At 43.8% G+C, this 72089-nt stretch overlaps 4 protein-coding genes and 1 pseudogene across 5 annotated transcripts; all 5 read left to right on the forward strand.

Moving 5' to 3' along the window:
* The first annotated feature begins 5445 nt into the window (after positions 1–5445).
* Positions 5446–8597, forward strand: LOC133887513 (disease resistance protein RPM1-like). The gene is made up of 2 exons (XM_062327492.1): positions 5446–6420; positions 6913–8597. Exons 1-2 carry the CDS (start codon positions 5604–5606, stop codon positions 8388–8390), a joined length of 2295 nt encoding a protein of 764 aa, XP_062183476.1. The 5' UTR covers positions 5446–5603; the 3' UTR covers positions 8391–8597.
* A 257-nt stretch (positions 8598–8854) lies between these two features.
* Positions 8855–16209, forward strand: LOC133886295 (uncharacterized). Its single transcript, XM_062326045.1, has 5 exons — positions 8855–8974; positions 11561–12171; positions 15069–15164; positions 15276–15347; positions 16167–16209. The coding sequence occupies exons 1-5, from the start codon at positions 8855–8857 to the stop codon at positions 16192–16194; spliced, it is 927 nt and encodes a 308-aa protein (XP_062182029.1). The 3' UTR covers positions 16195–16209.
* Positions 16210–36731: 20522 nt separating this feature from the next.
* LOC133887279 (disease resistance protein RPM1-like) lies at positions 36732–39590 on the forward strand. Its single transcript, XM_062327220.1, is given in 3 exon segments — positions 36732–37299; positions 37302–39308; positions 39403–39590. Coding segments are annotated over 2 exon segments (2472 nt in total). The 5' UTR covers positions 36732–36816; the 3' UTR covers positions 39291–39308; positions 39403–39590.
* Positions 39591–39706: 116 nt separating this feature from the next.
* On the forward strand, positions 39707–46433 carry LOC133886296 (protein translocase subunit SECA2, chloroplastic-like; annotated as a pseudogene).
* Positions 46434–50318: 3885 nt separating this feature from the next.
* On the forward strand, positions 50319–54333 carry LOC133887200 (lipase-like PAD4). Of its 2 annotated transcripts, none has more exons than XM_062327151.1 (4): positions 50319–50515; positions 50680–51040; positions 52435–53196; positions 53290–54333. In XM_062327151.1, exons 1-4 carry the CDS (start codon positions 50484–50486, stop codon positions 54106–54108), a joined length of 1974 nt encoding a protein of 657 aa, XP_062183135.1. In that variant the 5' UTR covers positions 50319–50483; the 3' UTR covers positions 54109–54333. The 2 variants fall into 2 exon arrangements, with proteins under 2 accessions (XP_062183135.1, XP_062183134.1); XM_062327150.1 differs by having other exon boundaries at positions 50401–50515; positions 53299–54333.
* The last annotated feature ends 17756 nt before the right edge of the window (positions 54334–72089 follow it).

Below are 72089 nucleotides of genomic sequence, written 5' to 3' on the forward strand. Positions count from 1 at the left end.
CCTCTTCGCGAACTTCTTAAAGATCCCAACGGTCTTGCTCTTGTCATCTAGAAAGAAAGTTCAAGTGTATCTTGTATAATCATCAACAATAACAAGGCAATAGAGATTATCACCAAGACTTTTGTAGGTAGTTGGTCCGAAAAGGTCCATGTGTAGTAGCACCAAGGGTCTTGATGTAGATATCATCGACTTGTATGGATGTGAGCTTGTAACTTGCTTCCCCGCTTGGCAAGCGCTACACAACTTGTCCTTTTCGAAAACAACTTCCTTCAAACCTACTACCATTCCATTCTTGAACACCTTCTTGAGTTGGCTCATTCCAATGTGCGCAAGTCGACGATGCCAAAGCCAACCCATAGATGTCTTGGTGAAGAGGCATGTAGTCAAGCTAGTTTCATTAGAGGAGAAATCCACAAGATATATATGTCCATGTCTAAAGCCTTTAAAGATTAGATCATTATGCTTCTTGCTAGTTATGATAACATCAATATCACTAAATAAGCATGTGAAACCTAAATCATATAGTTGAGCTACGGAAAGCAAATTAAAGCTGAGCGACTCTACTAAAAGAACATTGGAAATAGATAGATCATTGGAGATTGCTATCTTACCCAAACCTACCACATTTGCCTTAGAATTATCACCAAAGGTGACTTTGTCATGATTGCCCACATCATTTTCTAGTGAGGTGAACATCTTTACATTGTCGGTCATATGTTGTATACATCCATTTTCAAGCATCCAATGCTTTCCACCAGCTTTGTAGTTCACCTACACACATGAGATCAAGCTTTTTGTTTAGGTGCCCAAGCGAGTTTGGTACCTTTCATGTGAGACACAAGAGCTTTAGGCATCCAAAGTTGCCTAGGAAGCTTGCCCTTAGCTTGAGTTCCAATGAATTTTGCCATAATTTTACCACTCTTAAGCTTATGCAATAAGAATGATGATCATTGAACATAGACTTGTATTTAGAAGGCAAAGTAGGAAGTGGTTTAGTTGGAATTGGACACTCCCTCGTGTGGTGACCGGTGACTTGATAATGTTGGCAATATGAACCAACTTCCTTGATGAAGAAATTCTTGATCTCCGGTGTCTTGATGACCTTTTCCACCGGGTTAGGGAAGCATCCAAGGCCTCTCTTGTTGTAGTACAATGCATTCTTCATGAGAATTTCCTTGTGCTTGTACTCCCCTTTAGTTAACTGGGCCACATATGACTTTAGACTTGAAATTTCATTCTCAAGCTCTTGCTCCCTTGCATGATTAGTCTTATAAGATGACATATTATCACATGAAGATGAGCATGGTATATCAAGAAGATCATAACAAGAAGTAGATGCATTGACCTTAACAACATCAATAGTAGGCAACTCATTCATGCTAGGATCAATGGCATCATAAGCTAACTCAAGTTCTTGATATTTGCATTTCAAGTCAATATGCTCAAGTTTTAGCTTCATGTTACTAGCCTCAAGAGACTTGCTAGATGCAACTACTTCATCATATTTCTTAATCACATCATTTTATTTAGAAAGCAACTCATCATGACAAGAACTAAGCATAGCATTAGCATTTTCAAGAGACTTAATTTTAGCTTTTTGTTTCTTGATGATAGTAGCATAGTCATTCATGAGCTTAGATAGATCATTAGGAGAAAAACCATCATCATCACTACTATCATCTTCCTCACTACTCACCTTGTCGTTACCTTTTGCCATGAGGCACATAGGTGGTGGAGGTAGAGATGGACCATCATTGGTGATGGCGAGGCCCGCGAAGTTGTTGTCTTCATCATTGCTTGAATCATCACTTGAACTTTCACCGGAGACCCATTCACCAACAATGTAGGCCTTACGACCTCCACCCTTCTTATTGAAAAGCTTCTTCTTCCTCTTGTCTTGATCCTGCTTCTTGTGTTTTTCCTCATCCTCAATTGCATCAATCTTCTTGGACTTGTTCTTGTTTCTCTTGTCGGGATGAGGGCAATCATATGATGTGGCCAAGGTTATCACAATTGTAGCACTTTTTCTTGTCTCCGCCACTGGACTTATCAAATTTCTTTGGGCGAAATTTGTTCTTCTTGGGATCATAGTTGTAGCCCTTCTTTTGAAACTTGAAGATCATCCTTGTGGTTCTTCTCATGAGAAGAGCAAGCTCGGTGTCGAAGTCGTCACTATCATCATCATCATCATCTTCATTGCTTTCACTTGATAATGGGAGCTTCATCTTCTTCTTCTTCTTGTCAACCATATTTACCTTGAGAGCAAGATTCTTCTTGGATGAAGACTCATGATCTCCAAACAAGAACATCTCATGAGCACATATCTTCCCAACAGCGTCGATGATGGTCATGTCATTGATGTCCCTTTCATGAAGAAGAGAGATGACAATGTTGTATTGCAGCTTGGGAAGCACCATCAAGATCCTACGAATAACGTCTCCTTGAGACAATTGAGTGAGTTCAAGAGAATTAATTTCTTCCACAAGCATATTCATGTGAGAGTACATATCATTGCATAACTCATTAGGAAGCATCTTGAATTGATTAAGAGCATTCATAAGCACATGATATCTTTCTTCACAAATTTTCCTAAAACCCTCATGAATTTCACAAAGAGCAGTCCAAATCTCATTAGCGAATTCCTTACTCCTAACTCTAGAGAAAAGCTCTTCACTAATTCCCTCAAATATAACATTCTTTGCCTTAGCATTCCACCTAACTTGTTGGTCGGTAAAAGATTGATCAAACCTAATAGAGGCGGCTAGCCAAACTTCAGGGGAAATGGCCTCAAGATAGCTTGCCATGCAAACTTTCCAATAGGCAAAATTCTTTCCCTCAAACTTTGCCACGCTACTTCCACTCCCTAGGGCCATTGCTCTAGGATTTTAAGCCTATCAAGAGCACGAGGCTCTAATACCAATTGAAAGGATCGAATGGCCCAAGGGGGGTGAATTGGGCAGTTAAAAACTTCTACTAAAATCTAAAACAAATAGCAACCTTAGCCTAGATGAAAAGAAATGCGACTACACGAACAAGCTAGGAGAAGGCAACAAAACAAGCAAGCTAAGATATTAAGAAAAAGCGGAGAAGAAAGCTTGCAAGAATATAAATGCTCAAATTAAATTGCGTAATAGTAAAGAGATGGACAAGAGAACACCGAATTTTTCCTGAGGTATCGAGGAGTTGGCACTCCCCCTAGTCCTCGTTGGAGAATCCACCACGGATATTGCTCCCCATTGAATCACCAAGTCTCAAGTGCTCTCTCATGATTGCCACTTCTCCATCTCTAGATTGGCGGGCATCAAACCAAGTACATATGTCTTCTTAGGGCTCCCACAAGAACTCCAAGAGCTCACCGAGACACCTCCAATCACCAAAGACCGGCTAGGTGTTGCCAACTACCAAGAGTAACAAGCCAATAGCTTCACTTGATCAGGATCAAGTCTAGACTATAGCTAGATGCACAATTGCTACTCTCCAGCACTAATGATATCCTTAATCTTCAATTAGGGACATGGAAAGCAACTTAAGTGCTCTCTCTCTTGCTACTTGATGACACACACAGTGTATGAACTACTCTGGGTCGCTTGTGTGCCAAATGAAACCAAGTGGAGAGGTATTTATAGGCTAAAGATCTAAATTATAGCTATTACCTAACCACCCACTTTTTCTGTTATCACCGGATGGTCCGATGAGTATATCCTTACTCATACCGGACAATCCGGTGAGTACAATTTTCATACCCAAGTGCCAGCTGTCACTAGCCGTTACTGCTGAGAATTAGTCCGGTGATAAGATCCGGTGTTCAATACACTGACACCGGACCATCCTGTCATTTTAACTAAGCCAAACTTCACTGTGCAAGCCTCTCTGTTCAAAATGCTCCGGTGCTCATACATATCCATCACCGGACAATCCGGTGAGTAGTCCATTTCATACTGCCTGAAGAACCTTCTCTGCAGAAGTTAGTCCGGTGATATCAACATTCAACCACCGAATAATCCAGTGAGTACAAATCTCTTTGGTCACCAGAAAAGCTTCTCTACAAGAATTAGTCTGGTGAGTACATCTTCCAATCACCGGATAATCCAGTGAGTTCAAGTTCATTTTTTCCCGAAAACTTCTGTTCTGCTGAAATTAGTCCGGTGCATTAAACACACTGGCACTGGACCATCCGGTGTAACACTTCTGAAAATTTTGTACACGTGTCAACTAAAAAATTATCCAGTGATACCTGGCCTAGATCATCGGAGCATACGGTGAACATAGAAGTGTTTTTCTGACTTGTGCAAATAATGCTCCGATGAGGCCAATAACACAACCACCGGATCATCCGGTGAGGCAAGTTTTTCTGAGCTCATCCAATTCAAACTTTCCTTGAGCTCTAACTTCTCAACATCTCTACCACAGACTTATATGAGCTACCTAGTGCTAGAAATTCACAAGTGTGCATCAAATCAAGTCTAGACTCAACTAGATTAAGCTACTACTCTTAGCCCCTCTTTATAGTACGGTTAAAAGACTAAGAAAGGAGACCTATACTACTCTAAATGTCCTTTATCTCCTTTGTGATACTTAGAACTAGAAGATCCTTAATCTTGATACACATGTCCATTAATCGACCAGATTATCGTTTTAGAGACAAGAGTACCCAAATATCATTGTATATTAAACTTTTGATTCCCTTCAAAATAAGTTGTTAGTCACAATAATGATAAGATTGTCATTAATTACCAAAATACTTACCAATTATCTAGGGGCCTAGTGCTGCTACAGCTGCAGTTGGGGGCTCAATTATGTCTGTCATTGTTTGCTGAAATAATTGTCCACTGAAAAGAATGGATTCCTGAAATAATTGATCTTAAAGTCCTCCTTGGCGTGCATATGTGGCGTTTGAGACTCTGAGCAAACTAAGTTGCTTATATCTGTTATTCAGTACCAGATGAATTATTAGTTTAAGTGCAGTAATTATAGTAGCACGGGTATGTTGATGTATTGGAGAGTTCAGGGGTGAAACTAAGTTGCTTATATCTATTGGAGTGATATTACGGGCTATATGAAAAGCTCGTAATGCTTCATGTTTTGAGGCAAACTGCCAACTGATCCAGTTTCTCTTAATTTTTAAATTTGTCATTGGACTAACACGAGAGGCAAGCAACTAGGTCAAGCGGCAGGTGAAGTTTGGCTCGATGTCCTTGATGGTTGATATAGATATATAGGCTGTTGTTGTTACCCACGGAATCATCAACGATATTGCTCTTTTTGATTATAGTGCGTGCATCAGGATGTGATGTCAGATGGAGTATATACTACTAGTATATCCTGAGGTACATATATAAACAACCGCCTTCTTGCGCCGTTGGTGAAACTTACACTCAAAAATATGCACAAAGTCTTTGCATTACATGTGCAACGGCTGCTATAGGCCAGCAGGTTCGTCCTTGTCTTCACCATATAGGCACTGCATTATATAATTTTCTGAACCAAATAAAGGCCATGGTGCGTGATATGATATCAAGTCCAGGTACACCAACGCATCGAGGAAAAAGAATACACCCCAGTCCAGATCTAGCTGTGGTATCAAGCAAGCGCGCACCACCACCATGGCGGAGGCTGTTGTGGGAGTGCTGATAGGCAAGCTCGGCGCGGCCTTGGCGAAAGGGGCAGCAACCTATTGTGCATCGCTGCTCTCCAAGGAAGCTTCTGCCCTCAACAGTCTCTTTGGCCAGATCCGCAAAGCCGAGGGGGAGCTGGAGATCATGAAGGCCTACTTGCGCGACTCAGAAAAGTGCAAGGATACCAACGAGACCACGGGCATCTTCATCAAGAAAATTCGAGATCTAGCTTTCCGGATCGAGGATGTTGTCGACGAGTTCACCTTCAAGCTCGAGGACGACAAGCATGGAGGATTTACAGCCAAGATGATGAAGAGGATCAAGCATGTCAAGATTTGGCGTCGTCTAGCTCACGAGCTCATTGATATCAATGCTGAGCTCGAAGATGTTGCAAAAAAGAGGGGCCTTTATGCCATGCCAGGAATGGAGAAATCTGCTGGAGGTTCCAATGGCCACAATGCTACAAATACCAATCAAACTTTTTATTTTGCGCAGGAAGAGGATCTGGTGGGTATCGAGGATAATGTAGACAAGCTGAAACGGTGGCTTGTAGGTGATTTGGAAGAAAGGAACTACAAAATCGCCGCAGTTTGGGGGATGGGTGGAGCAGGTAAAACTACTCTGGTTGATCATGTCTATAAGATTGTGAAAGTAGATTTTGGTGCTGCTGCTTGGGTAACTGTGTCACAGAGTTACCAAGTTGAAGACTTGCTGAAGAAGATTGCTAGAGAGTTGGGTATCTCAGTTGATGTTAGCAACATGGAGATGAGAAGCCTAGTGGAGGTCACTCGTAACCATCTTGAAGGTAAAAGGTTTATCTTGGTTCTGGATGATGTCTGGGAAAAGGATGTGTGGATTAATATCAAGGATGTCTTTCCGAGTCCGAGCAAATGTATCGGCCGAGTGGTTCTCACATCAAGAAAATATGAAGTCGCATCATTGGCAACTAATAACTGTGTAATTAATCTGCAGCAGATGGGAGAAAATCATTCTTGGAAGTTATTTTGTAATCTAGCGTTTTGGAATAATGATGACAAAAGGTGCCCCCCAGAGTTACAAGATTTGGCCGCAAAGTTCTTACAAAAATGTGAAGGCTTGCCTCTTGCTATTGCATGCATAGGCCGCTTACTTTCTTGCAAACCCCCAAGTTACTCTGAATGGAAAAATGTGTATGAGGAGTTAGAGTTGCACTCAGCTAAAAATGTGATCCCTGGTGTTGATATCATTCTAAAAGTCAGCTTGGAGGACCTTCCATATGAATTGAAGAATTGTTTCTTACATTGTGCAATGTTTCCAGAGGATTATGAAATGAAGAGGAGGAGGTTAATAAGGCACTGGATTACTGCTGGATTTATCAAGGGAGAAGAGAACAAAACACTGGAAGAAGCGGCAGAGGGCTGTTTGAATGGGCTTGTAAATCGAAGCCTACTACAAGTTGTGCGGAAGAATTACTTTGGACGAGTGAAATGTTTCCGAATGCATGATGTCATCCGCCATCTTGCCCTCCACAAAGCAGAGAAAGAATGCTTTGCTAAAGTGTATGATGGCTCTAGGACATTTTCAGCAGACGGCACACGTCGACTGTCAATCCAGAGCACCAATATTGTACCTCTGAGTCAATCTGATGCAACACATCTCCGTGCAATCCATGCATTTACAACTCATGTTGATATGGATTTGCTGAGGCCTATCCTTGCACGTTCAAATTTCCTGTCAACATTGGATCTGCAACGCACTCAAATCAAGATGTTGCCTAAAGAGGTATTCTGCTTGTTTAATCTACGGTTTTTGGGTCTTAGAGATACTGGAATTGAGATTCTACCTGAGGCAGTAGGGAGATTAAGAAACTTAGAACTACTGGATGCAAGCGGTACTGCTCTGGTATCTTTACCAAAAAGTGTAGCAAAACTAAAGAAGCTTAGGTTCCTGTACGCGTGTACTCTGGTCAAAGTTGGAGCTTATCGAGAATATGGTGGAGTTAAGGTGCCTAGGGGCATAAGGAACTTGACCGGACTGCATGCTCTGAAAGACATTAAAGCAACCGTAGAGACTCTATGCGATGTTGCAGCTTTGAAGGAGTTAAGAACATTTGCTGTTACAGATGTGACAAGTGAGCACTCTTTAAACTTGTGCAGTGCTATCATGAACATGAGCCATCTTGTCCATCTGATAATTATTGCATCAAACGAAAATGAAGTATTACCATTGGAAGCACTCCGTTTACCAGGAACACTTTGTAAACTTGAACTTACAGGGCAGCTGGAAAAAAAAGGGATGCCTCAGATTGTCTCATCCTGGTCGCACCATAACGACTTAACTCGATTGTATCTGAAATTCTCCAAAATTGACGAAGACTCATTTTCTAGCCTCGTGGTGTTACGTGGATTATGCGATCTTACAATTGTTAAGGCGTATGATGGGAAGAAATTGTACTTCTCTACACTGTCGTTTCCTAGACTCCGAATACTAAGAATAGGTGGTGCTCCGCAGCTTAACCAAGTCGAAATAGAAGAAGGTGCACTGGGAAGCCTTGTTCAGCTATGGTTTGGAGACTGCCCAGAATTGAAGCGTCTCCCTTGTGGCATTGAGTACCTTACAGGCCTTGAGAAATTATATTTGCGAGACACTGCAGAGGAGCTCGTAGAGAAGCTTACGCATGAGAGTGAAGCAAATGAATTCAATGAAGATCCTTTGAAGATTAGGCACATTAGAAGGGTTATTGTTGAATACACTGAGAAAAACGTATTCCATGTAATTAGCCGAGCGAAGGCATAGACGCTGCTATTCCCAGTGGTAAGTGTATCAACTAATCTCTTTTTTTTTTTTACCATCGTTCTATACATGTAGGCTCAGACGCTCAGTACTTCAATTTAACATATTCGAAGTAATTAGCAAATATATGTAAGCCCAGACGCTCAGTACTTCCATTTCTGTGTACAGTTGTTGATACATGCCCTGTTGGTTCTTTGTCACAATTTTCTTTGTCTCCCATTTTTCCTTCTCATGTTGATTAATCTTTAGCATCTGCTCATAGTCATCCATTGTTGATTACGCCTTCCTTTGAGATTAAATTAACAAAAAAAACACTCGGTCAGAACTCACAAGTCAGAAGCATGTCTCTTACATGTGGGGCCAGCTTGTAAGACACAGGCACCACAACTTATGGCCCAGATGTAAGTAAGCTCCTCCTTCTCCCTCCCCTCCTTTCTCATCTCCCACCTCCCAACTGGCCAACTCCCATGGCCGCCGCCGCCGCCTCTCTCTCCTCCCCTTCCACCTCCCTGCTCTCCATCCCCATCCCGCCCACTCGCCTCTTCTCCCGCAATCCCAAACCCAACCAGGCACCCCTGCGGTCGCAAGTCACAAGTCACGCAATTTTTTGCACGAAATACGTATACGTACAGTTCTTGGCACTCGAATCTGGGATCTCTCAGCTCGCACGAACCCTTCTTACCATCCCACCACAGAATTACTAGTGATATTAATAGTATATGCAATCATTTTGATCTCTTCTATCTAAAACTTCAAACGATTATTTGGACATCTAAACAACTTCAAATAAAAAAGTTTTCAACTAGAAAGTTGTAGATCTCGTCGAGGGCAATTTTTATATAAAGTTTATCCCCATCCGACTTCGTATAAAAAAGTTATAAATTTTTGCAACCCATTACCAGAGGCGGTTCACATAAGAAACCGCCTCTGGAAGGGCATTTTCAGAGGTGGTTCCTTATATGAACTGCATGTAGTAATCATCCTATTTTCAGATATGGTTCACATAAGGAACCGGCTCTGGAAATAACTATTTACACAGGCAGTTCACATAAGGAACCGCCTGTGGTAATCATCTCATTTGCACAGGTGGTTGTCGTAAGCAGTCACCTGCGGAAATTTGTTTCCATAGGCTGCTCGAACGCATGGGCCTGCTCAGGCGGTTTGTCATTTAAGCCGCCTGTGGAAATGATCTCTGGGTGTCTTGAAAAATAGTTTTTTTTTAAGTAGTAGTGCACCCCGAACACGGGATTAAGCTGATGTCTAAGGACTCGTCTACGATGACGAAGTGGTGAAGTCTAAGGACTCCCCCGTGGCTGAAGTATGAGGACTCGCCACCCCGAACACGAGATTAAGTCTAAGGACTCCCAAAGGCTGACGTTTAAGGATTCACCTACGATGATGCAGGGACAAAGTCTAAGGACTCTCATGTGGCCAAAGTATGAGGACTCGCCACCCCAAACACGGGATTAAGTCCATGTCTTTCCTATTTCTTCACATTTAAGCACTGTGATCATTTTTCAATGGTGACTGTAAACTATTATGTGGTGCAGCGTTCATGCTGAATGGATGGGCTGTTTTCATCGTTTTCTTGGTTTTACTGTTGATCTAATTCAGGTAGTTTAGAAACAAAGCTATTGTTACCCTTTCTAGACCCTCTTCTCCGCTAGTTTAGAAATACATGGCACTGTTACAGTAGTTCATAGAAATAGCACCAGAGGCAAACACATAATTTTCTGTTGCTATTTTCTTGTGTGGCATATGAATAGGCATCTATGAAGTATGATGATAGAAGAGCCAGCTACAAGTGAGACGTTATGTACGCTAACAACTCAGTGAGATGCTCAGTAGAGGAACTGCTTTTTTGTTAGTCTTATCATGTGGTTATCAATCTTAGAGGAGACAATCTTTTCTTATGCTAACATGGTATATATGAGCTTGTAATGATTAAATGCTACTTGGAACCAGTACATACAGGTACTATGATATAGTGAGTTCTCAGTATATCTATGTTCTCAAATACTGCTCATAACCTGCTGGAACTTGGATTTGACCATCTTTGCGACAACCTCACTTCTCAGAATTGTGTTTACTTTATATTTCTTATTTTTCTACATATTACATGTTTGATAGGTCAAGGCCTTTCCATTGTGCTATTGTTGTTAATGAAGTGGACTCCGTGCTTATAGACGAGGGAAGAAACCCATTGTTAATAAGTGGAGAGGTTTTATCACTAGTTCCTTCTCCAACCTAATTCCTCCAATGCCATTAAGTTTCTTGACCTGTCAGATGTGACATATTCACCCGCTTTCTCCCATCTTGTTACTTAGGACAATAGAGATGCATCTCGGTATCCAGTTGGTGCTAAAGACATAGATTTTCTCTTGCAGAAGCAATCCAATTAGTGCTTCTCGCGATGGAAGAGAAGACGGCTATGATCCTAGTCGAGGCATAGTGCACTCCCCCAATCAGTGCAGAGCAATCCAATTATGGCTTCTCGCGATGGTAGAGGAGATGGCTATGATCCTAGTCGAGGCATAGCGTGCTCCCTCGACTAGCGCAGAACCAATCTAATTGCAGGTTCCTCCAATAAAATGGAGACCGCCGTGATCCTAGTCAAATTAAAGTTACACTACACTAAGTACAATTCTGTGACGTCGGAAGGCTCGAAATTATATTTGTTGGCCCCTTATGCGGGAGAAAGATGCTATCAAAATATTCATTTAGCAAGCATCCTCCAAACAACACGCTGCTAGTCTCAGAGCACACTTTCTATATCATAATTACCCAAATCTCTAGTATCGACGAGGCTAGATGAAACTCTGGCCAAGTGCTGATGATGCTAAGTCGCCACCTCACCGACCTGTCCCGAACAACGAGATCGGACACATCGTTGGTGGGCACCGATGAGGCGAAGGTGACACATCTGTCCGTGATGATGAAGGCAGGCATACACATAACTGGGCACCAATAAGGAGAAAGTCATTCTCTTTATCAACGTATTCCATTCACTCCTGACTTGATGGCCCTGTCGTGACCGGGCTTGGTCAAAACAAAGGCCACACGTATCACAGACATTCCACCCATAGCACTCCTACACCATGTATCAATACTCTATCCTATCGGCGGAAGAAATCGCAGACGCCCAGGCCATCGCGACCCTGTAGCTCCTGTAGCTCCTACTGCGCCTTCCTCTGTCCAGTGGGTCCAGGGTCTGGCATGTGCCGTTGCTGGCCGCATGGTCCGCGTCCGCATCCACGAAATATCTAGCGCAGCACCCGTCTAGAAGCCTCCAGCTGCCAGCCGAAAAATCCACGCTGTGCGCTTCGTCCACGTTTCTCCGCCGCACCCTTGCTCCATCCGCCAGCTGCAGCGTCTCCCGCAACCTCATCCCCACACCGCCATCCCCCGAAGCTCCGTACTCCATTCCTCTCCTCGAGCTCCACCGGTCGGCACATCAATTCGCCCCCACTGCCCCCTCCCCTGGAAGCTCCAAAATCCATTCCCCCTCCTCGAGCTCCACCGCCTCCATTCCTCACCGGTGGAGGCACATCAGTTCGTCCCCCCCCCCCCCCCAAGCTCCAAAATCCATTCCCCCTCCTCGAGCTCCACCGATCCGCTTCTATCCTTGCTCGATTCGTTCCCCCTCCCCCAAGCTCCGTACTCCAATCCCCCTCCTCGAGCTCCACGGCTCTGCCTCCATTCTTCACCGGCTCAGCCACATCGGATCGTCCCTCAGCGCGCGGCCCCCCACCCGCCGGCGTCGCCCTCTCCGAGTACCTAAGAGGTCAGGCCGCCAGTGCCGAGCACTCACCCCCCCTCTCACCGCTCTCCCTCTCAGCTCGCACCCCTTCCCCCCCCCCTCCCCTCTCAACTCGCGCCCGCCACTGCCAAGGACCCGCCTTCCTCCCTCTGCCGAACTGTTGCTGAGTTTATTCCATGATGCGATCGCCTTCTTCATCAACAACGATTTCCGATCGGTGCCGATACAGGTCTGCCTCCTCTTACTCACTCATTTTTCTTCAACTGTTCATTGAACATTTGCAGTAATAAAGTGCTAACTGAAGTTTCCATCTTTATATCAGCTATGTTTTCCACCGAGGCATCAACACTTGCAAATTGGTATAACAGTTTCACTAAATAGGCAATGCAGAGATATAAAAATTACTTGATCTTTTTTAACTAATAATTTTATATCTTTCTATCTAAGGCCCTGTCCATTATTGCTTCAGCCAAAGCATCATGTTGAATGTATTCTTACAATGACTAAAACTATGACAAGGCAAGCTTTCGAGGAGATAGTGAATACTTTAGAAATCCGATACGATAATGTCTATTAGCTTGAACAATAACATGTAGTTCAACGAAAGCTTCATGTTCAATGTATTCTTGCAATGGCTACAACTGAGACAAACCAAGCTTTAGAGCAGATAGTGAATACCTTAGAAATCCAATATGGTCATCTCTGTTACACTGAATAACAACATGTAGGCTATTTTCTCTCTTGCTATCTTGATTGCAGATGTAATGGTGGTCCTTTTTTTTAAGATGATAAATGTGCTGATCATTGTCCATAGCCAAGCTACAATGTGCTTCACTGAAACTATTTCTGCTAATCTTTGTTAGACTGAACTATAACATGTAGGCTATTTTCTCTCCTGCTATCTTGATTGCAGCTCTAATGGTGGTCCTTTTTTTTTAAGATGATAAATGTGCTGCATGTAGGCTATTTTCTCTCCTGCTATCTTGATTACAGCTGTAATGGTAGTCCTTTTTTTTTAGATGATAAATGTGCTGATTTGTCCATAGCTAAGCTACAATGTGCTTCACTGAAACTGTTTGTGCTAATACAATTCCTGTAATATGTAATGGTGGTCCTTTTTTAGATGATAAATGTGTTGATCATTGTCCATAGCTAAACTACAATGTGCTTAACTGAAACTATTTCTGCTAATGCAATAATGTGCTGACTATTGTCCATAGCTAAAGTACAATGTGTTGCTAAGCACTATTCATGCAGGATATGTTCAAATACATGTATGTTTACTTAGTTGATAGATACCACTGACCACAATTTATACACCATATATGTAAATACATGTATGTTTAGTCTATCCAATATGATAATTTCTGCTACACTAAAACTATTTCTACTGATACAATTCCTCTAATCATTTACCAAATAAAACCATTTGACCCTTTCCAGTTTAATAACAGGGAAAAAAACTGGTGAGCATATGTCCAAACATGTCTATTTCTACTGATACAATACATGTAATGATTTAATGAATTAAACCATTTGATCTTTTCCTGTTTAGTGACAGGGAAAAAAATGCTGCTGAGCACTATCCATACTGCATATCTCCAAATACATGTCTGTTTACTCCAGCCTCATATATATATATATATATATATATATATATATATATATATATATATATATATATATATATATATATATATATAAAATTTACGGTTTACCTTAATAGTTTGATCCTTTACTGTTTAGTAACAGGGAAAAAATGTTGCTGAGCACTGTTCATACTATATATCTCCAAATACATGTCTGTTTACTCCAGCCTCATATATATATATATATATGTTATGTGTGTGTAGAATTTTCATTTTAGAATTAACGGTTTACCTTAATAGTTGATAGATACCACAGACTACTATCTATATGAATTTACGGTTTACCTTAATAGTTTGATCCTTGCCTGTTTAGTAACAGGGGAAAAAAATTGCCGCTGAGCACTGTCCATACTGCATATCTCCAAATACATGTCTGTTTACTCCAGCCTCATCTATATATGTCTTATGTGTGTATAGAATTTCCATTTTAGAATTTACGGTTTACCTTAATAGTTGATAGATATCACGGACTACTATCTATATATCACATGTCCTAATACATGTATGATTGCTCCAGTAAGTTCCAAATGATAGCTGGCTACTGTTCTATGCTACTTAGTTATATACATGTCATCAAGTCGTAGATCTCGCATGCGACGGCGTGTGCGAAGCCGCTCTCTTTCGCCTCCAATGAACATGCCAGCTATCAACTATCCAGGTATGATCTGGTTACTAAACTCCGATATAAACTTACAATATCACTCTTCATTGTTCAATATATCACGAATATATATATATATATATATATATATATATATATATATATATATATATATATATATATATATATATATATATTTCTAATGGAACATCTGCATATGTATCCAATAAACACACCAGCTATTGCCAATCTAACTATAATACGCTTACATTTTACACACTATCGAATTCTTTACACGATTCTTACCCTCCAACATAAATCAATAATATTTTTTCGCTCGAACTTAATATCTACGAACCCCAAATGCCTCTAATCTTATGATTTCTCCTACTAACCTCCAACATATGCCTTACAAAAACTCTTAATTGTTCTAAAAATAAAGGTATACTCACAGAGGTTCTCATCTTCTCCTTATTTGGAACAAAACCTGCTACAACACCTGTTTCTATTTCATATGTACAACCAGACTACCAGGAAGTACATAATGCAATAACAAGTAAGTACTACACATAGACAAAAAAAATTATAAAAAAAGGTAGATATAAATATGAAAGTATAGATACATACAATGCTTCTTATATTTTCATTGAAAATCATTATGAACAATGCAGGGGATCATTTCTGTCCCATTGTACCACCGCATATAGCTACACAGAATCGCAAGAAAAGAAAACGTTCGAACTACTTCAAAGCTCTAGCGTAACAAGGTTTATATTTTCCTCCTCTTTTAGCAACACAAGTATCTTTCAAAAGAAATATGCTAACTGCATCAATACTCCATATATTAATTGAAATGATACTCATGTTTCCAACTTCAGCAACTGGGATACCGCTCTATTCATTACAAGATACATTTGGATCATTGAAAGAATATACAAATTTTCTCAAAGGTATGTCCCCCTTACCTATGCGTTGAATTAATATAGTACAACATCTAATCTTTTGCCACAAGATATTATACTAGGTTTAAACTAAAAGAACTTTCTTTTTTTTTTGTTGCATATATTTAGAGACATATAAAGATCGATCTTATTATGGCAGACCGGATTATATCTGTGATAAATGTGATGCTATTTTTTGGTACCAAGAGTGTGTCAAAAAAAGCAGCTCATATGCCCAAAAAAGAATCATATATAATTTGTGTTGCCATGGTGGGAAAATCTCATTGCCATGCTTTAGACCTAGACCGGAACCACTTAATAAATTTATTCGGTTTGATGAAGGCCCACAAAGCAATAAGTTTAAGCGTCATATAAGACAATACAATTCTATATTTGCTTTTACCTCTATGGAAGTTCATGTTGATCAAAGCATTAACACTGGTGATGACCCATATGTGTTTCGTATCAATGGTGTTGCCCATCATCATATAGGATCTTTATTACCTAAACCTGGCGAACCACCTCAATATGCTCAACTTTATATCTACGATACTGACAATGAAATAACCAACAGACTAAATATATTTGGTAATGATGCAGCATCGAGAGATTTAGATTCAGCTATTGTAGCAGATATCATAAAGATGCTAGATGCATATAATCCTTTAGTAAAAGAATTCAGAATGACATATAGTACCTTGCTGTACAAATAATAGTACTAGAGACCAACTCCTATATACCACTTACCATATACGACTACTATGTACTTTCGTTTCTAAACTATATCTTTTGCTATTATCATACCTCTAAAACATAAATTCAATACAGGCGCAGCAACACGCGCCACTCTATCTAGTTGCATATGGACGAGCAAACACAAGTTTCAACAACGACTATAAAGCGCAGCTTAATCGGAGGTATTCTATAGGCTTTGCCTTGCAGATGTAAACAATTGGATGCCAAGGCCCCCAGAATCGACGAACTACACATTTTCTCCAATCAGACATCTCCTTATGCATCGATGCAGAAGATGAAAGAAGGCAAAACTCTAGTGGAGTCTTGTATTTTCTAATTTTGCAAAATCACATAATTAATGAAGTGTATATATATATATGGTTCCTCGCATATGTGTGTTTTATTTATCTTCATTTTGTATTCACGAACACCAAGTTGAAATGGAAGAAGGTGCACTGGAAAGCCTTGTTGAGCTAGGATATTCAGACTGTCCAGAATTGAAGTGCCTATCTCATGGCATTGAGTACCTTACAGTCCTCGAGGGATTATATTTGCGAGACACAGCAGAGGAGCTTATAGAGAAGCTTAGGCAGGAAAGTAGATCAAATTGCAGTGAAGACCACTTATGAAAATTAGCCACATTAAAAAGGTTGTTCTTAGATTAACTGAGAAAAACATATGGGAAAGAATTTGGACCCAAGGCATGGATTCTGCTGTTCCCCAAGGTAAGACTATTTAAAAAAAAAAAACGTTGATGCCATCGTTCTATACAGGTAGGTACAGTACTTTAATTTCTATGTTCATAACATACAAGATACATCCGCAGTTGCTTCTTTCTCACATTGATCATCTACGTTCATATGTATACATGCTAATAGAAGAGCAGAGCATATGCGCAAGAAGTAGCTAATATTGGTCAATTATGCCATATATAATTCTTCCAGCTTGTTTCATGTTATTCAGTAACAGATGAATCATTAGTTTAAGTGCAGTAACTAAAGTAGCACAGGTATGTTGATGTATTGGAGGGTTCAGGTATGCTGCATGTTGAGGCAAACTGACAACTGATCCAGTTTCTCTTATTTTTTCAATTTGTCATTGGACAACCACGAGAGGCAAAGGATTCAAGACAAAAGGAGCCAAGCTACTTAGGTCAAGCGGAAGGTGAAGTTTGGCCTGATGTCATTGATGGTTGATATAGATATATAGGCTGTTGTTGTTACCCACGGAATCATCAACCAAATTGCTCTTTTAATTCTAGTGCGTGCATCAGGATGTGATGTCAGGTGGAGTATATACTAGTATATACCTACATAAACAACCAGACTTCAATTTTGATTCGCAGTCAGAAATGTATTTGCAAAAACAGAAGGCTATCATCAAGATTTATTCCAGGGGCGGAGGTGAGGTGATCGAGAAAACAGAAGGTGCTTTTTGGTGGAGTTTTGATGCCTAACCGACGCCGGCTTACGCTGGCTCCGGTGCCATGGGTAGTCGTTTCGCCGGGCCACGGTGAGCAGGCGAGTTTGGCGGTGGCGGATCCGTTGGCTGGCCGGAGGCGGCACTTTGCCCGACCCAGGTTCTGGGCTCTGGCAGGTGAAAACAGCTCGGATGAGGAGGTTGACGACAACCCTGGCATCGGAGATCCTAGTAAAGCGGAGGAGGCTGTGGTGGTGGAGAATTGTGCCACTGAGCTATGTCGTGTCTCGGATTCTGCAGGTTCCAAGGTGGATCGCCGTAGTTGCCGTGCGGGCACTGTCGTTACGCGGCAACCGGCCGGCAAGCCATGGCGCGGGCCATTGCCGGCTAGACGAACGTCGCCGCAAGTTACGTTGGCGGACGCGATGGCCAAGGCGACGGTGTCGTCGAGGCGTTGTTCGCAGAGTCGGAGGATGCAGACTTCGCCGTCGTCTTCGTCGTTCCCGGCGATCGCTGAAGAGGGTCGGCGGCGCGTGGATTCAAAATTTGAACCATCAGGCGTGATTACCGCAAGGGAGGTCAGCATAGTGGAAGAGGCAACGGTACGTGTTGGGCCGAGGGCTTTGGGCCAGTCCAAAGCTGCGGTCCAGTTTGCTTTTCCTTCTGGTCTCGTCGGTCTTCTCTCGCGTGCAGGGAGGCCTAGGGTTCCTGTTGCGTCGTCTTCACCACGCGCGTGCGGCTTCGGGAATCAGGGAGGCGGCGGAGGAATTGGCGCGGCTGGTCGAAGCTTCACTCGTGGCGCGGGACGGCACAGTCAGATAGCTCCTGTCGCGTCTTCATCTGCTCCATCACGCACGCGCGGCACCGGGATGCAGGGAGTAGGCGGAGCTTTTGGCGTTGCTGGCCGGGGTCCTGCTCGTGGCAATGGACAGCACGGCAACGCGGCTGAGATGCATGGAGGAGGTGCTGCATTCGGCGCTGGTGGCCGGGGCTCTGCTCGTGGCGCTGGACAGCTGAGCCATGCAGCTAGGGGCGCGGGGCGCGGTCAAGGCGGGTGGTTGCACGCGCGCCGTCAGGAAGATGAAGAGGAAGTTCAACGCTTCGGAGGTGGATTCCAAGGGGCGAACCAAGGCTTTGATCCTGGCTATGGCGAGTTCGGCCATGGTCGGGGTTGGCCAAGGCGCGGCTTCCGCCCCCGCGGTGGCCGTTTCTCGGGCCGGCGTGGCGGGATGGCGAGCCGGGGCCGTGGCGGTGGCGGCAGAGCGTCGTTCGCGGGGGCTGCACCGAACCAGTCACGTGGAGCGGTGGCGCCGGCGGCCACTGCTGCTCGTGTGCCGATCCTTCCTGCCGGCGGACCTCAACAGCCCAAGGTTGCATCATTGGAGGAAGCTGCTATGGATGTTGACGGGGTTGATGCAGTTGCAGGAGATGGTGTGACCTCTGGCAATAAGGCGGGTGGAAAGTCGAAGGTGTGCAGTCGCTGTGCTCAGAAGGGACACAATGTTGCTGAATGTGTGATTGAGGTGTACTGTTGCATTTGTGACGGGCATGATCATGTCAATCATCATTGCCCGGTGCTCAAGATGCCTAAGCCTGTTGCTCATGCAGTGGGATACTCGGTAGCCGGTCTTGGTTTTTTTCATATCCCTCACGCCCCGTTGCCAAAGAAGAAAGACTCGAAAAGTGCTCTAGTGACTGTTGTGGGCGGCTCTCTCACTAGGGAGCAACTTGTGGTGCAACTTCAGAGAATCATGCCTGTTAAATGGAGGTGGGAACCTGTACCACATGAGGAGATTTCTTTTGTGGTTCAGTTTCCATCAAAGGCTGAGCTTCAGAGATCTATTGCTTATGGTGGGGCTGATGTGATGGAAAACGGGGTCGCCACAGGGGTGCGGTTGAAATTTCAGGAGTGGCAGATCAAGGAGGAAGGGTACCTTCTTCCTAAGGTTTGGCTTCGGGTCACCGGCATTCGTAAAAGGTGAGAGAGTATCTAATTCTTTGGGCCGTTGGCACTATGTTTGGGTCAACACAGATGGTGGATATGGTTACAACTCGGAAGAGTGACTTTGGGCGGATTCTAGTTGCAGTGTTGGATCCCGCTTTACTCCCATCTAGTATGGATGTAGTCATCGGGGATCATTATTTTGAGCTTAAGATTGAGAAGGAGAAGGTGGGTTTCGATGATTTGGGTGATGAGGTGGAGCTGGACTTCGGAGAGTATGGTGATGATGGAGATGGGAAGAAGGAGGAGGAGAATAATGCGGATAGAGATGCTAAAAGGGCTAGGCCGGCAGATGCTTTGGAGGAGGATTATGGTGATGAGGGGGATGGGACTGCCGATGGCGCTGCGTCCTTGGGGGATGGCCCTGTTTTGGAAGATAAACTCAAATCTATGGCCCAAAATATTATAGATATGGCGGTGGACAAGGTCCTGCTCGAGTGTGCAGACAACGTGCTTGCTGAAAATGATTTGCAGCTTGATGGTCAGGTGGTAGAGGTTTTTTCAGCGAATGATGACGTGCATAGTTCAGAGAGCCCTCCTGCAGGTATTCTTGGTGTTGGTGCAGGTGGTGCTGATTTTGATCGTGGCTATAGTGGTTGCAGTTCTGGTGGTCTAGCTACTCACACCGGCGCCACTCTTGCCAAGGCTGCTTGTGTCAGGGCTGCGAGCACAGCAGTTCATGGTGCTGCAGGAGTGGGTGCGCCTGCGGCTGTGGTTGCTGCTGCAGCTGCAGCTGTGGAGGAGGTGCGCAACACTCCAAAGCGTTCGAGTCCTCGGCTGGCTAAGCACTATGACGATGACTCTATTCAGAAGGCAAAGAAGAGGGCGGTATGGAAGAATTTGGACTTGAGTGGAGGTAACACCACGGACCTTTCTTTCATTCCTTTCTCTGTTAATGAAATTTCTTCGCATGTTTCTTCTCTTGGAGTTAGTCTGGGTAACAATCCTAATCTAGTTGTTGACTCGGTTAATTTATTAAAAGATATTGAATTGTCAAGATTAAGAGCCGAGCCGTCTAGTACGGACGTCTTTTCTAAAAATAATCTTTTAAGTGACGAAGAAGATAATGAGTTAGAAAATATTACTCTTGGCCACTTATGTGGTGATTTGATGGATGAGGTTATGGATGATGACAGTGAGCACCTAAGCTGTGAATTTAGAACTGTCTTCAAGAAAAATAAGGCTCTCTCTTTGACTAGATCCAAGAGAAAGCCAAAAGTACGGGTGATTAAAAATTATAAAAAAGTGTCACAATGAAAGGAATCTTCTGGAATAGCAGAGGTCTTAGTGACTTGGCTAAAAATAGGTTCCTTTCTGATTTGTCAAAAGAGCAGAAGCTAGACTTCATCGCTCTTCTTGAAACAGGGAAGAAAGATTTTTCGAAGACTATCCTTAATAATATCTGTGGAGGACAAGAATTTATTTGGCACTGGACTGGACCTCATGGTCGGTTCGGGGGTATCCTACTTGGGATTAATTTGGAAGTCTTCGATATTGGTAGTATCGATGAGGGAGATTATTATGTCAAATTTCGACTTAGAAATAAATCGGATGGTTTTCATTGGGTTCTGATCGCAGTGTATGGGGCTGCTCAAGTAGATCACAAAGAATCCTTCCTTGCAGAGTTGGTTCAAACTTGTGCAAAGGAAACTGGCCCGGTTCTTGTGGGGAGTGATTTTAATATAATTAGAAACCCACAGGAAAAGAACAATGACCGCTATGAGGATCGGTGGCCCTTCCTTTTTAATGCTATCATTGATAGTTTGGATCTGAAGGAACTTGATCTCTCAAACAGAAAATATACCTGGGCCAATAACAGAGAAACACCAACTTATGAAAGGCTTGACCGGATCTTAGTAAGTACGGAATGGGAATCTAAATTTCCACTTGCGACGGTGCAAGCGTTAACAAGGAAAATATCAGATCATACTCCGTTGCTTTTAGATACTGGTAATAGCACTCATGAAAATAAGCAACCAGGGTTCAAATTTGAACTAGGTTGGTTATTAAGGGATGATTTTCATGAGTTGGTTGTTGATGTATGGAAAAAGGAACTAAGAGGTAACACTCCGTTAGAGAAATGGCATCTTAAAATTCAACGGCTTCGTCAATTCCTAAGGGGTTGGGCCAAGAATGTTAGTGGCAAGTATAAAAAAGAAAAATCGGAGCTGATTAGAAAAGCTGACGAATTAGATAAAAAAGCTGAGTTGCAGACTCTTAGTAGTCGGGAAATAGATCTTAAAAACTTTTATAAAGAGAGACTAGTTCTCCTGCTAAGGGAAGAGGAGCTCAAATGGTATCAACGAGCCAAGACAACTAAGTTGTTATCTGGCGATTGCAATACCAAGTATTTTCATTTAGTGGCCAATGGAAAACATAGGAAGACTAGAATTTTCCGGTTGGAGCAAGAGGAAGGAACAATTACGGGTGACGTAAATCTTAAGAAATTCATCACCAATTACTATAAAGGTCTCTTTGGGGATCCGGATAGTAACAACTTTTCTATGATAGAGTCCTTCACAGAGGACATCGCACAGGTTTCACAGTTAGAAAATGACGTCTTAACGGCGGAATTTTCAGAAAAGGAGGTTAGAGCGGCCATTTTTCAAATGGAGCATAATAAGGCTCCAGGGCCCGATGGGTTTCCGGCCGAGTTTTACCAAGTTTTTTGGGAGTTAATAAAACACGATTTCATGCCTCTCTTTAATGAATTTCACAAGGGTAGCCTCCCCCTTTTTAGTCTTAATTTTGGTATAATTACATTATTACCAAAACAAAAGGAAGCTACTCGAATCCAACAATTCCGACCCATTTGTTTGTTAAATGTCAGCTTCAAGATTTTCACAAAGGTATTGACTAACCGTATAGCCCTAGTGGCTCAAAAGGTGCTTCAACCATCACAAGTGGCTTTTATGAAAGGAAGGAATATTTTGGAAGGGGTGGTCATTCTGCATGAAACCATACATGAAATGCATAGAAAAAAGTTAGATGGGGTAATCTTAAAGCTAGACTTTGAGAAACCTATGACAAGGTAAAATGGTCTTTTTTACAACAGTCTCTGAGAATGAAAGGTTTCTCGCAGAGATGGTGCAAATGGATTGATCAAATTGTGAGGGGAGGCAGTGTTTGTGTTAAAGTCAACGACGATGTCGGGAATTTTTTCCAAACTAAGAAAGGATTAAGACAGGGTGATCCCTTGTCTCCTATCTTATTTAATCTAGTTGCAGATATGCTAACAACCTTGATTTTTCGAGCTAAGTCTAATGGAAAATTCAAGGGAGTAGTCCCTCATCTGGTTGAGGATGGTCTGTCTATCCTCCAGTATGCGGATGACACTATCCTGTTTTTAGATCATGACACGATCAAGGCCAAAGATCTTAAGATAGTGCTTAGCACCTTTGAGCAATTATCGAGGCTGAAAATTAATTTTCATAAAAGTGAGCTGTTCTGCTTTGGTGCAGCCAAGGATTGTGAACAAGAGTATACACAATTGTTTGGTTGTAAGGTAGGTGGCCTTCCTTTTAGGTATCTAGGTATACCTATGAGTCATAAGAAATTATCAAACAAAGACTGGGCCCACATTGAACATAAGTTCCAGAAAAAACTAAGTAGTTGGAAAGGAAAGTTACTTTCGGTTGGAGGGAGATTGGTCCTGATTAATTCAGTGCTAACTAGTTTAGCCATGTTCATGCTATCTTTTTTCAAGGTCCCTAGAGGAATCCTTCAGAAACTAGATTACTATCGATCACATTTTTTCTGGCAATGTGATGATCACAAAAAGAAATATCGTCTCGCTAGATGGAGTGTTCTTTGTAAACCCAAGGATTTTGGTGGTCTAGGAATACAAAACCTAGACCTTCAAAATAAATGCCTACTGAGTAAATGGTTGTTTAGGCTCATAAATGAAGATGGAGTTTGGCAAAGGCTTCTAAGAAAGAAATATTTGCCTAACAAAACTCTAACACAAGTGCAACATCGACCAGGTGACTCCCATTTTTGGTCCGGCCTTTTGAAAGTTAAAGATGATTTTTTGGCCGGTGGGTGTTTTAAAGTGCAAAGTGGGGAACAAGTCAGGTTTTGGAAGGATATTTGGTTAGGAGACAAACCTCTTAGGGAGGCATATCCTAATCTTTTTAGAATTGTAAGAAAAAAAGATGATACGGTGGCAAATGTCCTACGGACTGTACCACTTAATGTATCTTTTAGGAGAGTTTTGGTAAGTGCTAATCTGAACTCTTGGTATGACTTGGTGTCCAAAGTTGTCCCGGTCAATCTCACACTGGGTACAGACTTGTTTCGATGGAATCTAACAAAGAATGGCTTTTTCACAGTCCGGTCTATGTACAGGTCTATGATTAAGCAAGGAGTTCTACGGGATAAAAACCCACTTTGGCAATTAAAGGTACCGCTGAAAATCAAGGTTTTCCTGTGGTACTTAATAAAGGGAGTTACTCTTACTAAAGATAATTTAGCAAAAAGAAATTGGCAAGGTGATATCAAATGTTGTTTCTGTAGTGCTGTTGAGACTATTCAACATTTGTTTTTTGATTGCCATTTGCGAGATTTGTTTGGAATGCGGTGCACACTACTTTTGGAATTCAACCACCCACTAGTTTCTCTAATATGTTTGGTTCTTGGCTGAATGGTGTTGGTCCTAAGCTTCGAAACCAGATTTTGTTGGGGGCTGCTGCACTCTGTTGGGCTTTATGGTTGAATAGGAATGAAGTGGTTTTTAACAAGGTTAAGTCTAATACATATCTACAGGTAATCTTCAGGGCGACTTACTGGATCCGGCAGTGGTCCCTGCTGCATAAGATGGAGGAGCGCCCTTTGTTCAAGCGTGGTTGCAGAGACTTGGAGACAATGTTGATGGCGGTCTTTGCAAAGTTTGGTTGGTGCTTCCGGAATCGAATTGAAGCGTAGCTATTAGTTCCTTTCCAGTCGTTTGGTCGCTCACCTTTGTTGGGCTTAAACTTTGTTGCTTTTTTATTCCCCGCTTTGTTGTAAGCACTTGAGCCTTATGGCTTGTTTTGTGGTTGACGCTCAGCTGTGTACCATCCCCGGATGGTAGAGGCTGGAACTTTGTTCCATTATCTAAAAAAAAAAACCTACATAAACAACCGCCTTCTTGCAAGGTTGGTGAAACTTAAACGTAAAAGTATGGACAAAGTCTTTGCATTATGGAACGGCTGCTATAGGGCAGCAGGTTCGTCCTTGTCACTAAGTACAGAACGATACTGTATAGGTGGGTGGAAACGTCTTTTTACAGGTGTTTGACGCACCCGTCTGCGACAGAAGGTCTGTGGAAATCAACGATTTTCACAGGCGCAAAAGTGACCACCTGGATTTCCACAGGCGGTTCCTAATGTCAACCGCCTGTGGAAATCGATTTCCACAGGCGGTTGTCTTAATAAACCGTCTGTGGAAATAATTTTCCACAGGCGGTTCTTTATGTCAACCGCCTGTGGAAATCAATTTCCACAGGCGGTTCACATTAGCTGCCGCCTTAGATATAAAGATTTCCACAGGCGGTTCCGTATGAGAACCGCCTGTGGTATGTATTTATTTCAAAAAAAAATAATTAGAATATATTTTATTCCATCCAGATTTCACACAGTTTCAATAATAATATGAATAGCATCACATATTTCAACATTTAACACAAGTACAACAATATTTACAACATCACAAGCCTATATAGCTAAGAGTCACTGTCCCACACACAAAGTCTCGGATGGCTAGCTAATTCGCCTGCGCGATCAAAGAATCTACCGTTCTTGTGGATGACTTCGTGCATAATAAACCGGCACATGTCACGTTGGACATTTTGGATTTCTTTATCGGTGAGAGCTTGATTGGCACATTGGATCATCCTTGCCTGGTTTGAAAACACACTAAAAGAGTTAAAACACTACTGACAACGGAAACATAACCAAATAAGAATGTGCAGGCGTAATGATGACTTACGTCCTTAGGGTTTGTTGTGTACCTCCCGTTTATCTTAAGAAATTCGCAAACATAGTATCCATAAAGAACGGTATTGAAACCTTGCTTGTGGCACTTAAAAAAACGCAACATATTCGTTAGTTCAATAAAACTCTTCATCATTAATAGTGGGATACAAGAATTAGAAGTTGTGTTATTACCGGAAAATGTGTACGGACCGTCATCGCATCCGGCTTGTCCGTATCGTGTATCCCACCTTTCGTTACGTACCACTTGAAGGCCCTATTCGAATGCCAACAAGTAATTATCAATTCATAAATAATGTATAAGAATTTTAAGTATGGGGGATTTTCTTTACCTCTGTATAACGTTAATGAAATCTTGGTAGGATTTTTGTTGGAAATCGGCAGAGTCAAGGACCACGAGTCTGCTCGACTTCGGCATCAGCATTATACAAATATAGTGATCGCTACATGAATACTTATGTTAGATTCTTGATCGATCAACTAAGTTGAACACTTATGTTAGATTCATAACGTATCACACTTACTTAAAGTTGTAGGGAGTGAAGATGCAGTTTTTGTCCTGCATTTCTAGCATAGCCCTTCCTATGTAGGTTGACATTTTGAGCCTTTTTATTTTGGTTGCTTCTTTTATGACTCGTGCTTTATCCTTTTTACTCTTCCCCTTAATCCTAGGGTCATCAGTCCTTATGTTCACGACCATGTTGAGCTGGAAAATTCGTTGCGGATCAATGAATCCAACAGGCCTCTTTAACTTATCCGCATCGTTAAATTGCATCCTACAGAACAAATCAATAGTCATTAGCTTCTATAACATATATTGGTACATATATGAACGTAGGGGTAGATTGTTGGCACTTACAGGCACCACACGCTTATGAGATTGACGTCAAGTTTGTCGAGACGGAACAAAGCGTGCATGTCCTTGAAATCCAACATGAGGTAGTTGTCTCCGCTTAGATAAATGATAGCAGGGACAGAAGCAGTGATTATGGAGAGCCCCGCGCGACATGCCCTCATGTACCATTCGTGGAATTTTCTCATCTCCCATGGACCTTCCTGGAGTTGAAATGATGGCAGAAATGGCTTGCCATGCTCATATTTTTCGGGAACATCCAGTGTAGGCACGAAATCTATCTGTGAGGTACTTAATGCTTTGACAATCTCTTTCGTGAGATTGCCCTTCGCTGGAGATTTCTGAGCGGATGATGCCTTTGGTTTTGACAAGGACATAAGCCACCTCTTCATCGGATCAGGTAGATCAATCTTCTCATATGGGGTAATCATTGTAGGAACTCTCCGATGCTCAGGTGATGGATGTGCTGGAGGCGAAGACGTCGGAGTCAGAGACGCTGGAGGCGGAGGTGCCTGAGTTGTAGACGGTGAAGCACGATGCGAAGTTGCCTGCGGCGGAGATACTGGGCACGGGGGCGACGGTGCCTGAGGCGGAGAGGGTTGGCGCGGGGGCTGAGGTGCCTAAGGCTGAGTGGGTTGGCTCTGGGGCTGAGGTGCTTGAGGCGGAGTGGGTTGGCTCTGGGGCAGAGGTGCCTGAGGCAGAGATGCTGGGCCCTGGGACAGGCATGACGTTGGCAATTGTGACTTCTGACAGCTCAATATGATATCCCGTCTGGGCCACAAAATGAATTTTTCAACAGCCTCATAGAGAATCTCAATACCCTCATGTGTGCTGATTTCAAGCTTGTACTTCATGAAAATCGGCTGCACCGAGTCCACTTGTACCTTGGCGTAACCGGCCGGAATATCTTGACTGTGAAACACACGACCTGGAATGGCCTGGCCAGTGGCAGCCTCGATAGTGAAGTCTCCCTTGCCGACCGGAACATGAAGAATGCAAGGGGTAGCCTTTTTGATTTCATCCACAGAATATCTCTGGCTATCAAAATGTGTGGACCCGACGCTGCTCCGAAATCCTGGGCTGGTTGGTTGCTCTATCAGCATTAATGCCGCCCTTTCCTTCTCCTTTTCATTCCACATCTTCATGAATTCGACCTTAACCTGTTCTTGTATCTGTTCCTATAGGGTCTTCTTATATCTATTACGTGTCTTGTACTGGCCCGTATCATTTGGGAACCCATGCTTCCAGCCCACTTTTGATCTGATGCCTCGAGTGCGACCTGGGTGTTCTTTGTTCCCCAGGGCCTTGGTAAGCAGGTCATTCTCCCTGTCAGGCTCTAGAGACCCTTCCTTAGCAAGCCCTTGGATGGTCTGGCTCACCTCCATGGTCTCGGGGCTATTGAAGGCTAAGTCCCCAGACTCGGTTCGTTGTGACCGAGCGTAGACCCAGTTCCTACTTCGCTCGTCACAATTTTCTAAAGGGTTGGGTTTCCCAGCCCGGGCAGCCTTTTCTTCTTGCCTCCTCCACTCAGGAATTTTGGGGGTGTACCCAGATGTGCCTAGGTGATGGTGGTGCTTATTCTTCTTCGCAAGTTGCTTGAACGATTCACCCAGTTTGATGGCATCAGGTGTGGTCTTCTGCCTAACAAACTCTGTCCATTGCTCTGGTGTAATCTTTCTGTATTTATTAAAGGGTACCAGATTCTTCTTCACGAATTCCTTGTTGAGCTCACTCTTCCAACCCCGGAAGCTTTTTCCCATAGTTTTCAATGCATTCTGTTTGGCTGCTTCCTTTGTTCCCGAGGGGAATCGGATGGCTCTCTGCAATGTTGCCCATAGGAACTCCTTCGTCTCATCCGACACCAACCGCCAATCAGTTACAGTGATTGGGACGTACTCCTTGACAAGGAATCCGCAACCGTTGCGGAATTTGGCGCAGGCCTCACGAGGTGCAATAGGCTCCCCTTCAACACCGACCTGTGTTATTGTATAAATGCCGGACGGCAACTTGTTTCTGCTACGCTCGCCCCTTCTTCATTTCAGCGTCGGCCCAGAGGGACCCGAAGTTTCGGGCACAGATGTAGAGGTGGGTTATGGCGCAGAATGTTGTGGCGCAGATGATCGACGTGAAGATCTTTGCACCCTCACCCTCTAGAGAGAGAAAAAAGGAGAGTTGACATCAACAGAAGGTATTCCTCCATTTAAGAAGTATAAAATGCATTGACTCAACTAAATACCTCTTCGGCAGGATCGTACTCGTTGTCACTTTCCCGACGTCGGATCTCCCGATCGCACAGAACAGGGCTCGGGCTGTGATACGAGCCCGAGCTTTTGCTGCTGTCGGAGGAGGACGGCTGGTGAGGGCTTGGGTCCCTATCTGACCTCTGTGCCGAGGAGGCCTCTATTGCGAGCGTTCTCTATGCCGGGAAGGCCTCTATTGGGGGCGTCCTCTGTGCCGGGGAGGCCTCTATTGCAACATCCGATATCCTGCTTGCTTCTGGTTTCTTAGGGGTTACTGTCCTCTTCTGCCCTATAGTACTTAATCGACCGCTGGATTATTGTTGCCTAGAAAAAACTAACAAGTATGCTTAGTATGAAAAAAAGGGGAATTTAGTAGTAGTGTAAAAAAATTCCTTTAGAATGTCTACCAAAAAACATTTTCCTCAATTTGTAGCCATCCTATATATGCATTATACCTCAGGATCAAAAATAATAATTGTACATGCTTTTGGCTCATGTGTTAATTGTATATCACTGTATGACGGAGAAAATTTAGTCTACAAAATGTTGGTTATAGTGGTCTTCCATTCCACGCGCGCATAAATTGGATAACGAAGTAATGCACTAGAATGAAGTTATATCTGGACATAGTGATCTTATGGGTGGAATACTTGCAGTAAAGGGTGAAAGGTTTGTTCTCCTTTTCCCTTGCTACTTATAACCATATTGTATGCATTCCATGGCTAATGATGCTACACATTTTGTTACATGTTAGTATATCACTTTTAGTGATCCATATTTCTGCGTGTCAAATGTGACTGAAACTATACAGCAAAGATGTCCTGCATAGTGACATGTATGAATTTGCACATGGATGCAAATTTTGTATTTTTAGATCATTAGGTCAATCCAAAATTAAAAAAATATTGGCTTTGTTCAACAAGTAGACGTCTCCTGATCTAATTGTAGATGCATGGATTGATGGAACAAAGTGCGTCTATTTTAGGCAAAAGTTAGTATATGGAACCCCATTTTGAATCCTAAATTCATAATGTTCAATTGACTATGATCCGCTGCGCAGTTTAGTCATATGTAAACCAACAATCTTGTATCATTATTGGAGTCGCAGATCATTCCAGAGTCTAAAGACAGCAAAGGAGAATTATGCCTTGCTGTTTTTTTTTTGTACAGGCTGGTTATTTCGATACCTAGCACTGCAGGTCCTTTTGTTTACTCTTAGTGTGATTTATTAAAATTTAAAACAAATGCATGCGAGCAATGTCAAAACCCTACAGGAACAGGCGCTGCACCACGGCACGATGGCCAGCATCACAGAGAAGGGGGGGGGGGCATCACACGGCCGGCCGGAGAACCGACTACGATGGCTCGGCCAGGAGGGGGATATGGAGCTACTCACCGGCGGCGCTACACCACGGCACGATGGCCGGCATCACAGAGAAGAGGGGGGCATCATGGCTGGCCGGAGAACCGACTACGACGGCTCGGCCGGGAGGGGGATATGGACCTACTCACCGGCGGCGGCGGCTCCTCCTCGGCGCTGTCGACCTCGGCGGCAGCGGCTCCTCCTCGGCGCTGTCGAACTCGGTGGCGGCGGCGGCTCCTCGGCGCGGTCACACTCGGCGGAAAGGGAGAGTGCGGGAGGTGGACGGATGGATAGCTTGACGGCGCGGTCAATGGTTTGTGAAAGCACTAGGGTTTTCGGGGCCGCGCGCGGTTATATAAATAGAAACTATTTTCACAGGCGGTTGACTTAAGAAACCGCATGTGGAAATCATTTTCACAGGCGGTTCACCTAAGGAACCGCCTGTGAAAATGGATTTTCGCAGGCGGCATTTCCACAGGCGGTTCCTTAGGTCAACCGCCTGTGGAAACCCGTGAAATGTTTTTTCGCTTGTTTGGGAAATACAATTCTATTACATATTAAAGCATCTTACATGCATACAAGTCCTTAATACAAATTAAAGCTTATCCTAATTGTATACAAATTTCAGGGTTCTATCACATCGGAAAATAATTCGCATAACATTGCACTATTTGCCTTGAACTATTTTCCTTACACCATCCAGACGCATGTACGGTATCACAGATCTATCGAGGGTTGCTTCTACAAGTTTGATCTTTTTTGGATCTCCAAAAGGCGGCACGTCATCGAACTGATTGTATTCTTTCGCATCCTCCACATTCTCGACTCCGACAATTCTTTGTTTTCCGGCAACAACTACGTGCTTCTTTTCATTTGCGGGGTTGATTATATAGAAAACTTGTGCGATGTGATCAGCGAGTACCCACGGGTCATCTTTGTGGCCTACAATGCTGAGGTCGACAATTGTGAAGCCGTAGTTGTCCACCGCCACGCCATTTGGGTGTTTGACCCATTTGCACCGAAAGACGGGGATCTGCAGATTCACTCCATAGTCGAGTTCCCAGATTTCTTCTATGAACCCATAGTAGGTGACCTTTTCCCCTGTTGTGTCATAGGCTTCTGTTCGAACGCCGCTGTTTTGGGTCGTGCTCTTCTTGTCTTTTGATTTTGTATAAAACGTGTACCCATTAATGTCATACGTTTTCCATGACGTAACTAAACTTGATGGGCCACAAGCCAACATTTTCACATTTTTTTTATCTAGAGATTCACCGTCTGGAAGGTTTTGGTTCTTGAACCATGTGGTGAAGCGACACTTGTGCTCTTTGAAGATCCAATCATACGGGCGGCCTTGATTTTTTGTGTAGAGCTCATTTAGGTGTTGCTCGACGTACGGCGCCACTAACTGGATCTGCTGCAATATGGTGAAATGTGCTTCTTCCACTGCTTTTGTAATCTTGATTGATGAATCTTTTCTTTCCTTTGGTCCCTCTCCCAGACAACCTCCCCTCATGTCGAGATACAGGTACACTAATCGGATTAGAATCTTTTATGTAATCGATGCAACACTCAACGACTTCCTCGGTACTGTAGCCCTCGATCATGGAACCCTCTGGGTGAGCACGATTCCGTACATAGCCCTTGAGAATGCCCATGTACCGCTCAAACGCATACATCTGATGTAAGAATACAGGGCCCAGCGCAATTATCTCATTCACGATGTGAACCAAGAGGTGTACCATGATATCGAAAAAGGATGGAGGGAAGCACATCTCAAGTTGGCACAAAGTCTCAACCAACGAACTATGTAGAGCACCCAGTTTTTCAGCATCGATCACCTTCTGAGCAATTGCGTTGAAGAAGTGACACAACCGTGTGATGACCACCTTTATGTATCTTGGCTTGATACCCCTTATTGCAATAGAGAGCATCTGCGTCATCATCACATGACAATCGTGAGACTTCATGCCGATTAGCTTCAAATCTTTCATCGAGACTAGGTTCTTAATGTTGGATGAGTAGTCAGTCGGGACTCTCACCCCACGTAAGCACTTGCACAATGCCTTTTTCTCCTCAAGTGTCAGAGAGTAGCCAGCCGGCGGAAGATAATGTTTCCCATTTGGTCTATCTTCAGGGTGTAGCTCTGGCCTAATTTCAAAATGCACCAAGTCCTTACGTGACTTAATTCCATCCTTTGTCTTGCCTAGTATGTCCAGTAAGAGGCCAATGATGCTATCACACACATTCTTCTCAACGTGCATGACATCGATGCTGTGATGGACGTCCAAGTCCTTCCAGTAGGGCAAATACTTAAAGAAAATTGGCATCTTCTTCCACAGCGTGCTGGTCGGCGTCTCACTTTTCTTCCTCTTTTTACCCTTCGGTGGCTTCCCAAAAACAACCTTGATGCTACTGACCATTTCAAACACTCGTGCCCCGCTGCGAGGTTTCGGGCTAGTATCTTCCTTAACCGTGTTGTCAAAATATTTCTTCATATTGTGGTATCTGTGAGTTCTGAGTAAGAACCGTCAGTGTCGCGTGTACACTACCTTCTGTGAGTACGGAAGGTACACAGACGCGGTTTCATCCAAGCACACTGCACATCCTTGCTTCCCTTTAACCTGTCCTGATAGGTTAAAAAGGGCGGGATAATCATTGATGGTAACGAAAATCATTGCTTTTAGCGTGAAGTACTGTCATCGGAATTCATCCCACACCCGGACCCCCTCGTTCAACAGTTTCGCCATATCTTCCATCAATGGTTCCAGAAACACATCTATATCATTGTCTGGTTGTTTCGGTGACCAAGTAGGCCTGAAAGACCATCATCTATACATGCGTCCGCGACCGACGAGGCCGGACAACACTATGGCTAAACGACGATGAAGCTGCAGCCACCCTCATTGTTTCACATGTCTATGACTGACGAGGCTAGATGAAATTATGGCCAACTGCCGACGAGGCAAGATCACTATACTATCAACACGTTCAAAACGGACAGGAACGGATACACCGTTGCTGGGCACCGACGAGGCAAAAGCAACCACACATCCATGTCCGATGATGGAGGCATACATGACTGAGCACCAACGAGGCGAAAGTCATCCCCTTCATCGCAACACCCGCTCCATATACTAATGTGGCGATAATATATCGTGATAGGGTTTTCGGCGAAATAAAAGCCACTCGTACTACATCTGCAAACACCGATTATTGAATCTGCACCAACCTCTATGCCTATGGTGAGCAATATAAATTCAAAGACAATGACCCCAGCGCAGCTTAATCGGAGGTGTTCTGCAGGCTTGCTCTGCAGATGTAATTAACCGGACGTGCCTAACTAGGACCCGAGAATCAGCGAACTACGCAATCTCTCCTGTCAGATAATCTCCATAAGCATCGACGCAAAAAACAGAATAGACAAACTGTCGCAGACTCATGTACTTTGTATATTCAAAAAGAATTAATGAAATATATGTTCCGTGCATATTTTTGTTCCTTGTCTATTTTTTGTTTCCTCAAACAAAATGGCACGTCCGGTAGGACCTGATTCTCCTCCCATCTTCGCTGCGCTCCAATGGTCGTCGTTTAAATGCTCGTCCTTCTCCTGAATTGGATGATGCTCGCTAGCAAAAGATCCTGGCCATAACAGATTAATCATGGCCATCTCATAATTAAAGGAGGACCCGTAAAGCGTCCGACTTTCATGTTACGTGATGGATAAACTAAAATTCAGCACGATTTTTTTTATGCTTCTGAAGGCAAGAATTCCTGCTGTGACACACTAACCATGGCAGAAAACAAAAGGGCTGTTAGCACCGGCTTGAGGAATTGGAATATAGGTAGGATAGCAGGATAAGGTAGAAGAATTGGACCAAGGAGAGGCAGGGATAGTTCCTCGGCGAGACGCCGAATTGGATTGGGGAGGAAGAAAGTATTCTGTCTTAAACATCCATGGTTATCCCCACACGCTCAACGGCTTTAAGCCACACACTCGCAACGGGTTCGAAGCCTCTCACTCGCCACGGGCCAGGCCCACGCACACATTACAGAGCCATTCCGGCCCAGTCATCCTGGTGTTCATCTTGCGGGCTCGCTTGCTTCTCCTCACGCTGTGCTCCCTTTGCGCCGTAGCAGTATCATCAGGAGAAGTGCTGACATCCCCCTCCCGATGAAATCCTGCTTGTCCCCAAGCAGGAGCAGAAGGGAAACGACGACGAAGATCATCGATGTCCTCCCAAGTGGCGCATTCTTCAGATTGCTTCGACCACTTGATCAGGGCTTGAGCCACAGCATTGACGCCGCGGCTAATCACCCTGTACTGCAAGATAACTTCGGGAACCTGAAAGACGTCAGTTTCATCAGGTAAAGTAGTCATTACCTTCATCTTGGGGCTGATAGCTGGCTTGAGATGAGAGACGTGAAACACTGGGTGAATGCGGCTGCCTACTGGAAGTTCCAGTCTGTCAGCAACCTTGCCAATCCTTTCCATCACACGATAAGGGCCATAAAACTTGAAGGCAAGCTTGTGATTAGCTCTGTCGGCCACTGACGATTGGATATATGGTTGAAGCTTGAGAAAAACCATGTCATTGATCTCAAAACTGTGTTCTGATCTCTTTTTATCCGCTTGCTGTTTCATGCGGAGTTGAGCGCAAATCAAGTGCTGTCAAATGACTCTGGTCATGAGGTCTCTTTCTTTCAACCAAGACTCTGAAGCAGTAGTATCCTTCTTTATTTCATATTGCATACAGGAAGAATGCTACGGTTGTGGATGTGTTTAGGACCTGACCCCTAAATATTGCTTTTAGAAGAACACTGGTATGAAATAACCTGATAGCTTGGAATGACTTGATTCTTAAGTTAACGTTTATACAACTTAATGATAATCGTGACACGTTTCAATGGTCTCTCCATCAACATGGAAGATTCACGGTCCGATCGATGTATAGGGCTTTGGTTAGTGAATTGTCATTTCGGCTAACTTGTATTTTTGGGAGTTAAAATTTCCACTAAAGATTAAAGTGTTCTTATGGTTTTTTTTAATAGAAAGACTCTAACCAAAGATAATTTAGCAAAATGATGTTGGGAAGGTAGTACCACATGTTGTTACTGTCATCATGAGGAAACAATACAACATCTATTTTTTTGAATATTGGTTTGCTAAAATTATTTGGCGGGTGGTTCAAGTTACGTTTGGCATTAATCCACCAATAAGTGTCTCCAATATGTCTGACAGCTGATTTAATGGGATGAGTCAAAAACTTAAAAACCACATTTTGGTTGGAGCTAGTGCTCTTTGTTGGGCTATTTGGTTAGGTCGAAATAATGTAGTATTTGACAAGGCAAAAGTTCATTCTTCCATGCAGATTCTTTTCAGGGGTACATACTGGATTCGATTTTAGTCATTGCTACAAAAGACGGAAGATCAGCCTCTTATAAAGGATACATATCGAAGATTGAAAACAACAATGATGGAGATATATACCCGATATGGTTGGCAATTTAGTAATAGACTTTGTGTTTGATCTTTATCGGTCAATGTTGAGGATGCTCATGTTTTTCCATAATTTATCTAGAATGCCGAATGTTATGTCAAACTATGTAATAATGAACAACTACGTGCATAGTTTTGTGCAGAAGCCGAAATAAATATTATTCCTTCATTAAAAAAAGGTACATGAGCGCCAACGCATCGAAGAAAAATAATACAAAATCTTGTGATCACGGCTCAAATCATAGTGCTTGGTCTGGAGTCATAATGGACCAACTTGAGAGGAACGTGGCACATGGACCAACTTGATCGATAATTGTGCTTGGCGGAAATAATTGATCTTATATTTCTTCTAGCTTTTTTTATGTTATTCAGTAGCAGATGAATTAGTTTAAGTGCAGTAACTACAGTAGCACGGGTATGTTGATGTATTGGAGGGTTCAGGGTGAAACTAAGTTGCTTATATCTGTTGGAGTGCCAGCAATATTACGGGTTATATGAAAAGCTCGTAATACTGTGTTTGATTGGAGGGATATCTTTAGATGGGAGATAATCATCCAGTTTTCAGAGATATTTGATTGGAGGACAAGTTAAATAGGATGATCACTTAAGTGGAATATTCTCTTTAGATCCTGGATGAACTCATCCTATGAAATTGACGGGATTAAGTCATCCATGTTCTGGATATGTTTTATTCCTATTGATGTGGTATATTCTAGTTGGTTAGAGTAAATGTACTTTTTTGTTAGCACGCTTTAAATAATATTATCCTCTGAGCCATTTATCGGATTTGCGATCTAATTATACCATTGTGTTCATTGCAATTAAATGAACAAAATAAGATCTCACATGATTATATTTTGATGAAAAGCTTAATATATGATAAACGGGTCTCATAAAATTATGACTAACCCTATCCAAGTTCTATCCGTCCAACCAAATAAGAAATTGAATCACCCTATCATACTACCAAACTGATCATACTACTAGGTCAAGCGGCAGGTGAACTTGTAAGCATATTCACTGTTGGGCCTTAGGGGTATTTTAGACTGTTTTAATTCCTTCCATGTCTCTTTGAACTTGGTAGCATGATTCATGTCGTATGTTTCCGTTGTGCACATTGGTTTTCTTTTTCTTGAGAGGACCAACTTGATCGATCAGAGCAATAACCTATGCAGCAAACGAGGTCTCCAGCTGGTACCAACGCATGCGCACGCACCTCACCTGGGGCACATACCATAGGAAAATAGCCCATGGTCCTTGGCGTCCACATGGGGCTGTCGTTTGAAACTCTCAGAAGAGCCCATACACTCCAGTCCAGATCTAGCTGTGCACACACGCGCGCGCCCACCCACACACACTTGTAACTCTGAGCTCTCAAGCAAGCGCACACAACCACCATGGCGGAGGCTGTTGTGGGAGTGCTGATCGGCAAGCTCGGCGCGGCCTTGGCGAACGGGGCAGCAACCTACGGTTCATCGCTGCTCTCCAAGGAATCTTCTGCCCTCAACGGTCTCTTTGGCCAGATCCGCAAAGCCGAGGGGGAGTTGGGGATCATGAAGGCCTACTTGCGCGACTCAGAAAAGTTCAAGGATACCGACGAGACCACTGGCATCTTCATCAAGAAAATTCGAGATCTAGCTTTCCGGATCGAGGATGTTGTCGACGAGTTCACCTTCAAGCTCGAGGACGACAAGCATGGAGGATTTACAGCCAAGATGATGAAGAGGATCAAGCATGTCAAGATTTGGCGTCGTCTAGCTCACGAGCTCAGTGATATCAATGCTGAGCTAGAAGATGTTGCAAAAAAGAGGGGCCTTTATGCCATGCCAGTAATGGAGAGATATGCTGGAGGTTCCAATGGCCACAATGCTACAAATACCAATCAAACTTTTTATTTTGCGCAGGTAAAAGGTTTATCTTGGTTCTGGATGATGTTTGGGAAAAGGATGTGTGGATTAATATCAAGGATGTCTTTCCGAGTCCGAGCAAATGTATCGGCCGAGTGGTTCTCACATCAAGAAAATATGAAGTCGCATCATTGGCAACTAGTAACTGTGTAATTGAGCTGCAACAGATGGGAGAAAATCATTCTTGGAAGTTATTTTGTAATCTAGCGTTTTGGAATAATGATGACAAAAGGTGCCCCCCAGAGTTACAAGATTTGGCCGCAAAGTTCTTACAAAAATGTGAAGGCTTGCCTCTTGCTATTGCATGCATAGGCCGCTTACTTTCTTGCAAACCCCCAAGTTACTCTGAATGGAAAAATGTGTATGAGGAGTTAGAGTTGCACTCAGCTAAAAATGTGATCCCTGGTGTTGATATCATTCTAAAAGTCAGCTTGGAGGACCTTCCATATGAATTGAAGAATTGCTTCTTACATTGTGCAATGTTTCCAGAGGATTATGGAATGAAGAGGAGATTAATAAAGCACTGGATTACTGCTGGATTTATCAAGGGAGAAGAGAACAAAACACTGGAAGAAGTGGCAGAGGGCTGCTTGAATGGGCTTGTAAATCGAAGCCTACTACAAGTTGTGCAGAAGAATGAGTTTGGACGAGTGAAATGTTGCCGAATGCATGATGTCATCCGCCATCTTGCCCTCGACAAAGCAGAGAAAGAATGCTTTGGTAAAGTGTACGATGGCTCTAGGACATTTTCAGCAGACGGCACACGTCGACTGTCAATCCAGAGCACTAATATTGTACCTCTGAGTCAATCTGGTGCAACACGTCTCCGTGCAATCCATGCATTTACATCCTATGTTGATATTGATTTGCTGAGGCCTATCCTTGCACGTTCAAATTTCCTGTCAACATTGGATCTGCAAGGTACTCGAATCAAGATATTGCCTAAAGAGGTATTCAATTTGTTTAACCTACGGTTTTTGGGTCTTAGATATACTGGAATTGAGATTCTACCTGAGGCAATAGGGAGATTAAGAAATTTAGAAGTACTTGATGCATTCGATACTGCTCTGGTACCTTTACCAAAAAGTGTAGCAAAACTAAAGAATCTTAGGTTCTTGTACGCGTGTTCTCTGGTCAAACATGGAGCTTATCAACAATTTGGTGGAGTTATGGTGCCTAGGGGCATAAGGAACTTGACCGGACTGCATGCTCTGCAAGACATTAAAGCAACCGTAGAGACTCTCTTTGATGTTGCAGCTTTGAAGGAGTTAAGAACATTTTCTGTTAGCGACGTGACAAGTGAGCACTCTTTAAACTTGTGCAGTGCTATCATGAACATGAGCCATCTTGTCCATCTGTCAATTACTGCATCAAACGAAAATGAAGTATTACCACTGGAAGCACTCCGTTTACCAGGAACTCTTTATAAACTTGGACTTACAGGGCAGCTGGAAAAGAAAGGGATGCCTCAGATTGTCTCATCCTGGTCGCATCATAACAACTTAACTCGATTGTATCTGAAATTCTCCAAACTTGACGAAGACTCATTTTCTAGCCTCGTGGTGTTACGCGGATTATGCAATCTTACCATTGTTAAGGCTTATGATGGGAAGAAATTGTACTTCTCTGCACTGTCGTTTCCTAAACTCCGACAACTAAGAATATGGGGTGCTTCGCAGCTTAACCAAGTCGAAATAGAAGAAGGTGCACTAGGAAGCCTTGTTGAGCTAGTGTTTAATGACTGCCCAGAATTGAAGCGTCTCCCTCGTGGCATTGAGTACCTTACAGGCCTTGAGAAATTATATTTGATAGACACTGGAGAGGAGCTCATTGAGAAGCTTACGCGTGAGAGTGAAGCAATTGAATTCAATGAAGAGCGTATGAAGATTAGCCACATTAGATGGGTTATTGTTGAATACATTGAGAAAAACATACGGGAAACAATTAGCCGAGAGAAGGCATAGACGCTGGTATTCCCAGAGGTAAGTGAATCAACTAATCTCTCTCTGTGTCTGTTTTTACCGTCATTCTATACATGTAGGCTCAGACGCTCAGTACTTCAATTTCTGTGTGCAGTTGTTGATACATGCCCTGTTGCTTCTTTGTCACAATTTTTCTTCGATGTCGATATCCAAAGCATGGGTATTAATAACTCCAAATATGAGTGCTTTTGTCTCCCATTTTCCCTTCTCATGTTGATTAATCTTTAGCATCTGCTCATATTCATCCATCGTTGATTACGCCTTCCTTTGAGATTAAATTAACCCCAAAAAAAAACACTCTGTCACAACTCACAAGTCAGAAGCACATCCCTTACATGTGGGGCTAGCTTGTAAGACCCGGGGACCACAACATATGGTCCACATGTAAGTAACCTCTTCCTTCTCCCTCTCCTCCTTTCTCATCTCCCACTTCCCAACTGGACAACTCCCATGGCTGCCACCGCCGCCTCTCTCTCCTCCCCTTCCACCTGCCTGCTCTCCACCCCCATCCCGCCCACTTGCCTCTTCTCCCGCAATCTCAAACCCATAATCCGAGCCCTCAATCCCCAGACCAAGAAGCCGCCTCCTCTCTCCTGCGTCATCGCCGCGTCCAAGCCAGGACCTTGGAGGGACCTGTTCATCCTCAATGCCTGGGTGGTTCGCAACTACTGCTGCCTCGTAGTCTCAGTCAGCGTGCTCGAGCCGGCCCTTCGGAGGCTTTTCGACGAACAGGTCCCGTGCTTCACCACCCGCGGATGGTTTCTCGATATAGCTATGGCTGATTGTTTTCTCGATATGGCTATGTGCGCCTGTGTATAAATGAAGGCGAAGATGGCAGAGTTCCGTGCCCACTTGGCGCGCGGGGAGACGCTCACCGACGTCCAGGCAGGTACGGCTGCTTCTGCTGCCCATTATCGCATTGTAGTGTTATTCTATTATCTGATGTGGTGGTGCTTATTTTGGCGTACAGAAGCATTTGCCGTAGTGCGGGAGGACAAGGATCCGGATCCGGTGCGGGAGGCAGCGAGGAGAACACTGGGGATGCGGCATTTTGATGTTCAGGTACCCACCCAGCTTTGCTTGCTCAGGGTTGCGATGAAACATACAAATTGGTTCTTGTGATTGAGTTTTGTTACATTAATGTGTTTGGTATAGATAATTGGTGGTGCTGTGCTCCACGATGGGTGCATTGCGGAGATGAAGATGGGCTAGGGGAAGACACTAGTGTCCACACTAGCGTCTTATCTCAATGTGCTGACAGGGGAAGGGGTTCGTGGTACTGTGTGGAATCAGATACTTTGCATTTTTACTTGTAAAACTAGCTGACATAGGTAGCTCCATTCTGTTGAATCTGTTACGCATTTAGATGGTTTACTACTATAACTTCTCCATTCTTTTGAGTCTATTATGCATTGCACATTGTGAATGAACACAGTGCACACTCTTAGCTTGTTATGTGTCCTTTCCAGCGGATCCATTGCAAAACTGAAGATATGCACTATTGTATATCCTAGTGATGTGTCAAGTTAAACCAAACTTAATTTTCAAGCACATTTAGGTTGTGCTTGGTAACCATGTTTAGCCTAATTCTTTTGATGATTTTAAGGGAAGAAGAGAGTCAAGTTTTTTTTTTACCACTGCAATGCCAATGTTTTTTTTTTGGCAATATTTGTAATAAATGATTTAAACATAAATAAATTTTAAGTGATTTCAGTTACCATGGAATCCATGCTTGTTGACCATGAGTAATGATCCAAAGATGAGCATATATAATGATCTGATCCACATTGCACATTTCAAGTGTTCTGTTCTAGTTAGCTCTCCATCTCCATGTCTTTCTTTTCTATTTCTTCACATTTAAGCACTGTGATCCTTTTTTCAGTGGTGACTGTAAATGATTATTTGGCTCAGCGTGATGCTGAATGGATGGGCCGTGTTCATCGCTTTCTCAGTCTTACTGTGGGTCTAATTCAGGTAATTACACTATAGTAAAAAAAACTATAGTTATACTTTCTAGACCCCCTTCTGCTGGTTTGAAAATACCTGACGTTGTTTACAGTTGTTTATAGAAATAGCATAAGAGGCAAACACATAAGCGTCTTTTGCTGTTTTTGTTGTATGGCATATGCATAGGTGGGTATGAGGTTTGATGAGAGAAGTGCCAGCTACAGATGCGACATCACATACACTAACAACTTGGTAAGATGCTCAGTAGAAAACTAGCTCTTTGTTAATCTTATCATGTGGTTATCAAGCTTAGAGGAGGCAACCTTTTGTTGTGGTAACTTGGTATGAGCTGGGTATGATGAAATGGTACTTGGGACAAACACATACGAGTACTTGTTAATGATGACTTTACTTGCTTATCTTAGTTATTTGGTAGTATACATTGAGATCTTGATATATTAATGTTCTCAAAAGTTGTATATTCCTTGCAGGAACTTGAATTCGACTGTCTTCGTGACAACCTATCTTGAAACAAAGAACAACTTGTTATGAGATGGTACATTTGAGATTGTCCTCTCTCACATCTCGGAATATTGGATTATCTATATTTGTTCATTTTCTACATACCACATGATTTGATAGGCCATGACTGTTCCATTTTGCTATTATGGATGAAGTGGATCAGTGCTTATAGACGAGGGAAGGAATCCTTTGTTAATAAGTGGAGAGGTATTATCACTAATTCCTTATTGAACCTAATTCCTCAAACGTCGTTTCAGTTTCTTGACCTGTGAAATGTGACATATTATTTTTCCCATCTTTTTACTGGGATAATAGATATGCAACTCGGTATCCAGTTGCTGCTAAAGTTGCAGAACTTCTTACGGAGGGCATTGTGAGTATTTTCTTGTTGCTAGAAGATATATGTTACAAAGGCTCACAATTGCCAATATCAATTCCTTAAAATGATTATTTCATGTTGACTTATTTGTGCAGTGTTACACTATTGAACTAAAGGACAATAATATAGATCCGACAGAGGATGGAGTAACTCATGCTAAGATCATTCTCGGTACAGATGATCTATAGGATGAGAATAATCCATGGGCAAGGTGCCATCACTTTTTGTTTCTATATGTGATATGTACCTTTTTGTCTGATCAATGGTTATCTTCCTATGTGCAACTTTTGATCAATTAGCCAATTCAGCTATTGAAATGCAGTTGTGTATATACCTTCTTTTAAAGACTATGCATATGTGTGCAAGCAAGGAAGCAAGTCAGACGTGTCACAATTCTTTCAGGACAGTCTCAAGTTGCTTATAAGTCGATTTGATGCTTATGCACCTCATAGTCATGGTTGCAGTTAGCTGCTAAAATCAAAAGCTAAATAATGGCATCACACGAGAGGTGCAACAAACTTAAAAGCAAGTTTGACATGTAGCGACTAGTGACTAACCATAACTTCACAAATGCTGTAGATTTGTGATGAATGCTTTGAAGGCCAAAGTGTTTTATTAGGGATGTCCAGTATATTGTTAGGAATGGAAAAGCTATCATAATTAATGAGGTACTATCTGAATTTCAGTATTTCTGACAATGATGCTATTAGTTTCTTGCTATAATATAGGGACTTAGTTGGATTACTTCTTAAATGTTGATGGATGCTAGCATTCTAGGTGTTATTTAAAAGAACCAAGTTGGTAGATGTTAACTACAATACAAGATTTTGTCTCTCAAGAATGATACATTTTGCAAGCAAGGTTAGATGATTAGCTTCACAACAGCATGTCTTTTCATGTAGATAAAAATGAGGAACCAACAAAGCTAGACCGTTTTGTCCTGTCCAATCAGACTGCAGCAGTCCCATGTAATTGTCAATGCACTAGAAAAAAATTCAGACTATCCTAGAACAAAACTAGTGGAACATCAGAACAATAAAATAACCCTCTTCATGGTATAAATCCACTAGCTATCCGTTCATCCTGGGGCAATCTTGGGACTTTTTGCAATTGATAGCAAAGAGTATGAAAATACATGTAGTTTCACAAGCCCAGTCTAAGGACTACTGGATCGATCACAATGTCCAAGTCCACAGGTAGCTAGTGCAAAGCTTTAGCATCAGACAACTATTCATGAGTCACTGAAATTTCCATTTGTTGATTCACTCATTTTTGCATTGCATATTTTGGGAAGCCTGTGTTCTGGATGACATTTGTGTTAATGCTTGCTGCCGCTCTAGTAATTTTTTTCTTGTGTGCTCACCTTTTGTCTTAAATCAAAACAAGTGCGATAGCTTGTCATTGTTAAGAAACAAATAATTGGAACGATACAATAGAAGCAGCTTGTATGTTTGGGTAAACACCGCCGAAAGGATAGCTAGGCGGCGACGAATGCTAGGGGGGATTAGACTATAGATTGGGAAGACTTAGAATATTGGGGGAGAGATTAGACTATAGATTGGAGAGATTTAGAACTATAGGGAAGATACAGGAGAAGGGAATTGAGAACTAGATTGATTTTTCTTACTTGATTGATTGATTAATCACTACTAGCGCCGTGTATATATAGCCAGCCAGGAGCCAGTTGGCCTACAAAGTCCTAATTAAAATCTAACTCTAACTTATCTCTAACTCTTATTTAATCTAAACTACTAAGTTATCTAAAACTAACCTAATCGCGTGCTACAGTACCTCATGGTGCTACAGTGCTGTGCATGAACTGTAATTCCAGCACCTAACATTGTTTTTCTCTTTTGAGGAAAGATAGGCACCCTGCGTCCCCTTCCATTTGCTGATGAATATTCCAAAAATAATGTTTGGCTTTTACTTCAATCATCAATCTGTAGTCACTTTTTCATTCTTTCAGTATGCAATACAATTTCAATGACATGCCTTTACTTGAAATGCTATTAGGTACATGCAAGCCATAGCTGATAAAATTGTTTTGGTAAATATTGATCCCCAAAAGGTACTTGGCAGTGTCCTGAGTCTTAAGTTTACTGTTAGAAATATGCAGTTTTGGTGCCATGCCGGCTGTCCAAATTTCATTTTTCTTTCAGCCTCCCAAGACATGGAATTTGGCAAAGCTTTTGTATGAGTTTGTCGGTCTAGGGGGGAGTAATATGCCCAAAACCACATTGACTTCATGTTCTTCTATAATGGGTCTTTTGACTTCTAAGATGCTTTGCAGAATCATTCAAGGACATCCAAGAGGAAGACCTAAAATCAGCACTTGAGCAAATGCATGGTTATGGCTCTATGAAGGCTGATAGTTTTGCTATTCCAAACATGCCAGTGCCACCTAATTCATTAAGAGGAATGCGAAAGAAAGCATCTTCTATAATGTGGTGGCTTGCCATTTGTGTTGATGATACATCAAAGTATGTTGTTGATGATACATTTGTATATTTATCATTGACATAGTACAGCTGCGCATTCATCTACAGTTGTTAATTCGATAGTTTATCTGTGCTTCTTTGTGATAAACAATCCAGGAAAGGGAGATATACAACAACTGTCAATCTACTTCGCAAATATTTTGGGAATTTTCTAATAGCTACCTACTTGAGCACTGTGCAAGAGTCCCGTTATAATGACACACATATTGGTGGAACCGAGGTTTGCTTCTCTTGTGAATTTGTTCACACAGTTTTGTCTGGCCCTCAAACCCAACCAAACCATTATCTATGTTTTTGTGGATTTGTGGATCAAAGTCACTTTGCTTTTCATGTGATATCGTAATCTGGAGTGCATTTTTAGCTGGTCTTCCCATTATGAGTCTTGCACATTTATGTAATGCTGCTTGTTAAACATTATTCTTTTACAAACTAGCATATGGAAATGTGCATAATGGAATTTTGTTGGTGTTTTTGACAAGTTATATTCTGGTCATTACATATGCAAAACAGAAAAGATGTTATCATGAAACACGAGAGGGGTAATTGCTAAGTAACACCGGGGAAGTGTGGTAATTGGAAAATAATATCTAACATTTTATTGACATGTGGCCCAAGGCTCGATGTCGTCCTCACATTGGATGTTATTTTCCAATTTTTACACTTCCATAATATTACTGAGCATATTTTTCACAATATTATTGGCCTGTAACATTGTCTGAAGTTTTGCTCTGTTGAATCCTAATTCTACTCGTTTGACATCAGCAATATGACTTTATGGCTTGTAACATTGTCTGAAGTTAGAGCTTGCTTTCATGTTACAACTTTGAATTAGATTCATTTCATCCACATTGTACTTTGGTCATCATCATGATTGTTCTCTCCACAAGTCCACTCTGTACCTTTTCTTTGAGTGCAATGTTTGCCGATCATTATCTGAATTTCAACGAGTAGACATGGCCGTGGGCCTGTTAAGGCTGATAGTTTTTTTCCTAAAGTTATTTGAACATCTTCAACTCTGTTGAATTGCAGCGGGAAGTACTTTTGAAGACTCTTGATACTTTATGGAAGGACCATTTGGTAAATATAAACAAGCTTAGTTCTGCTGTATGTTCAGCATTTAGATGTGTTGGTTTCGAAAGATTTACTTCTGCCTTTTATTTTTTAGAGCATACCTTCAAATCAAATCAAAAAGAAATAAACAATCAAGAACCTCATCTGTGATTTAATCGGCCCCCAATCAAGAACCTCGTATTGACTGGATTTAAACTTTTGGTAGGTGAATATTCGGAGCCTTGGACATAGAAATCATCTTGAAGAATACAAGATAGATGACTGTCGCTTCTTCATCTCATTGTTGAGTGCCACACGACAACTGACAGTGGAATCCCTACTCCACTACTGGTCATCTCCTATGGAATCTGATGAGATGTTCAACACAGAGGACCAATAGCTGAAACATCATGTCTAATGCTTCCGAGTTCGGATGTGCTGCCCCTTCATCAAGCATGAGCACCTGATGGAACTCGCTTTTGCATCACCTTAGACTCATACGACTCCCCATATTGGGCTATCACATGGGTGACCTAACATAAAAGTGTAGATAGTCTAGGAACTAAAATGTCTAGCAAAAACACCACGATACATAAAAATTAGAGAATTACATGCATATGTTAACTCTGTAAAATCACAAGTTGATGCGACAATACTGACATCGCATTTGTCCTATGTTGGCTGCCTGGGTGTACCCTTACATCCTAATGCATAAGAGAATGAAGTGTAGATTGCTGCATTCTACTCGTTTTACATCAGCAATACGACAATGTGGCTTGTAACATTGTCTGAAGTTAGAGCTTGTTTTCATGTTACAGCTTTGAACTAGATTGATTTCATCCACATTGTACTTTGGTTATCATCATGATTGTTCTCTCCACAAGTCCACTCTGTACCTTTTCTTTGAGTGCGATGTTTGCCAACCATTGTCTGAAATTTCAACTAGTGATGCACTAACTCTAAGTCCTTTCATTTACTTATCGCTTGTCAAATGGCGAACGGGAAGGAGTGCATGTGGATTGTGGAATCTCTTGCTTGTGGATAAGGAACTCTTATACAAACACTCTTGACATTGTGAAGTTGATGCTTCTTGTGATTGTGAGAATTGTCAAGTCAAATGTGCTCCCTGATGTCTTCTTGTGAATTTGAACGGTGGGAAATTTATCTACACTTTCGCAAGGGTTAAACTATTCCATATGAAATGCTTGTGTTTCAAATGGGGTATCTTCTTTAAGTGATCGGCAGAGCACCTATCTCTCCTTTCGTTCAAGAAAAACAAGTTGGTATCGTTGTTTCTACTTTTTTTGCTGGCACTGTGATCGGTGCATTAGAGAACCAGGTGCATGTGGGGAAACGATGGAGCCTTGGGAGTAAGATGCTGCACGATGATTCAGCTGCGTTTTCTTTTTGGATCTTTTGCTGTTGCCATCACACATCTGATCTGTATATATATAAAAAGAAGAGAAAAGTATTTGTCTCTGCTTTGCCGTGTTTGTTTCGCGTGGGCGGCTCGGCTCCTCTTCGTGTGAGAGCAGCACAGCACCACCTTTTCGGCGAACACGTGTGGCATCATACGTGACGCGCACGCGCCACGAACGCTGCGTTCGCTTACTTCATGTTTCGTCAGATCGATGCAGTTGAGCGATTGGTGGGCTGCACTGCATATAAAGACAGGTGTCAGCATATATCGGTGAATCATAGTAGTAGTTTATAAAAAGCTATCATCTTTTCTGAGTTATTGTATTTTTTATATTCTTTTATTTTAGCATTTTTAATCTAATATTTTATTATAAACTCATCCACTAAATTATTAAAAAAATAGCCCTTATGCGTGACGCCGGCTGCGGCATTGGAGTTGCAACAGGCCGCTTTCCAGCTATGGTCCAAACTATGGTCAGTCCAGCCTGACAGTCTGTGTCATGATATAAATGGTTAATTCTTGAAAAATTAGTCGGAGAAAAGTTAATAATAAATATTAGACTAAAAAGACTAAAATAAAAAGTTCCTAAGTTTTTAGAATAACAGCAAAAATGTTCACAATAATGCTCATCGTTTCGTTTCTACCTCATTTTGTGCACAGGTTTCCTGGTGATATACGGAGTGATGGGCCGAAGCCAATTGAAAATTCAAGTTTTCAATTACCTTACTAGCACTGCACTACACAGAGAAGATGAAGCACTGCACTGACAAGCACGAAGTACCTTGCTAGCAGAGAACTGATAGCATTCACAGCATATACGTGTGGACGTGCTATTCAAACACGGAAGACTTGAAGTGGACCTGGACTGATATGGTATCCTCTCTCTGTATATAAAGTTTGTTACTCATGAGAGTATATATTTTTATATAGGTATATCGTAATATAGAGAGTATCTTATGTGATAAATAGTATATATATGGAATATGTAATTATATAAGATCATTTAAGTAGTATATATATATATATATTTTAATGGTTTGTACATATTTTTTTATATATTACATTTTATGTACAAATATAAAAATATTATCAAAATCTATTAAAATTGATGGATTTTTTTTAATTTTTTCATATAGTTTAAGAATGAGTATATAAGTATACTTATAGTGACAAAATAGTATATTCAGTTTATTTATATGGTATATTATACTAGAGAGTATGTACTCCGAAAGTACAGACTAATTTTTCTATATATATATATATATATATATATATATATATATATAGGAAAACTAGTATGTACTCCTGGGTGTATGTACTCCCACCTCTCATATACCACTTTTACACATGAGTTATACTTCTTTATCACTTTAAATATACTTCATTAGTAATTATAAGATACTACAATACAAATCTCACGAAAATTTTTATGAAATTCCATGATTTTTATCTTAATTTGCGTATATACTTCTTTTATGTATAAAAAAGAGTATATAGCAAAAATGAAAGGCTAACATTGAATTTTTTTTCATACAACTCATATTGGAGTATCTTAGAATTAGTATTAGAGTATACTAAAAATGATAAAAGAGTATAAAGTGTTTGTTTAGGTGGTATATTGCATGTGGGAGTACATACTCCTAGGAGTATAGAATAGGTGTCCTATATATATATATATAATCCAATACCTCCCTGTTGCGCTAAATTTGGCCGATTAGTTTGAGTTTTCACACCCGCATTATAATCTTGGCATGCAAGGACGTAGAAAATTAAAACTCCTGAATTGCTGCCATCCATTAATATTATGACACCATCGAGCCTTTATACATTAATTAGTCTGTAGGACGATTCCTTATTTGCATAACTTTTCTAATTCTATGTGTGCTATCTAATGTGGTGTTGTGAGACTCGGATCCACGTGTCGATGGGACATTTCGAATGCTTTTAAACTTGACTTGCTGTGGCATACAAGGGATCATCTTAGAAGAAAAAAAAATCTTGTTAGCGAACAGTTCATGGATGCTTTTGCTTTGATTTTCTCTACTGTCGACTCCTGTTTGACGTTAACCTGCTTCTTCCAAGGTTTGGGAGTCGTCGCCAAGGGAATGCATGGGATATTGGGATGCCAGAAGAGGATGTGGGCCCGTCAGTCTTTGTTCTCTGTTTGAACGAAGACCACGACCACATCTGCATCTGGTCAAAGTCGAATCCTTCGAAATTCAGCATGACTGATGTGGATTTATTTATTTATATATTTTATTTTTAATATTTATAAAAATACACGTCTATTTTTAAATGCTGTATATCTAAACTAACGTCGCCGATTAAAAGAATAATATCAAGTTGTCGTCCATCCAATGAGCGACATCTTAACATGACAAAACACATGATGACCTGTGACGTGGCAAAAAAATTTTACTATCACCCTCATCAAAATACGACACCTCAATCCCCGTATAAAAATGACATTTGTAGGTTCCAACAACCTAAAATCCACGTATAAAAGATGACATTTAAAGATTTCAACAACCTAAAATTCGCGTTTAGAAATTGGCATTTCTTTCTTTTGGCACTACCTCTTTTGAGCCTGTGTTTCACACGCCGCGCCATGCCTACGTGAGCCCAAACTGGTTGACAGATTTTGTAGTGACCTGCCGGAATGCTGTCCTTGTCGTCAATTTAAAGAAATGTTTAATAGATTGGGCTGCATGTTGTGAACTACTGATTTGACCAAAACATTAAAAAAAGCGATATAACATATTATTTTGCATCGGTAAACTGTGGCTTTACAACTTGAGAGTTCACACAGAAGGTTCCCAAAATTCGAGACCTTCACATCTAGAGGTTTGGGACCTCCTCACACTTTTTGGGTGTAAAATATGAATACGTGGCATGCACAAAGCAATGTTTTTAAAAAAGGTTACACTGCTCAAATGGGAATGTCTAAGGATGCTTTTGATCATTTGGATTGCAGTACATGATGTGATTGCACTTATATTTCCATTATAAAGGCCGCTAGCACACACTTGCACAAACAAAAGGTAATGGGCAATAGAAAATTAAGCACCACAAACTCGAACCAAAACCTTTCGATAGTAAAAATCCAAACACGGATATCTTTATGATAGTATATTTCCAAATTGTGTGACCAAAATTTTTTTCATTCCAAGGGCTACAAAGGGAGCAACAAAAGTTTCTCATTACAAGATCCACCATGTTATTTGACCCCTGACCCCAAAGAGGAGGCCACCGAATTGAACTTGACCACTCCCCCCCCCCCCACCTCTCTCTCTCTCTACTCAGCTCCCATACACAAGTCTCTCTCTCTCGACCACCTGTTTCTGGGAAGCCCATCGGTCATGGAACACACCGGAGATGAAGAAGCTTCCATGTAAGTTCCTCGCTCCAATGCTTCCATAACTGTTCTCACCTCAGCACATATAAATACTTGCAGCATCAGCCATGCGACAAAGTTGGTTTCTTCAGTTCCCTTTCGCGCCCAATTTGTGTGTGTGTGTGAAGTGAAAGAGGCTCAAATGCTTCTCCCGTTTCAAGGTTCGAGACCAGTCATGTCCTCGGCGCCCTGCTGGCCTCCTCGCCGCTGCTGGCGCGCGCCTGGGACCGATGCGTGGCGGCCGCAGAGGGCGCCGCCGCCGCCACCTCAGGGTTCGTCCACGGCGGCGGGGACGGGGGCACGGTCTTCGTGGCCTTCTCCGGGGTGCAGGCCGCGCTATCGGCGGCGGGCGCTGCGGTGGCCGGCGGCGGCGCCTTCGCGCCGGTGGGCCTCGGTGGGGACGCGGCGCGTCGGATGTTCGCGCCGCTGGTCTCGGCTGAGCCGGATGCCGGGGAGCCGGTCGCCGTGCAGGCGCTGGCGCTGCGGTGCTTCCTGAAATTGTGCGGCTCCCCTGATTTCCAGGTACCTGAGTAATTTCACCGGAAAAATCTGATGAATTATCATCATCGACTTGATGTTCAGCGCGTTAATTTGAGTGGTTTAATTTGGGGTTCATGTGCTCATCTGATATTTTTGCTTCTAGTTGGCCTGGGAAAAAGTTATTGTGATGTTGGTGCGCCTTTCGTTGGTTAGTTGCTGTGTCCTTGTGTTCATACAGAGGAGAGAGATGTACTCAGATATTATAATCCCAGTGTCAATTATGTATTCAGTAGTACCTTTTTTGTCATAAATTATTCAGTATTTCAGTGGCAATAAATTTAACAGTTAAATTGGTCCCACCAATTTAATAACATTGTCGGATGAAAACAAAAGCAAAATCTTTCTTTTTGAAAAACATTAGAACGAATAAAAAGCTTTTGGGCAGTATTACACTTTTCTTTTGGGCAGATTACACTTGTTTGTTCCTTCTGAATTTGAAATGTTTCATTGTGAATTTGTGATGGACTACTTTAGTGTCTATCTTCTCTTTTGTGATTTGTTGTGTTAGTTTGGTGCCTCTGGCATAGTAAGAGTTTGTTCATTTTATCACAAATCTCAGAGGATGTTGTGTGTGTTGAGGGTACAATCCCTGTCAAATTTGGCGGCTAATTTAAGATGCCATGCACCTGTCAGTTTGTGCCAATGCAAACAAAAAGTACAGCACACATGGCACAGTTCACAGTACCCACCAAAAGTTGCTGTTGCTCATTTATTTGCAACAGAACAGATGATAGTGATAAAGCATATAAAATCCTCTGCTCTTAAATAATTTCAGATGATCATCAAAATATGTGACATTTTACTTATGATTCAGACATCTGCACTAAATCCCATTCTTCAAGAATTAATGACCTCAATGACGACAGACTTGTGCTCTACCACTAGTTCATATGGGTCCTCCTGGTCCCATTCTTCAGATTAAAAAAAAAAACTCGACTAAGGGGAGAGATGTCCACCTATAGCATTAATATGTAGGGAGAATCGAACCTTGATTGGCCTGGTGACATCCACCCCCACTACATGTCAGGGAGATTATCAATTTCTCATTCTTCAGATAACTGAAGAAGAGAAACTTCAGCATTTCTTGATCTTTTCAGTTATGTTTCAGAGGACTGCACCCTGTCTCCATCCAATACCTTCTTGTAGGGGAAATGGTAAACGTACGATTTTTTTTTTTTTTTTTGGTTACGAATGCTTAACGAATGCCCATCCTCACTGACATGCACCGTTCTGTGTGATTTGTACCATGCAGCGAATTAGTATATATTTCATTTTTCTACCTATGGCACTGAAATGAGGCTAGTAAAGTTCAGTTTGTGCAGTGTGTTGCCACTGAGAATCTGTGACTTACTCGTTGCATTGGGTTGACAAAGCAGATGCTACTGAATCAGATCAGGGGAAAGGCAGTCGTGTTCACGGGCCACTCCCTCGGTGGCGCCATTGCCGCCCTCGCGGCGCTGCACTACCTCTGCATCTCATCGTCAAGCTCGACATTGGCCCCGGCTCCTCCGGTCCTATGCGTCACCTTCGGGAGCCCGCTGCTCGGCAATGAGGCGCTGTCCAGCGCCATCCTGCGTGAGCGGTGGAGCGGCAACTTCTGCCACGTTGTCTCGCAGCACGACATCGTCCCAAGGCTCCTCTTCTGCCCCCTGGAAACCGTCCCTGCGCACATGATCGTCGAAATGCAGCTGCAGCAATGGCCGGCGGGCATCCGCCACGCGGGCGCAGTGACCACGGTCACTGCACGCATGGTGGACACTGACCAGGACGCGCTCCGGCAGCTGATACAGATGCACGTCGGCGCGGTGGCGACGGAGCAGAAGCTCGCCGCTCCTGCAACTCTTGGTGGGAGCCCTTACCGGCCGTTCGGGACGTACGTGCTGTGCTCCCCAGACGGCGCGGCGTGCCTGGACAACCCGACTGACGCGGTCCAAATGCTCTACGCCACCTTCGCCTCTCGGTGCTCGCCCGGGGCGGATTCCCCGGAGTTCGCGCACTCCTGCTACGGCGACCTCGTGCTGAAAATGCCGCAGCACTTGCTCCTCAAGAGACGCCTGCGCGCCGACGACGCTTCTGCCACGTCCAACTACGACGCCGGCGTCTCACTCGCGCTGGAAGCCTCCGGCATCGACGTCAAGGTGAGAGTACACATATGTTCTATTCTGCGTGTACATAAAAAAAATATACATCGCGTGTGCCATGTAGTGTCATGTCTGACATGCCATTGCCAGCGGCAGCAGGGGACGGAGGCGTCGACGGCGCGGCAGTGGCTGAAGACGTCGAAGCGGGTGGGGCCGCGGCCGAGCCTGAACTGCGCTCACCTGGCGACGCGGCTGGGCCGGATCACGCCGTGCCGTGCGCAGATCGAGTGGTACAAGGTGCTGTTCGACAGCGAGACGGGGTACTACGATGCATTCAAGCAGCGGCGGTCGCCCAAGAAGTTCAGCAAGGTCAACATGAACCGCATCAAGCTGGGCCAGTTCTGGGACGACGTGCTCGCCATGCTCGACGCGGGCCAGCTTCCCCACGACTTCCACCGCCGGGCCAAGTGGGTCAACGCCGCCCGCTTCTACCAACTCCTTGTCGAGCCGCTCGACATCGCCGACTACCACCGCAACAACCTCCACCGGACGTGCGGAAGCTACGTGCCCAACGGACGGGAGAGGAGGTACGAGCTGTTCGACAGGTGGTGGCAGGAGAAGGGACGCACTGGCACCGGCCGCGACACCACGTTATCTAACTCGGCGGCGTCGACCAGTAGTAGGAGGCGGAGCAAGTACGCCGGGCTGACGCAGGACCCATGCTTCTGGGCGCGGGTGGAGGAGGCGAGGGAGCTGACGGAGAACGCCCGGAGCGAGCTCAACGCAGCAGAGCTGGCGATGAAGCTGGAGGTACTGCAAGAATTCGAGCGCTACTCCGGTGAGCTGGTGGCGAGCAAGGAGGTGTCCGTCGACGTGGTCGCGCCGCAGTCGAGCTACACGCTGTGGGTGGAGGAGTGGAAGCAGCTCAAGCTCAGGGATGAAGTGAGGACAATGTTGCTCCTGTTTTGAGCTAGGCTGAACTCTACCGATGAATTCTTAGCTAGTTGGTGGACATTCATCAAGTAGTTCAGATATAGATGGATCATGATCGTCCATGGATGCTAGTATAGGTGATTGTAAATATATGACCTCCAGAGACACTGTAGTGATTATAATCTGTTTGTTCTTTCATGTTGATACTTTGATGCTGAATTGCTGATTCAGTTATGCTGCATTTGTTCCTGGTATGGAGCTTACTTTATTCTTCTTGATTGTAGATTGTTGAGTGTCAGGGGTGTTAGGATCTTGGATACGAGGGACACATAATTTAACGTGGAAAAACATTCTAATGCGGAGGTAAAAAACTACTGAAGACTAATTTATATTATGATAGTTCAAGTACAAGTATAGGAGTTTGACCAATATTTATAGACCATGTTTGGAGCATTTCTGACTACGAGTTTATCTGTAATTTTGAGGCATAATATCTAACAGGTGAACATTCTGAACTGTAAATATTTGTTGGTTTTCTGATCAAGTAAACTGTGAGTATGATTAGATTCGAACACGGATTCTCTGTGTACTGCAGAGACATTGAAAGTAACTGACATGTGTAGGCCAAATTCATGTGGCGCACTGAAATCTGGTTTAGTGCGGTTGCAGGTTTTCTGATCATCTTCCGGGTTCTTTCTCCCATGACCCTCCCCCATAAGCAAATTATGTGAGACGGGGCTTCACACGTAGACCTCTGCCTTCACGTGGCACGTGTCTTTCATCACATCTGCACGCACGCACTTAAACCATTGGATCCAAAATGTGTAACATGGATGAAGATCCCACGGAGGTCTTTTTTTCAGAGCTCTCACAGAATTTGCTCCCCCGGTCTTCCGGTGGTCGTCCACCAGGAAAAGTAAGGTGCGTTTAGGCAATAAACTGATAGAAGGAGGTGATGATTAAATATGTTTAGTTCAACTAATATTATAGGATCATATTCTAGGCTAAAACTACCGCTATTTATCTGGTTGTATCTCTGGACTAGGAATTAGGATGGTAATGGTATGCAATCATATTTGGGACTGTCTAGTTGTCATTAGCATGGTTTTATTTGACAATATCATGCGATTTTTGAACCGTCAGACTGAGAAAACATCTTCACATCTACGTGCCAGTTGTCAATCTGAGGAGACAGGAAATCTTAACGGGCCTGTTTCGTGTTTTTGTGTTTTCTCTGTATCCATCAGTTTGTTGGGCCTGCGACCATATCTGAATTTTTTTCTAAACTTTGACAAATTTACAAAACTATCAGTCTATTTCTGTCAAATTCCAAAACGGCAACATAGTTTTGTAATTTTGTTTTAAAAAATATAGAAAAAAAATCATCGTATCTGTCTCTTCTCGCTGATTGGTCCTAGTGGTTTGTGATGTGCTTTGTGTTGTTTATCTCTAGCCTGTTGGGCCTATGTTCAGTTTCGTTTTCTCGTTAGATGGGCCTGCCAGCAGAACAAGAGAGCCACCAAGAGGCAGATGGGCCTCATTTTCTTCTCCTAAAAAAAAAAAGAGGCGGACACACGTAACGGAAACGCAAATTAACATCGAAGATGGAAGAACCGGAAGCAGGCGAAACCATGGAGAAAAGCGATGAAGGCAAATCAGAATTCAGAATCAGAAAAGATGTCGTTTCTTTGCATCCAGATCCCTTTCCTTGTTTTGAATTAGCAGCATTCTATTGATCAGATCCTTCAAAACACACACACAAAAAAAAAATTAACTGATGTTGCAAATATCTGTTTGGACAGTATGGTTTAAGAGGGTTTACTCCAGATCTTGCAGATATCTATTTCATATTTGAAAACAGAACTGATGTGCAGAACTCAATGATACTGACTACAACCAGAGTAGAAATGGGCAAAACAGTTGGAACAACAATTGGATGAAGGAAAATCAGGTAACCAATAACTCTAAAATCAGACCTAATATCTATCAGATACATGTACAGCATTGAAATTTGCAAATTACAATACATTTGCTGAGTACAAATAAGACATTAGAAATGTATGTTCCATTTTGACAATAAAACATGTATAAATTACCATGTACCAGGGCTGATAGTGAATGCATACAACTCAATGGATTATGTGCTGCATTTCTGACACTAATATAGATTTTTACGAAAGCAACATTCAAAATTTACAAAGGAAAAAACCTATACAATTTCCTCTTATGTAATGTGAATAACGTAACAAGGATGACCATGTCGGTATCATGAATCGTAGTGACTGCATGCAACTAGATGGACGTAAGTGATGATCATGTAGGTATCAGGAATCACAGTGACTGTATTCTGACACTAATATGGATTTTTACAAAAGAAACATTCAAAATTTACATAGGAAAAAAAACTTGTGCAAATTCCTCTTATGCAATGTAAATAGACATAACAAGGATGACCATGTCGTACATACTATCCAGCCAAGAATCAGCGGCCTCCCTGGGCACCTCACACTGTAGCTACTGTAGGATGTATGTGGTAGGTGGGCTTGGACCCGGCGCTGGCTATAGGGACCGGTGACGTTCGAAGAGGGAAAAATTAGGACACTTAAAAACTATTAGGTCTAAAAACTTCATAAGATAAATCTATCTCAATTTTAACTAAATATGCTTTAGATTTATCTAGTGTATCAATTCTACTGCTTAAGAGAATTGTAACATACTCTAACAAGGTAAATTGCAAGAACGTAAATATGGAAACGTAAATAAGGTAGAGAGACAATCTTGGTATAAGAGATTTTTATCCCGTAGTATCGATGAAATAAATGTTATCTCTAGTCTACGTTGGAGCTTCACCAAGGATATGCTCTCGGTCGGTACCCGGTCACGGCTCTTGAGCCATCAAGCCACCAAGGTAAGGTCTCAAACCGAATGAGCCACCAAGCTACAAAGGCAAGACCTCACCAATAACCTCTCTTCCAATCACTTGCCGCCATGATCATTTCGGAGCTTGAGCCACCAAAGCAAGTGTCTCCACATCCCTGTACATGTGTCTTGTTGCCGCTCCACACCAAATCAGAGGATCAACAAGCTTAAGCAACTCCAGCTCAAGTTACCAGCGAATCACCAAGACTCTAAGGCATCAGCGTACCACTTGATACAAGTTAGGATCACTTCTTGATCCACTCTGTAAGCAGCAATCACCCAACACTCTCTCTAGGCCTATAAGCACTAATGACTCACTAATCTTGTATTTAATTACCTTGGATGATCACTTTAAGCACTTCGATGGCTTGTATGTCTTCTCAAGTGTATATGGATTTCTCTGGACAGCCACACCTTCAAATGACGGAGTAGGGGGGGGTATTTATAGCCTCAAACTTGCGCACTAACTATTAACCCAACGGCTTAGAAAAGTTGTTAACACTGGATTGTCCGGTGATAACATTAGTACAATCACCGGACAATCCAATGAGTACACCATTAGAAACTAGCTGTTGTATTCCACTCAAAGTCATCCTGAATACTGGACACTCTAGTGTATACATCATCTCTATCACCAGACTATACAGTGAGTACATTTGAGACATCTGAGCCTCTGCAATGTAAATTGCTCCGGTGTAAGCCTCCAGTGTACACATCACCTATCATTGGACCATCCGATGAGGTATTCTTTGATCTTCAACTCTTCGAAATGCTTTTGCAGGAAATACTCCGGTGTGTACAAAATAGGCACCGGACCTTCCTATGAGTTAATCTTTGTTCTTCTATGCTTGGATTCTTCTCTACAAGAATTAGTTCGGCGTGATCTTCCACGATCACCGGACCATCCAATGAAGCCATATGCATTCTCCCATTTGTCAACAATGCTCCGCTATTTCTACCCATTTGACACTGGACCTTCCGGTGAGATAAAACTGCATCTGGACACAAAGCTCCGGTGCATACAATTCTTCCCGCACCGGACCATCCGGTGAGTATATTTTTTCTAGGATTTCTCTAATTCAACCAAACTTTGTCCTAGCTATAGTGGCTTCTTGATGTATTACATCCATGAGACCTACTAACATATATTCTTGACAAACATGTTAGTCCCAATGACTATGTTGTCATTAATCACCAATTATGATCTAATAGGGCCATCTTGCTACACTAGCTCCTACGACGCATGAAGCCTAGTGAACTCTAGTGTCTTCCCTCCACAAACTCCAATTGCGCGGCACAAAAAAAAAAATCTCGCGATCTCGCTTCGTCTACCTCCTCCTCGCCACTTCCCCCCGGTGTTCCCATCCTCAAGAGGATCCTCTAACTTTACCAAGTTGTCGAAGATAATTTCTGATAATGATTCAGGGGTATGTCGGACAGTGGGTGCATGAACGGAGTTTCAGGGAGAGAATGTGTCTATTCGTGTAAACGAAGGATTTGGGGACACCGGGGGTTATAAAGGTTCGGTTCTCCTGGAGGATAACAACCATACGTCCTATTTTTTGTGTTATAGTAGATCTCACTTGGTTACATCAGTGTTCTAGTGGATTGCCAGATCTAATCTATCTGTGTTACAACGGGGTCTTCATCCCTTTATATAGTAGGGAGAGGGAGAACTAACATGCGGGGACTCCACAGATGACCACTGCTCATTCTAATATCTAACTCAGATTATCATTACGGAGTACCGGGTACGCAATCTTGCTCTGATAGCATTGTATATCGTGCTACCGCGCGCCGTCTTTGCCTAGCCCGTAGAACCTTAGCAAGCTGCATTTAAGGCGATGGGATAGAATGGTACACTTTTGCACCGTCCCTGTCCACTTGCCTCTACGCGCCGTTCTCGTCCACTTGCCTCTGCCGTCCTCATCCACTTGCCCCTGCAGAATGGCTGACAACATCCCATCTGTCATGCGGCGCTGCGTCGGCCTGTAGAGTCTCACACCGTAGCCTTTAATGCTACGGAATGGGACACGCCCCCTACACCGCCTACGACCTTATCCGTCGGGGCCGGTGCCTGGTGAAGAGAATTGTCCAGGCAAGTGTCCAATCAGGTCCAGCGACCAGGGGGGCTGGTCGTGGGTTTGTGTGAAGATGCGGCGAGATTGGTCGCTGGAGGCTTTGCACTGGTCGGGGTAGCTCATCGACCGATTAGGTTTTTTAGGAGATGTTCCCCTGGCCGTTTGCACCCTACATGGGTCCTATTTAGCCGGGGTACCCCTTTACTTGGTACTCCGACAGTAGCCCCCAAGCTCCCTCGTGATCGTGGTTCAGCCTGATCCTACCACCTGGTGAGGTTTCAAATGTTCTGGGAGAAGAAGAAAGGGGGAGGCATATTTTATCACTGTTTGGACCTGAAGGACTCTTGGCTTTTTCTATGTGCCCCCTCGGGTTTCGAGCAGTTTGAAGGTTTGTTGTAGTATTTTTAAAGGACAGGTGTTTGAGGGTCCTCTGAGTCCTTCTTCTACATTCTTTCCTTCTTTTGAGCACTTTTGCGCCTAGAGTCTAGTTTCTTCGTCCCGTCTCGTGCTCGGCTCCATAGAGTAGATGGACCAGGAGGTCATGGCACGTTCCCCTCCCTTCTTGCTAGAGAGGTTGTCAATTTTGGATGAATCGGTGGAGGGGGTTTTATTTCACTCCCCGGATCCTCCTGCCGTGTTGCTTCTGAACGAATCTTCTGTCGCGGTCATGATCGTGAGATCAGAGCTAATACCCGCCCGAACGGCGCCCGCGACTGGCAAGCCTATGCCGTTCTTTAGAAAGCCGCCCTCTGTAGGGTCGTCTCGCTCTCCTGCCTGGGTGGACCCCCTGGCTAATGTCATCGATATTTCATATGACGAGGAGGGGATTATTTGGAACCTTCTGGACAAGAATATTGATGAGGTGGAAGAGTTGGAAAAATGGAAGTGAGGTGTTCGGGGCGTGCTAGGGCTGGTCAATAGCCCTAACAAGGCCTTTCTGTCGGTCTCGCATCCTGGCCCCTATGCTGGTCGCCGTTCAGTACCTCAAGCGGCGAGCTGCCGTCCTAGGGAGGAGTATAAGTGGTTCCTTGACTTGTTCAGGGGTAGATAGAGGTGAGTGTATGGAAGGTTTTACACGTTAGCCTCGCGCTGGTCTCCAGGTATGGTAGTGGCCATCAAGCACGGTCGGACACTATGGTCGGAGGTCCAATTTGCGGGGAGTCCGTTTTTGTTCAGGAGGTCGTACAAAACAAGGAGTCTAGTTTTCTAATTTGAGGACTTACAGGTCGTATTCCACACTCGTCTGGAAGGTCCTACAAAAATAGAGAAAACATGCCCGTTTCTGAGCGACCCTACACATAGAACTTTCGCAACAGGGCAATGTTCTAGGAGTTGTGTAACTCACGGCCGTCCTCCATGGCTAAATTGACCGTGCCAAGTCAGGTGACATTGACCACCTTGTAGGGTCCCTCTCATTTGGGGGAGAGTTTATTCCGACCGGCCTTATTCTGAATTTGCCTAAGGACGAGGTCACCGACGACCAGTGTTCATTGTCGTACCCTTTTGTCGTGGTAACATCTGAGGCTTTGCTGATACCAGGTGGCTCGAATCAGAGCGCGATCGCAGAACTCTTCGGTCTGGTTTATGTCATCCTCCCGTCGCGCCACTTGGTTGGGAGTTTGACTGGAGGGCGATTTCGGAGGGGAGCATGGCTTCCGCACCAAAGACCAATAAGAAAGGGGTTTCAGACGTGGCCTGGTTGGGGGTCGTCCGTAGTGACCAGAGTAACATGGGGAGTTCGTCCACCCAATGCCTTGAATAGCTTTTAAGCCGATCAAAAACCCGGGTTTTGATCCCTTGTAGTATCATCCCATTTGCCCTCTTGACTTGTCCGTTGCTCTGGGGATGAGCCACAGAGGCATAAAAAACCTTGGTCCCGATTTCCTCGCAGTAGTCTTGGAAAGCACTACTGGAGAATTGAGTTCCGTTGTACTTGATTATGTAGCTTGGACTGCCAAACCGCACTATCAACCCCCGTATGAACTTAGTCACTGCTGCGGCGGTGATCTTCCTGACGGAATCAACCTTGATCCACTTAATGAATTTGTCGATTGCCATGAATAGGAACTCAAAACCGCTCAGGGATTTTGGGAATGGTCCCACGATATCGAGCCCTCAAACAGCGAAAGGCCAAGAGAGCGGTATAGTTTGCAGTGCTTGGGCTGGTAGGTTGGTATTTCGACCGTGGTACTGGCACGACTCGCACCGTTTCACCAGCTCGCAGGCATCCTGGAGGGTAGTGGGCCAATAAAATCCTCGCTGGAACGCTTTTCTGACCAGAGTGCGGTATGAAGTGTGGCTACCACATATGCCTCCATGGATATCAGAGAGCACTGTGCTCCCCTCTTCCTGAGTGATGCATTTCAGTAAGAGGCCATTGCTCCCTCGGCGGTAGAAGTGTCCCTCTACCAGGGAATATCTACGGGCTTGCTGTGAGACCTTTTCTACTGACGCATCATTGTCAGGGATTGCTCAGTTCTGAATGTAGTCCAAGATCTGATCCATCCAGGTCGTACCCGAACCGAGCAGGGCGACCTCATGATGGTCGTCCGAGGTCGATGGCACCGAAGGAGGCGTTGCCTCCAAATGTGTTGCCTCGGGTGCTCCGTTTTGAGCGGAGCATCCCCGTCACCTTGGCCCAAGGCCGTGAGAGTCTTTCTTCAAAGACTCTAACCGGGATAGATTCTCAAGAAGAAGCTAGACGGGCCAGCTCATCGGCTAAGAAGTTGTCCTTACGAGGGACGTGCTTGATCTCAAAGCTGATGAAGCGTTACTCTAGTTTTCTCACTTCGACGAGGTATGCCGCCATTGTCGGGTCTGAGCACTGAAACTCCTTTTGCACCTGGTTTACAACTAGTAGCGAGTCCCCTATCGCTAATAATCGTTTAATCCCAAGTGTGGAGGCTTTTCGCATTTTGAACAAGTGTCCCTCATATTCAGCAGTGTTATTAGTGGCTGGAAAATACAATTGAACGACATACCTGAGGATGTCACCAGTGGGTGAGGTCGGAACCACCCTAGCTCCAACTCCCTTCAGCATGAATGACCCCTCAAAATGCAAGGTCCAGTGCTCGTCTGCCTTCGGTCGCTACACCTGCTTGGGCTTAGAGGATGACCACTCGGCTACAAAATCAGCCAGCGTCTGGGACTTGATAGAAGTTCGGAGGACAAACTGAAGGTCGAATCCCCCAAGCTCTACTGCCCACTTTGCTTTTCTCCCTGTTGCATCTAATTATGGAGAATTTCCCTAATTGGGAATGAGGAGATCACATTGGTTTTGTGAGCCCGGAAGTAGTGTCTGAGCTTGCGAGAGGCTATGATGATGGTGTACAGCAGTTTTTGAGCCTGTGGGTATCGAGCCTTGGCGTCATGTAAGACCTCGCTGACGTAGTATACCGGTCGCTGGAGGCCCTCTCATTCGGTGATCAGGACCGCGCTTGCGACCTGTGGTATCGCGGCAACATAGAGCAAGAGCTCCTCGTTGGGCCGAGGTGCGGTTAGTACGGGAGGGGTGGAGAGGTACCTTTTGAGTTCTTAGAATGCCGGTTCCTCCTCTGGTGTCCACATGAAGTGGTCGTTTTTCTTCAAGAGTCTGAAGAGTCCGGATGGAACCCCGAACATACATTTCTCTAGGTTCAGCTTCATGTGGTACTTCCGGAGATTATCAAATGTTTCTCGGAGGTCGGCGACTAGGTCTGTCTTGATCTGACTCTTGACGACCACATCGTCCACATATGCCTCGATGTTTCTTCCAAGCTGTGGTCAGAGATTGAGTTGAATGCACCGTTGGTAAGTGACGCCGGCACTATTCAGGCCAAAAGGCATTTTTATATAACAAAAGACCCCGAATGGTGTGAGAAAAGCCGTTTTCTCTTCATCCCCTCTACACATGCTAATTTGATGGTACCCTGACTGGGCATCTAAGAAGCATAACAGGTCGCTGCCGGTAGTTGAGTCAACCAGCTGGTCGATTCGGGGATGGGAAAAAAGATTTTTCAAGCATACTTTGTTCAGGTCGGTGAAGTCGATGCACATCCTCCACTTACCATTGTGCTTCCGGACCATGACTGGGTTAGCCAACCATTCCAGGTACTGTACCTCCCGGATGAAGCTTGCCTCGAGGAGCTTGTCGATCTCCTGTCGAAGTGCTTTCTTTCGGTCGGTCGTGAACCAGCGCGCCTTCTACCTGACGGGTCGTGCGTCCGGCCGTACAGATAGCTTGTGCTCGATCACATCCCTGGAGACTCCAGGCATATCAGATGGACCCCATGAAAAGACATCCTCGTTTGCCTAGAGAAAGGCTACGAGCGTGAGTTCCTATTTGAGGTCCAGTGAGGCCCCAATCTGGACGGTCCTAGTTGGGTCGGTGTCGTCCAGGCTTACTGCTTTGAGTCAATCATCTGGGCTGGCGATGACCTGGACTTTTACCGGCCGTCCGCTGGGCTCTGCAGAAATTTAGAAGACGTATACTAGAAAGACCTCGATTGGTTGTCCAACTCAAGAACGACTAGTATCTAAGTCAGATTTATACGCTTTGTCGTGATAGACAAGATGAATGACTCCCTATCGACTACGACTTGATAGGAGGTAGCATATCAGCCCTATATAAAGCAGAGACCTAGACCCCTGGGAGGGAGATAGATGCATCTACTGCTCGACGCAAGCACCAAGATCATAAGAGATACTTAGTGACATCATCATCATTAGTTTAGCTTAGATCCGATCTGTTCCATGTAATAGGTTTAGATACATTGCTTGTACTCGAGAGAATACATACGCATTACCATCTATACAGGACATAGGGTATTACTTCAACTAGGGGCTAGAACCTGTCTACATCATGTGTCTCAATTTGTGTTCAATCTCTAGTCTCGAAGTTACCCCAGTTAATTACGGATATATTATCAGGAACTAATCTTCGATAGTTGGCGTCAGGTAGGGGCCTTCTTCTGCTTTTCACGATTGATCATGTCTCGAGTTCACATCCGCACTAGTTCCTCTAACGATAGTTTCTATGACCATTTCGAGTTGGTGGAAGCCATCTACTCGTCACCTCTTGCCGAATTTGTGATCCTCTTTGGAGCTATGGTTTTCCACTAGGACAATCAAGGTGGACTGATCCACATTGGTATGCTTGAGTCCAACCCATTGGACGCATACCGTGAGATATGACATCTTGACTGGGATCCCAAGGAGCCTAACGTTCTCCACTGTATAGACATCAATAGCAAGGGCGAGGATCAGGAGAGTGGCAATGACAACTCGGGTGACAGCCAGAGTAGCCGAATGGATCAATTTGTGTTCATGGCTCGAGGAGTCAGAACCCCACCTGATGACCCGATGGCAGTAGATCAAAACACCATAGAGAAAAATGGCATCGGGATTCCCACGGACCCAGTAGAAGTAGCCGCCACCCACGGTATCGGTGTCGCCGGAGATATACCGCTAGGAACCTATGTGGCTGGTGCCTAGTTAGCTCCTAATAGTACTGATCATCGATGGACTGCAAGAGGTCAGGTGCCCTCTGGTCTTCAACGATGACTTTCGGTGGGTACCGCTCCACTAGCACTGGTTCTGAGATTAAGGAACGGATACTCTCAGGACAATTGTCATGAGGCTTCATTGACTCAGCCACAGCCAAGCCTCGGAAGTGGTGTATTCAGTACTCTAGAGGCTAACATCCAGGGTGCTCATCTGATTCTAAGATCCTTCTCTGAGTTGGATCCGGCAAATCCTTTAACCCTAATGCTCAATCAAGTGAAGACTTTCCTCGATGCGACTCAAATCCAGGTTGCCCGAGTAAACAACCCTGGCAGCTCTAGGCACTCGAGTCGACAAGACACTGGTTTAAGGAGCCATGGATGTGGACATCCGTAAGTTGAGGAATCGAAGATGGGAAGCTCGAGCGATCAGGGTCGAGCGCAGTCCTACATGCTAGGTTGTAACTACCCTATTCATAGGCGCAAGAACCAGGAAGACCTGAGAAACCGCATCCCTCATCATCGGCACGATCTATAGAGAGTGATAGACAACCATCGCGAGGAACACCATGAGTATGACCGACGCTATAATGAGCACAGATCTCCAGGATAGGACGATCGACATGGGTCCCTTGGTTGAAGGAACAGACGTGATAGTCCTCCTCCGCACCCAGAAGAGTTTGATGGGGGTTGTGAAGCCTTCGTACCTAAGCTCCGGTTGATACGGTAGCCCGAGAAGCCTTTGTTCTTTAAAAGAAATTAATTTCTAAATTTAAATTGACATAGGTTATATAAGATTGTTGCATTCATGCCATCTGAGCTACAATAGGTTTTTATGCGTGGAAAAAGTTTGCAAAAATTCACTAGAAGTCGCTCGTTTAAACTCCTTTTGCAAATTGTTCAAAATCTAAAGAGAAAAACAAATTCAAAATTGGAAAAATGATCTTGGGCCGAATTCTCTCTCTAGCCCAGTCCTCCCCCCCCCCTCTCTCTTTTTTTCTCCCCTCAAGCGGCCCGCACCCTTTCTCTGCGCCAACCTGTTAAGGCTGAGTCGACCTGCTTCTTGCTTGAGCATCTCCCTCCCACTTTCTTCCACCGCCAGGTGGGCCCAGCCTGAGCTGAGCCGCTTCGCTCGAGCCATCCATGCCCGAGCCGTGGCTCTCCTTCCTCTTCCTCCCGCTGTCTGACCCTGACGCCCCCAAATCCGCCGGCCGTTTCAAATCCGAGTGTCCCCACACCTTAATTCTTCAATCAAGTCGCATGGTCGTGATCTCCTCCCTCCCCTCTCTTGATTTTGGCTGTTTCCCCCTTCATTCTCCCATCTTAAGCATGGAAACTGACACTTTATTTCCAATGAGGGCCGTCGGCCAATCCATTCAAATTCGCCCTCTCATCTCCCACTCTCGGGTATATAAGCTCCCCATCATCTCCATTGTGAGGTTCCTCACCCGTTCCACCTTTTTTCCCTTTCTTTCATTTGCGGAATCAAGCCCGTCACCGTCTCCGCCATGTTGACCGGTAAGGAGCTCGCTGCCGCCCAAATTCTCCTCGGCCGAACCATTTTTGACCTCGGTCTTGGACTTTTCGGTGTTGCAGGACCTCAAGCATTGCATCCTAGCACCTCTTGAAGCTTCTTTTGCCGCTGGACGCCGCCGCGTTGAGCTTGAAGCTCCGCCGACCGCCCCTCTCCATCGCCGGCCTTCCTTGGACCTTCTCTGCCGTCATGCAACCTTGGTATAGACTCCCCTTGCCCTCCTCTTCATTTTGCGCCGTTCTCCATCAAAAACCGTGGCTGGATGCGCACTCTGGCGCATCTTCGGCGATGCGCCGGGGACCCCGTCGCTGTTGGCTACCGCCCGCCCCTGTTTAGCACCGCCGACCAAGTCCGATTAAAACCCGGCTGCCCGATCTCTATCCAGTGGCCTGGATTGCATACTCTTTCACCGATACATAATCGGTCCACCGTGGACCGTGAACCGGCCTATAGGCCGTGGTCCACGGGTCCATGGACTTATTCTTTGAGTTTTTCCAATAGAAAATAAAATAGGTTTTGATTTATGACATCATAATCAAGGTTTTCCAGTATAAAATTAATTCGGATTTTTCTTAAAATCAATTAAAACTTGCAGTTTAGCCCTAGAACTTCAAAAGCACAATACTTTTTGCTATAGCTCCGATTTGTGCGATTTTCGTGCCCAAATGTTCGCAGCGAATTGTAGATTCTTTTTATAGGGTTTTTACCTAGTTTTAGTACTGTATGGTGTACTGTTCTTAGAGTTTTTCCTTGTGTGCTTTTTCCAATGTTTCGCTTAGGAGGTGAGCAGTCCGATAATCTCCAAGATCAAGCTTTCAAGGATTTTGAGCAACCCTTCACCGAAGGCAAGTGTCCTTGAGCATTTTGCCCCTATTTTAGGATTTATGCATAGATGTTTATCCATCAAATGCATGCTTGTCTAATTTGAAATCCTAGATTAGGGTTTACTAGTTTTTGAATGACTATTCCTTATCACCGTTGTTAAGTCATGATATAAATGGGTAGAATATGCTAGTGCAATCATGGTTGGAAAAAATGTTAATATTGACTAATGATTATGCAACAAGAATCGAGAGGGGTAATTTTGTAGCAACATGGTATAGGGATCACAGCAGAATGGTTGTTTGATGATGTTGCGGAAATGCTGGCCTGGCTAACTAACTAGCCACCCCTCTGATTCTGTGGGCACCGTTGGACGGTTGAGTGGCACAAGAGGGGGCTTCTACAGCGATGGAATCATCTGTTAGCGGTGAAACCTCAGTGGGTGCCTGCAGGTTTGTGGGAGCTTTGTAAAGGCCTTGTAGTGAGACCCCGACTCCACAGCCCGGAAGTGTGAAGCAACACGGAAATCATGACTCGTGGGGAAAGCTGTGCAAACTCTGTAGAGTATCAAACTGATCGATGAGCCGTGCTCACGGATAAGAGCGAACTTGGACTTCTTCGGGATTAGTTGGGATCAGGGTTGGTATGGTAGGTTGGGTAGCCAGTTGATGGAATTACCTCGTGAGTCTTGGTAGTCGGATGGAATCTGATGAGTCATTCCTTTTTGTTATAGTTGAGTGTCCACCTAGTAAATAGGATGCCTGATGTTGATGTCATAGGTCATAGTTACTTAGTGCAGTTAACCTGTGCCTATCCTTTCCTTGGCTTGAGCCCCATAGCATATTTTCCCTACACTTGCGGAGTACATTTTGTACTCACTCCCGTTGTCCCTCTTCTTGCATTCTACCTCTGTTCAGAAGCCGTCTTTGACGCTGCAAACTTCGACGAGGATGACTTCAACCCGGAGTTGTTGTTGTAGGCTAGTGTGCCCCCGGTCGACGCATGTGGAAGATGGTGGCCCCGCTGGCGCTGAAGACCTCTTTTTAGTTCCGCTATTTTTTTCTTTTAGACCCTCGAGTCCCTTTGTAATAAGTTATTTATCGTTGTAATTTTGGCACTGTAATGATACACTGATGGTGTAGCACATGTATGGAAACTTGATCCTAGCATACATGTTGGTGTCCGATTTTGTTTCTTTAAAACTAGGTGTTACAGAAGTTGTATCAGGGCCGTGTTGACCATAGGACACAGCCTTGATAGAAAGGACGTGCTAAGGACCTATGTTAGTACAAACTTATTTTGTAAAATTGTTTCCCTTCAGTTTTTCCTCTCCTTGTCTATTTCTCTTTACAAAACTGTTACTAATTTTTTGTCTTCTTCAATATTTCAGATGGCTCACTCGAAGATCACTCCACGCAAGCGCGTGTTGGTTCCTGAGGTGGAGGTCCCTGCTGGTGCAGTCTGGAGGCACCAACCCCTAGTTGAGTTCTACTCCGATGGACAGCTTGTCGGCTACTTCGCCCGCATGCTGTGCTACCTGCTCCAGGGACTTGGCTACCCGACACCCCACTCTTCAAGGGAGTCAGAGTCCTTCTTGGAGGCCTTGGTTACTCCTGGTCAGTGGAGGTGACCACGTTCGAGAAGCCCTTCGACGACGGTCTTCGCTGAGTTCGCCGAGTTCACATCGCCACCGCCCTTAGGGCTACGTTCAAGGCAGGGATTGAGGACGCTGCTCGCTAGGCTCTGGCTGTTCTCTGCAGGGAGAACAAACAGATTTTCCGCCCACCCAGTTCAGGAAGTTCCCGTAGCGCCCGCATGATAGCTTGGAGGTCATCTTCGCGCTCGTCAACAACAAGCCAGATCTCCGCCTGAGAGAGCAGGTCTGCCTCACCACCGCCATGTACACCGAGATGGACAGAGCACTCGACGAGCTGGAGGATATGCACTAGTGCCACACCAAGCACAAGCAGATGATCTGTGAGCTGGAGATGCTACTGGAGGACCCTGACTAGCTCCCTCTCCGCGAGGAGGCTCCCCCGGCACCTGTGGCTACACCGCCCCGCTCCCCTCCGCGCAAGAAGCTCCGTCAGGCAGATGCAGCAGGCCCTTAAGGCACAGCAGGCGAGGAGTAGAGTTGAGCTAGGGGAATGTCCTTAGCGGAATAAATCATTTAGTCTCGTGTGTCATTTGTGCTAGTGTGTGCTTGTGTTGGAGTCTGTTGTGTGAACCTTGCGATGAGTTGGATCTTTGCTTGAGTGTTGGTGTGGTGTGGGGGTTTCCCCTCTACATTGCATCGGTTATTATTATTAGAATAGTTGAGAGTCCTTTCTTTCTATTTCTTTCCGTCCCATTCTGTTATTTTCTATACTTGTCTTGTTTTTCCGCCCTTGCTTTTCTCTTATGTTCTCCCGCTCGTACCCTGGCAACTAACAAATGGTGAACACCAGGCGCAACAGCAACGTCAACGACAACACCAACAACAACGTCAACAACAACGACAACGACAATGTCAACAACAACGCCAATGACAATGCCGTCAACCAGCGCGATCTTCCACCCCCGCCCCCTCTGATGGATGCCAATTAACTGATTGGACCAGCTCAAGAGTGGTGGACAACTTACACTGCCGCTCACAGGAATCCCCAGGAAATCACTTGGGAAGAGTTCCAGGATAACTTCCATGCGCACCATGTCCCTAATGGTGAAGTAAAGCTGAAGAGGAGGGAATTCCTTAGTTTGAAGCAAGGACCCATGGCAGTAAGGGAATACCTCACCAAGTTTACCCAGCTCTCTCACTACGCACCCAATGACGTGGATACTGATGGAAACAAACAAGATTGCTTCCTGGAGGGTCTCAACTCTAGTTTACAGTATGCCCTCTCAGCCAATGAGTACCCCAGTTTTCAGAAGCTGATGGACAGAGCATTCATCATGGAGAAGAAACGTCAGAACCTGGGAGAAGAGCGCAACTGCAATCTGCAGGGTCAGTTTTCTAGCAGTAACACCCGGCCCCGCTTCAACCCTCCTGCCACCGGCCTTATGTTCCGCCATAGAGGGCAGAATCAATAGCAGAGGCCACCATAGAAGACACCAAATCAGATTGTAGTGTCATACAAGCCGCCCGAACAGCAGCAACAACAGCAACAGTCTCGCCCCAATTTCCAGCAATAGCAGTGACCCAACACCAACAACCAGCCCCAACAGTAGAACCGCGCAGGTTAGGGGTCAGGCAACATTGGCCTGTGTTTTAGTTGTGGCAACTTTGGGCACATTGCCAACAAATGCCCCAAGAAGCAGCACGGCCAAGAACAATCCCAGGGCAACAATCAGCAGCAGCAACCTCAGTAAAATGCTATGCATGGTCGCATCAACCATGTTGCGATGGAGGAAGCTCAAGATGCTCCTGACGTAGTACTGGGTATGTTTTCTGCCAACTCTCACCCTACTATAGTATTGTTTAATTCTAGTGCTACACATTATTTCATATCATCTCAGTTTGTGAATGCATATAAATTGCCAAGGGCCTTAATGAAAAATCGGGTGCTAGTTAATTCTCCTAGAGGAGAAATGGAATCAAGGCATGTATTGCCTAAAATAAGTATATGCATAAGGGGGGTAGACTTTCTTGCCAACCTCATCATTCTGGAATCCAAGGGAATTGATATCATACTAGGAATGGACTAGTTGACCAAGTACAATGGAGTCATTGGATGCGCTACAAAGACAGTACAGTTGACGCACGCAGATGGTACCAAGGTGGAATTTCAAGTGACAACAGAGTCAGCTATCAATGCCGATCTTAACAAAGCCAATGTAGTGGAAGATATCAGAGTGGTCGGTGAATTTCTAGACGTATTCCTGGAGGATTTGCCAGGTATGCCACCTGATCGTGAAATTGAATTCGTCATTGAATTAGTACCTGGAACTACTCCTATATACAAGAGGCCATATAGAATGGATGCCAATCAGTTGGCTGAGCTCAAGGAGCAAATCCAAGAGCTACTAGACAAAGGGTTTATCCGCCCCAGTTCTTCACCCTGGGGAGCCCCAGTAATCTTCGTACTGAAGAAGGATGGAACCCAAAGGATATATATATATTATTGAGCCCAGAATGAAGTAACAATAAAAAACAATATATCCTCTACCTCGCATTGAAGATCTGTTTGATCACTTGAAAGGAGCATGTGTGTTATCCAAGATCGATCTTCAGACTGGGTATCACCAACTGAAAATTCGCGTCTCGGATATTCCAAATGCAGCATTCGTTACTCGGTATGGTTTATAAGAGTACACGATAATGTCGTTCAGTTTGAACCATTCCCCAGCTTATTTCATTTATCTGATGAACAAAGTCTTCATGGAGTACCTGGACAAGTTTGTCGTAGTATTTATTAACGACATCCTGGTGTACTCCAAAGACTAGGAAGAGCACGAGGAACATCTAAGAATGGTATTGCAGAAGCTTAGAGAAAACCAACTATATGCAAACTGAGCAAATGTGAGTTTTGGTTAAAGGAAGTTCCCTTTCTTGATCACATTATTTCAGCAGGAGGTGTGTCTGTGGATCCATCCAAAGTAAAGGATGTTCTAAACTGGAAACCACTACAGAATGTTTCGGAGATTCACAGTTTTCTAGGTTTAGCAGGTTACTACCGCTGGTTTATAGAAGGTTTCTCCAAGATAGCGAAGCCAATGATAGAACTATTAGAAAAAGGAGCAGAGTTCAAGTAGGCAGCCGCTCGAGAAGCCAATTTCAATGAGTTGAAGCAAAGGTTAACCTTAGCTCCTGTTTTGATCATGCCAGATGCTCAGAAGCCATTTTCTGTATATTGCGATGCATCTCGTCAAGGTTTGGGTTGTGTGCTCATGCAAGAGGGTCATGTTGTAGCATATGCCTCCCAGAAGTTAAGGAAGCATGACGAGAACTATCTGACACATGACTTGGAGCTAGCCGCAGTGGTTCATGCACTCAAGATCTGAAGGCATTATTTGATAAGTCAAAGATGTGAGATGTATTCAGATCATAAGAGCTTGAAGTATATTTTCACTCAAGCGGATCTTAAACTCAGACAATGTAGATGGTTAGAGCTCATTAAGGATTACAACATGGGAATCAACTATCACACAGGAAAGGCAAACATAGTGGCTGATTCCTTTGAGCAGAAAATCTCAGGTCAACGC

This window comes from Phragmites australis, chromosome 12 (assembly GCF_958298935.1).
Source record: "Phragmites australis chromosome 12, lpPhrAust1.1, whole genome shotgun sequence".
Lineage (NCBI taxonomy): Eukaryota > Viridiplantae > Streptophyta > Magnoliopsida > Poales > Poaceae > Phragmites > Phragmites australis.

Bases quoted from the DNA above. Each gene is read 5' to 3' on its own strand.
- LOC133887200 (XM_062327151.1), top strand. From the start codon at position 50,484: ATGGAACACACCGGAGATGAAGAAGCTTCCAT. The intron at 50,516-50,679 runs GTAAGTTCCTCG...TCCCGTTTCAAG, and splicing joins GGAGATGAAGAAGCTTCCAT to GTTCGAGACCAGTCATGTCC. The intron at 51,041-52,434 runs GTACCTGAGTAA...TTGACAAAGCAG, and splicing joins GCGGCTCCCCTGATTTCCAG to ATGCTACTGAATCAGATCAG.
- LOC133887513 (XM_062327492.1), top strand. From the start codon at position 5,604: ATGGCGGAGGCTGTTGTGGGAGTGCTGATAGGCAAGCTCGGCGCGGCC. The intron at 6,421-6,912 runs GTAAAAGGTTTA...CAATGTTTCCAG, and splicing joins CACTCGTAACCATCTTGAAG to AGGATTATGAAATGAAGAGG.
- LOC133886295 (XM_062326045.1), top strand. From the start codon at position 8,855: ATGGCCGCCGCCGCCGCCTCTCTCTCCTCCCCTTCCACCTCCCTGCTC. The intron at 8,975-11,560 runs GTCACAAGTCAC...TAGCTCCTGTAG, and splicing joins AGGCACCCCTGCGGTCGCAA to CTCCTACTGCGCCTTCCTCT. The intron at 15,165-15,275 runs GTTTATATTTTC...TTCCAACTTCAG, and splicing joins CAAAGCTCTAGCGTAACAAG to CAACTGGGATACCGCTCTAT.